The 62,633-nt window shown below is 40.7% G+C and overlaps 2 protein-coding genes across 9 annotated transcripts in view; one reads left to right on the top strand and one right to left on the bottom strand.

Annotated features, from left to right (window-relative positions):
• Nucleotides 1-2,952, top strand: part of dusp14 (dual specificity phosphatase 14) — a 9,050-nt gene extending 6,098 nt beyond the window's left edge. Inside the window, exon 2 of the mRNA XM_055045739.1 lies at nucleotides 1,529-2,952. Within this exon, the coding sequence (XP_054901714.1) occupies nucleotides 1,568-2,191 (624 nt within the window). The 5' untranslated portion in view covers nucleotides 1,529-1,567 and the 3' untranslated portion in view covers nucleotides 2,192-2,952. The remainder of the gene's footprint in view (nucleotides 1-1,528) is intronic.
• An 8,364-nt stretch (nucleotides 2,953-11,316) lies between these two features.
• On the bottom strand, nucleotides 11,317-54,369 carry synrg (synergin, gamma). 8 transcript variants are annotated; one of them, XM_055045330.1, is made up of 23 exons: nucleotides 54,287-54,369; nucleotides 49,721-49,761; nucleotides 48,641-48,777; nucleotides 48,346-48,473; nucleotides 47,541-47,646; nucleotides 47,344-47,455; nucleotides 46,321-46,725; nucleotides 44,515-44,784; nucleotides 42,991-43,068; nucleotides 41,750-41,946; nucleotides 40,375-40,647; nucleotides 38,711-38,868; nucleotides 37,547-37,671; nucleotides 36,508-36,570; nucleotides 34,063-34,962; nucleotides 25,695-26,240; nucleotides 23,346-23,509; nucleotides 23,208-23,261; nucleotides 22,345-22,441; nucleotides 21,333-21,481; nucleotides 20,227-20,337; nucleotides 20,077-20,115; nucleotides 11,317-12,264 (listed from the first exon to the last, which is right to left on the bottom strand). In XM_055045330.1, the coding sequence occupies exons 1-23, from the start codon at nucleotides 54,319-54,321 to the stop codon at nucleotides 12,133-12,135; spliced, it is 4,320 nt and encodes a 1,439-aa protein (XP_054901305.1). In that variant the 5' UTR covers nucleotides 54,322-54,369; the 3' UTR covers nucleotides 11,317-12,132. The 8 variants fall into 8 exon arrangements, with proteins under 8 accessions (XP_054901305.1, XP_054901304.1, XP_054901308.1 ...); XM_055045329.1 differs by having other exon boundaries at nucleotides 42,991-43,071; XM_055045333.1 differs by lacking the exon at nucleotides 44,515-44,784 and having other exon boundaries at nucleotides 54,287-54,368.
• Between the last annotated feature and the right edge of the window lie 8,264 nt (nucleotides 54,370-62,633).

Here is a 62,633-nt window from a genome sequence, read left to right on the forward strand (position 1 = left end):
GGTGCATCCCTAGTAGTTGAAACTGTTGCAGGGCCATGTCAATAGCTGCCACTTTTAGTGGAAATAAATTGCAAATAGCGGCAACTTTTACCCTAAAGAAAAAAGAAACATGCATTGACATCAGCAGCCGCCATGACGATGTTATCTGTAATTTGAGCCACGGATGGATGAACAGGAGACGAGGTGAGGCTCCTCTAGTCGCGTGGCAGGAGCCGCCGCTCGGCCTGCGGCTCCGCGGCCGTTCCACCTGAACGCCGAGAGAGCAGAGACGGGCCGGTCCTCCGGTCCCAGACATGAACACCAAGCGTCCATGAAAACCTTTTGAAAATATATTTGTCTGGTTTTGTTGGTCGGCCTCACAGCAGGCTCTGTTTGATTTGGTCTGTGCAAGAACGCTCAGGTTTTAGAGGCAATGTTTCCAGGAGGATCCGTTTGCAGCAGAGTGCTCTGAACCATGCAGGTCTTTTTCTCTGTTTTGTGACGTTTGCAAACTGTTGCAGTTTTTCACATCCTTGTTTTTTTATTTATATATGTATATATGTTTCCACAAATTAAATATTCTACTTCACAGGAAAATATATAGTATATAAAACAAAGATGTATTGAAAATATTATTTGAAAAATAACATATTTTCAGTTGCCTCTGCTGTTTTCCACATGAACCTGTACAGACACTTATGATAATGTAAACTGGTGAAAATAGTTACATTTTCACCAGGTTAGTGAAACTAAACTATTTTTATGAAAGTAGTTTAGTGAAATCAGTCTAGTTTCACTAGAAAGGAAATGATTTGTTTCTAATAAAACAACTTAGTTTTGATAAGCCAAACAGTCTTTTGATACTATTTGACAAATAAAGTTATTACAGGAACCACACCCACCCGTAAATAGCGTTCATGAATACGTGAGATCCCCTCTAAAAATACTTCCAGCTGCCTGTTTTAATACTTCAGACATCAAAGATACTTTAACGTGTTAATTCGCGCAGAGGAAAATATTTTGGCATTACCGCAGAAGCTCACATCTACAGTCTTCTGTGCTTCTGCCAATCAGAAAATAAATGTCATTATTGGTCGGGCGTCTCTGCGACTGCTACTCCATGGCGTCCAGCAGCATTGTGCCTCGGTATTTCAGCTTCAACTGCACACTGATTTAGTGAGAAACATTATTTTTTGACAGTTCTTGGATATTCTCTTTCTTGTGTGCTTGATTTGTGTTGAACTTTCTAATGTTTAAGAGAGGAATGGGAAATTCTGTCTCATAATTCTGATACTAAGCAAAAATGAATAATTTTGGTTATCTTACTGAACTCAAAAAACAGGCCAAGTTTATTTTGATTAAAGGTCAGACTGTGAAAAAAGGTTGTCTTTTTATGAGGGCTGTAAATATCCAGTTTCGGGTGTAGTATGGACAGATTTGGTGACATAAACATTTGTAAAATTGAGTTTTCATGTCTTGTAGGAGCTGTCTGTCTGGTGGGTCCCTCACTGCTATGATCCTGAGAACCTCACGTTTTTTTCTTCTTCAGAGCTTTTCCATCCTGTCCTGAATCGCGCCCAGTTCCTCGATGGGTTCCCGTAGCCAGAGTTTCTTCCACCACCACCACCGCAGCTCCATGATGCCCGCCACCGTGCCAAGGCTGCTGCCGGAGAGCGGGAGTCTGCTGGGGGGCATCGCCCAAATCACCCCAAACCTCTTCCTCAGTAGAGGCAACGTGGCATCCAACCGCAGCCTGCTGCTGTCTAAGGGCATCACCTGCGTGGTCAACGCCACCATCGAGTTGCCAAACTTCAACTGGCCGCATATGGAGTACGTGAAGGTCCCCCTGGCAGACATGCCCCACTCCCCCATCTCCTTGTATTTCGACAGCGTGGCCGACAAAATCCACAGCGTGGGGCGCAAGCGAGGGGCGGTGCTTGTGCACTGTGCAGCAGGGGTGAGCCGCTCGGCCTCGCTGTGCCTGGCGTACCTCATGAAGTACCACCGCGTGTCTCTGGCCGAGGCCCACGCTTGGGTCAAGGCCCGCCGTCCCGTCATCAGACCCAACGGCGGCTTCTGGCGCCAGCTGATCGAATATGAGAGGAAGCTGTTCGGCAGGAACTCTGTTAAGATGGTGCAGACGCCCTACGGGATCATACCTGATGTTTACGAGAGGGACCGCAGGACCCTCGCTCCTTACTGGGGCCTGTGAGCATCTGTGCTGTCCGCAGTGAGGGATAAAGGTGGAAAGCGAACCCCTTTTTTTTGTCCCGCCTGAGCTGCAGGTTTAGGCCTGTTCTCATCAGGTGAAGTGAGATGTGTGAGTGTTTTTGTTTCTGAAGCATATTTACTGATAATGAACAAAGGAAATTTGATGGCGCTGCTCTCTAGTCTTTGAGTTGGGAGCAAAGCGACTGAAAACCCGGAATCTGTCGAACCAGATGATCATTGGGTAACATGGATGTTCTGGACTGAACGCCCAGAGCTCAGAGTGGTCGGATGGTACTGTGGTGTGTTTCCCGGTGTGTTTTCCCACTTCTAGAGGAGACGAGCACTCTGAGGGCGGCGGGTCCACGTGCTCGAACCTCTGCAGTGCCGACAGTGATGTCCCTTTCCTGACGTGGTGTCATGTGGTGATATTGTGTCAGTTTCCCAGTAATATTTAATGTGAAGGGCAGCACCATGCTCTGAATTCATGGTAGCATTAAAGAAAAGTGTGCAGAAAAATAACGCAGTATATCACAATGTACTGGTAGTGGAACGGAGGCTTACGGCGCACTTTATCCAAACATTCAAATCTGTTCCATCTAGCTTTTTACAAAGGAGAAATTTGAAAATGTGTAAGCTAGAAATGAAGGTTTAGTGAAAGCTCCTGTGTAACACAGGGTTGACTGTTCCGTCCTGTGACCACACTATGTTATTGTAGTGCTACTTGATGCTCCAATAAAAAAAATATCTGCTGCTTTACTTGGACCGCTGGCTTTGTGGTGAATGTTTCTATCCAAAACCATCACATACATCCTGTTTTTCGACTTCCTGCAACATACAACTGCGATAAAACAAGCACAGCTGTGCGTGTCCTCGCTCCTCGGGTCGTATGTTTTTGACATCAGTCACTGGAATTTCCGGATGCACATTTTTTTCAAAATGGCTGTCGTTTTTTTTGTCGTCTTTTACGCCTATCAAGCATGTTGCTCATGTCTTTAGTAATTGGATGAAGTTTGAGCCATGTCATTTCAACTCTGGTCAGCCTATTCATACGACGACATGGAGCAAAATCAGAAACTGAGTCTCACACCAGACAAAAGAGGAGAAGATGTCTCCCTTAGTATGACGTTCAAAATGAGCAAAAGTGACATTTTACTTATTTTATCATTTGATATTTATTTTTTTACTCATTTCATTTTTACGATTTGGATGCGTGAATTCTGATTTGTACAAAATTTTATTGAAAAGTAAGTGTTGCCAAGAATATTATCTACGTCAGGAGGAAACTTTAACCTGCACTGATTTGGAAATATTTTCAAAAGATGCACTGAATTACAAGGTTTTGCAGAACATTACAATTACATTATTTTAATAATAATAATGGGTCGTCATGTAAAGTGGACCAGTCTGAGACATGAAACTCGAGGGCTGAAAATGAGTCTCATTCTGCTCACAAGAGGGTAGAATTCAGTGGTTGGTTTCCACTCCGTTTTCTTGCTAAAGCAAGATATTTTCCTCCTTTCTAGAGCAAAACGCGTGATAATTATTGGCGTACCAAACAGAACCCGTCTCATTGCCTTTGACAATTTGTTCTGTACCTGGTTGAAATCGATGACACTGATTGGTGTGAAGGTATTTCTTCTGAATCGCATTTCATTCATGGGCAAAACCTCACAATGTAATTCCAAAGCATGTAATGTCTCATCATCATTCTATTAAAACGGCAAAGCAGAGGTCATGTCCTGCCAAGAAAACGCGACGAGCGGCGAAATATGAGCTGGTTCTCTCTGCTGGGGAACGCATTCACAAGTTCATATGTAAAAGTGTAAATACTGCGACCTTGTGAAGCAACATCAGCTGGACGGCGGACACTGCTCAGGGTGGGTGGGATGATGGATGTGAAGGGGGGCGGGGCTTCAGCTTCCTGCACCACAACAATGTGTCCAGAGCAACAAAGATCAAAACAGAGACATGAGTTGGAATGGCCCAGTCAAAGTCCAAACTGTAATCCAATAAATAATATGTTTTAATAAACAAGAAATATGACCTTAATTTCAACAGTACAGACCAACAGACAGACGGCTACTTTATGAAACCCATGTAGGGAAATAGATAAAGATGATTTTTAAATTGTATAAATGTATAGAAGAAATAAAATAGAGAAGAAGATACTTGAAAACTGATCTGCACTATTCATTAAAATATGGGAACATGTTTCACTGTTTGGATGTACAAGGCTGGTGGAAACCGTCTACATCACTGCTCCTGTAATTCCAGCAAAAACATATTTCTACAACGTGTAATTTTTCTTTTACTTCACAATTCTACTCTCCTTTAAGTCTGCATAAAACTTCTTGAAATTTGTGGCTGTATTGTGGCAAAATATGTGAAGGTTAAAGGGGTCTGAATAAATAGCGCTGCAAAACTGAGGAATGCTGCAAATATTTTCTTGGTGAGTTAAACCCTTGAGGTGATTAAACCACTGAACCAGTAAGAGTAGATATTAGAGGCAGAATTGATTGTGCATTTTTATAGGATAATCGAGTAACAAATCAGTTGCATAAAAAAATAATGTATATGTCAAACATGACTTAAATAAAGTTGACATGATAATTTAACGCCTTGAAATTGGGCTTCTGTCTCTTTAAGAAGCTCCTATACTTTCTAGCAGTCTACAGCACATCATCGCAACAATGCTCCTTCATGATGCTGTTGTTCTTACCACTGTCGGACTGAGAAGCAGCTTGCATGGTGAGCTCAGTGGACGTGCAGCTCCACCAGGGGTTTGCCAGTTGCTGCTGCTAGTCTCGAGGAGCCGAGTGGGGGAGGAGCTCTCTGTGAGGAAGCCAGGAGACCGCAGCTCGGAGGAGGAGCTTTGTGGAAAAAGGCAGAGCTTTGTGACAACAAGCGTTTCAGCATGCCCAAATGGTTGCCACGGGAGATTCAAGAACTTCTCAAACATGCATGAAAGAATCAATGCGACTCTCCTGGTATTTTTTTTAAAAAGAGAAAAACATTACCACATGATATGACGTCAAAAAGGTCAGTTTTACATGGTGAGCTGTTTGGGGATATGTTTGAACATAAAACTGTACTTCAAATTCATATTTGAAGCCGTTTCCTGGAGTCATGAATGATCATTTGTCTGAAAGCAGACGATGCTTTTGCTGTCTTACTCCTTCTTTTCAAACTCTGCTTGGAGGCGTCGCTGAGAGGTTTCCACATGAACAGATTGCAGTTATTTCCCTCTCCAAGTGCCTCTTGATGCTCGAGCCGCGCAGACGTTTCCCTCCCCATGAGAGGTCTTCATATGTCAAAGAAGCGTTCTGCCATTCATTTTCATTTGCTGCGGTTAGAGAGCAGCTGGCGCAAACTGATGAACGCCATTCGTCTTGTGCCCACACTTCTGAGAGACTCCCTGAAGTGGTCTCCACAATGAATTCCATCGTCCACCGAGACGACGAGCGTCTGATGGCGACCGTCTGATGGCGTCCGCAGACGGTGGTCCGAGTGATGGGTCCAAATTATACACCGCAGACGTGTTCTTTGATTGCTTTTCGAACACAAAAATGCATCCCTCCCCCGACTCTTAGCCCTTCCACTTCTTCTGGCAAGTAAACACATCTTTTAACCGGAAGATGAAATGTTATCTTCTATCCGTCAAAGAACCATTTGTGGGATCCTGAGCGCCGGAGCGGGCCTGGACATAGATCTGCAGGTGGAACAAATGGAGGTTCTGGAGGCAAACACGAAGCATCGGGTTCAGGCTATCTGTACAAGATTCACTTAAAGGATTCTTTCAGAAAATGTCCAGAGATACAAGACTTTGTAGCAATTCCTTGAACATCATGATGTCGAGAGCTGTTCTCCTGGAAGTTGAACCTGCACCGGACGCAAGTCTCGAATCTTTTATAGCCGCTAACAACGTGCTGTCACTGTGTTTTATGGGTTTTCAGAGTCATGTTGCAGTGTTTGCTTTCTAGTGTTTTCCATATAGACCAAAAAGTTATTCTTTTATTATTAAACTCTGTTTTAAGCAGCTCCACAGCTTCCTTTCTGTCAGCTTCCTCCCTGGACTTCATGATGTTTTCTCACCAATGTTAATGAACCTCTGAGGCTTTCAAACTGAGTGTAGCAATACATATTCTTGGCTGAATCACATTTCATTTGAGGGCATCGCTCTTAACGAGGTCCTGAAAGGGTAAGACTCTCAGCTGAAAAGGTCGTCAACCTCGGGTCACAGCTGTTCTGCCTCCTGGGGTCGGTCACCCTGAGGCCTGTGAGCTGCCGGATGTTTCAGACATACCGACGTTTGCAACGGCAACTGTGAACTAAAAAAAATAAAAACTTCTTGGTGTGAACTGTGGTTGAAATTTAACCAAGTTAGTCCAAGTGGACTCAACGTTTCGGGCCTGTGTATCGACCGGTCTCTCTGTCTCTTCCTCTCTAAGTTGCCTTGCAAGTTAAGTAGTCCTTTTACACATTGCTATGTCAGATTGCAGCTGAAATTTGATTTTTCTGGTTTTCAAAACTCTTTGTCCATCTTTCAAAGAATGAGAGCCAACGGACAATTCAGCTTGATATTGAAAACTCTGCATATAGAAAAGAGCGCAGCCAAAAAAGACTGTTTATCTTAACTTTTCGATGTCAGCGTGTGCTTATGAGCGCATTCACACCAGCTCTGTTTAATTCACTTTAACTAAACTCTAGTTTTGTTGTCTCAAAAGTCCAGTTCGCTTGGGGATGTGTGAATGATGAACCGAACAATGATGCTGACTTCAGGCCGCCACCGAACCCAAGTCTTGGTTCGGTTAAAGTGAACTCTGGTGCAGGTCCGATGTGAATGCCAAGCAGTCCAGAAACCGTTCCAAAAGCAGGAAGCAGACTGCAGAGAGGGGCATTGTGGGTAAATACATCCAGAACAACACGAGTCACTAGGCACGAAAATAGTGTTTTTTTTTCTTTTTTTTTACCAAACACAAAGAAATCTGCTACAATCTGACGCCACTCGGTTTTTGTTTACATTTCACGAGAAAGGTTTCGCTCAGTGTCTTCTGTCTCGTCGTTTCCTTCAACGGTTCTAGGTGCAGCGCCACCGCAGGCGAGGAGGGGAACAGCTTTTTCAAAGGTTAGCAGCTGAAAATCTAACAAATGTTGCAAATGTGGTTCCAAAGTGAACTGAGCGACCCAGACTGTCCGGTCTGAAAACAATCTTCAGTCTCTGATCGTCTCCTGCCTAAATTCAATGACAGGCCCTGTTATGAAACAGCTGTAGTGATCATACGTTTTTTTTTTTGCATTGGAAATTATAACCTTATTCAATAGGAAAAGAAAAGGAAGTGTAGAAAACAAGGCAGTATTTCATTGTCAAGACAATCGTTGGAATAACAGGCTTTATCTGCGGTGAATTATTAAGCCACAGCTATCTGGCCTTTAACAATTCACTGTAATCAGCTACAGAGCAACTCCCACCTCGCTCCACCATAAATCCTGCAGTCCAACTTTAACTAGACCACACTGTTTAAATTTCAGCTCGCTGCCCATGTTACAGTTAGATCCTGACAGCCTGATTTTGTCACACTGCAACATATGCTTTAACTGTAGGATGTGATTGACAGTGAGCATTTTTATCATTATTATTATTATTATTTTAAAATCTTTTATCCTCCAGACATTCGCAAACATTCGGGGGGTTCTGCTGCTGATGTGGCTGCCAGCAGCAGCCTCGATGACATCCCCCCCGGGGCAGATTTAAATCCTGTTAGCGCTTCATGTGATGGTAATGAAAATGCAGGAGGGAAGCGGTTATGTAAAGGCTCCACAGCTGAGCATATTTAGATGGTATGAAAGAAGTGCAGGGAGACAGAGGGGGTCGGGATCGGGGGGGTGCAGAGGCGGCCGAGGCTCATCCTGAATGCGGCAGCAGCTTTGGGCTCGTAATGAAACGAGTCGTTGTTTCTCGGCTGAATGAGTGTTTGTCTCTGACTCATCGCTCCGGCGTCTCTCCTCCGCCTCGGTTGACTCGGCCGACTGATTGAACGGCGTCGGACTGCGAGACATGAACCGTATTCAATTTTCACTCGGCGTCACAGGAGGGAAGAAGAAGAGTGATATTTGTGTCAGAAACTGAGGCTTTAGAAACAGGCTTTGTGGTTGTTTTAGGTTGAGGTTAAAAGTTCTCACAGGTTTCAGATTTACTGCTCAAATAATGGGACATAATCCACCCCTCCACCCACACCATCGCTCAGGTTCAAATGTCAATTATTCTGTATTATTTATTCATAAAAGTCTTAATCAAATCAAGTTTATCTGCGTTCCCCGTTTCAGCAACAAGGCCGTTCAAAATGCTCCAAAAGCACAACGTCGTAAACAAGCAGTACACATTACATTTTGTGAAGTCATCAAGATAATCAAGTAAATATACATTAAGTTTGTTGGTCCACGTTGTGAGCAGGAGGGTTTTTAGCTGTGGCTTAAAGGAGGTCAGTGTTTCAGCAACGTTGCAGTTTTTCTGGAAGTTAGTCCCACTTTAGAGAAGAAGAGAAGCTGCATATGGTTTCTTTTTCTTTTCCAAGTAGCAGTGATCGCTTCTCCTCCAGTGCGCCTCTCTGACCAGCTGTTGGCACAACCCTTTGACTAGGCCTTTATTTCTGTCTTTCTTTCTACCGCATATAAGATACTGACCTCTGATTACTCCGCAGAACCACATGAATAATAATGATTTCCTAAAATGGACATGTGCCTTACAAACTTACTTAGCAAATATATTGAGTCAAATTTACAGCAACCTGTTAATGTTGGACTCGATTTGTCCAGGCCAACATTTGCATACATCATAAATTGATGTTTTGTTGAAAGAAAAATATGTATAAATAGCAATAACATCACAGCTCAGCTCAATGCTCCTTTAATAAGACATTTGAATAAACTTAAACAAATTCACTGCCTTATATTTCTTGTTTTCTATAAATTAATGCTTTATGATCAATCGAGATCCCACAGTTCAATGTTTCACAGATTAAAAGAACTGCTAAAAGCTGTTGATAAAAGATGAAACTGACTCCTTTGGTGATTTTTTTATTATTATTTTATTGAGAAGGAAGACTTTTGAATAGAAGTCTTCTTCTCTGGGGATTTTCTGAAAGCAGCTCTTCCTCGTTCAGGCTGATGTTTTCGCTGCTCGGTCGGCTCAGCAGACGCTACATGAAAAGTGCCTGAAAGAAAATGGCTGCACTCTAAAAGTCTGAATGTCAGAATTCATTTACGCAAGTGCGACGAGGGAAGAGAACACGAGCGATTAGAAATGGAGAATAAAGTGGTGAAATAAAGATGAAGTGGTGAAAACTCAGCAGTTCATCTGCGTCCCTGGTTGGTTTTCTAGCAAAAACACCAACGTATAAAGTCACCAAGTGGCTTTTTTTCTTTTTTTACAGCTTGTGTCTGACTTAATTCAATAGCTTTAGTTCAAATGTATGTATGTATGAACTACAGTTTGTTTGCAGTTTGATATAATTATCTGAGATCAAGTTAAAATGTCTGATTTTAGAAAGTCAAAGATTTCTCACCAACCCTCGCCTCAAAATCCAACATGGCCGACTTCACCTGTGAAACTAAAACTTTTCTCTTTTGCACCTTTTGACCGTTTGGAGTTCAGTGAATCCATCACACAAATAAATACAGGAAAAAAAATCTTTGGAAGAGGGAAAACCTGACAAACATGGAGTTTTAAACACTTGTTTTCCCTTCTGCAGCTGAAATGAATAACGACGGGATCTTCTCGAGTCATCATGGTGGAAATAAACTTCTAGAAACTTAACCTTCTTCATGTCTTCATATAATGGCTGCTGTTAATTCATCAATAAGAACAAGGAGGGATAATACAGTAGCATCCAACAGCTGCGGTTGTTGCCCAGTCAATGTTTCAGAGGGACGTCGGGACGCGTCCTGAATCACTCAGCCTTGTTCGGTAATTGATTTCTGCTTCCATCTTGTTCTGTGATCCTCCATCAGCCGTGACAGGAGAATTCATCTTCGCTGGAAATGAACGAGACGGCGGCGCGAGGGCGCAGCGGATGTTTGAGGACACACCTGAGGAGCGCGAGGGCCGTAATGAGACAGGTCTCGCGGCGCCCTGAGACGTCCCATCTGATTGGCTGAGCCCGCGGGGCCTGTTGGGAGCGAATTTATTTATTTATTCCGTTTTGCGGGAACGTGATGAAATGACGCAGGCTCTCTGTCCTCAAGATGAAGGAGAAGGTGTGTGCTCTGTGGTTTCTGTTCAGGTTTCTTTGAGAGTTTAAGGAAAACATGCTAACCGTGTCCCAGAGCAAGTTTAGTATCAGACAAAATACAAATATTTTTCCTAAAAAAATTCAATATTTTATTTATACATCTACCGCTTTTACGACGCTCGGGTATTTTTTTTTCTTTTGTTTATGAGACTCAGCCAAGACTAGCTGTTAGCTTCAGGGTGAGCTAACATTAGCTCTGGCTAAAAGGTTCTCAGCTCACCGGAAGTGAGAAAAACATCTTTTATGCTTCTTTATGTTGGAAGAGGACGGCTGTGCAGTTTTCACTGATTAATCCGTAAGCTAATTTTCTATGAAAAACATTTATGTTAACCATGTGGCTGAGAGTGATGTAGGAACCAAACCACATCAGATTTGGGTTTGTAAAATCAAGTTATTGAGAAAAATTCCCAAGATTCTCAATACTGACATGAAGACATTAGTGCCACACAAGGACACGTTGCCTTTTAATAACAATTTAATTCAAAAACTGCATTCTGTGTTAACCTGGGTTGGGTTTTAACAAGTGTTTGAATTAGTTTGATGTGCTGAAAATGGAAAAAACAATAAACAGCAAACAGAAAGAGCAGAGATAATAAATGGAGTTAGCTAGCTAGCAAGAAATAAAGCCACATAGAAGATTAAAGTCCTGCTATAAACCTCTGATTAATGTACTTAGGACCAACTTACACTATTTTATTGAATTTGAGGTCGATGAACGGTAGAGGTTTTAAGGATGTGCAAACATCGACCACATGAGTTTATATCGACACCCAAAGCTGAAAAATGCTTTAGCTACTCTTTAAAATTCTTAACAGAATGATCAACATTGATGCAAATCTTTAAGCACTCTTATTTATTCACATTATACTCAGAGATAAATACAATGCTACAACATGATGTCGTAATATACAGAAAAAAAGGGCAAAAAGAACAAAAAAAAAAAACAGCTGCAGTCCAAGTTCACACAATCAGTTCCTTCATAACTTTCAAATATCCACACCAAACAGAAGAACAGAAACAAAACACAATTTCCTTCAAGACCCCGTCTCTCCCATGCCATTAAATATTTATAAAATACTATTTAAATACCCAGAAGGTGCTGAAGGTTTCATTCAACAAAGACATTCGACGTGACGCATAAAAAGAGACGAATGCTTTGCAGTACAGCGGCGAGACTGGAGGATTTTTTTTTCTTCCAAAAGTGGCATCAAACGAGCCAAATTCAAGTAAGTCGACTTATGATGAAGAGCCAGGCTTAAAACCAAACACAAGGAAGGAAAAAAAAAGGGACTTTAAAAGCTCTAGATGTTTACACACATCCATTTTGCCAGTGTTTTTTAATCATATTGCACTGCTAATCAATAAAATATGACTCTGGTTTTTTTCATATTACCTTAATGCGCAGAGATAATCAGGTGAAATAAAGCAGCATCAGTTACAGATTTCAATCCAACCTCCCTCCCCGACTGACCCAAGTGATTTGTATGGATGAGATAAAGGTAGAAAAAAAAAAAAAAAAAGATAAACATCTGAAATAAACAGAACTAAAAAAGAATGCAGCAGAATCCAGTGACTGAACGTCCTCCTCTTGCTGTCGGCGTGACGCCACCGGCCGCTTCAACTTAATTATTTCCTGCTCTGTTTCCATGGCAGCTCAGAGCAGGTCAGGCAGGATGAGCCCCGGAGGTTTCGGCTCCACGCAGTTGATCCAGAAATTGGCGCAGCTGGCGTGGTACTGGTGGCCCCCGTACAGCAGCTTGAAGTTGTCCGTCTCAGAGTTGAAAGCCTGTTAGACAGAAAGGGTCAGGCGCTTAGAGACCCAGATCCACGGGCATGATGGGAGGAGAGGGAGGGGGTGAGAGGGTGATTCTCTTTTATTGCTACACCCTCGAACAACTCTGTAAGGTAAGAGGATTTCATTTCACACATAAAGCAACCCAGCAACAGGAAGGAAACCCGGCAACATGAAGGTGGGTCTTCATGTTGGTTTGTCAGCAGAAAGGTGTGAAATCCAACCAAAAACCAAAGAGACCAACATCCTTTTGGGTTAATTCTGTTCAAAATGGAAGAAAGAGCCTTGGCGTAGAACAGAACCCAACCGTAAACCGTCTGATGAAGTGGATCGCAGCGACTTTTCATGTTTTTGCACTGTTGCGCAGGGCATTCTGGGTAAACATGACCAAAGCAAACAAATTAGTCTACACGAGCTGGTAGAAATGGCTGGTCGACAATTAGAAGCACTAAAATCTGACGCCATGTTTGTTTACGTGTCATGAGGCAGGAAGTCGCTCGAATATCTTCTTCAGATGTTTTTGTGTCGTTTCCTTCGGTGGTTCTTGGTGCGGTCCAGTGTGAACGTGAACCGCACCAGATGAAAATGTCCTTTTGGTTCCCCAGTCGAACCGAGTCTACCAGTTCACAAACATTTCAAAAGAGTTTGAAATTTTCAGGTGAGGGAGTGAGTTGTGGCGAGCACAACGCACAAGTGCAACACACCTGTTGGTGTGCCGCTTAACGCAACAACTTGGAAATGCTTCGAGCCTTCAGAACTTTAAAAGAAAAGCGCACCGTCTGCAAGGAGCACTGTGAAGGAAGCTGTCGACCTTTAAAATTCATCAGACTGGAATAAAGCAGGACTCTGGAGCCGCATGCTGTGATTAATTAGCCTCTATACTTAAGCAAAGCACCAGAGGTTTAAATAGAACTTGATTTGTGTCATTTTCAGTCCAGTGCTGCGCTGTAAATCAAACACACGCAAAGGGGACAGAGAAAACCCTCCGAACTCTCAGATCTGAAGGTCGGAGAGCTTTGTCCCAAGGTCAAGCTGGATGGGATCGAGCGTTAGCTCAGATCAGAACAAGAACAAAAACCCGGGGAATTAAACTCTTTAAGATGTTTGGTTTTGAAAAGATACCGATAACGTCTTGCCAGGTTGTGTCTTTTGGGATTAACTTTAAACTTTTTGAAGATTGTTTTTCTTCAAGCGTGTCCTTTGTAATTTGAACCAAATCAAAACAACCTGAACAATTTAAAACATCCTTTAAAGAGACTAATATGACTTCTGTTTTACAAAGCTTTCAGTTCTTTATTTTTTCCCCCCCATTTTAGTAGGAGAATGTCATTTTAACGTACAGTGAATATAATTTTAATATGTGGTATGAAAAATAACCAACCTTTTGACCAATTTACACAAGAAATGTTTCTGACAATTATTTTTTGTTTTTTACACACCCAGGCTCAAATATCCCTAATAATCCCAGTTTTTATATGTATATGAAATTGAAATAATAACAATAGTCTGTTAAAAAATTGACTAAACAAAGAAATACATTTTTGACCCTCACACAACCCCCTAAAACAAAATTTGAATTGTCATTAGCATTAAATATTTATTGTATTTCTTTTCTAAAGGAGACTAATTTCTAATTAAGGGTTCAACGGTTCAGAAAATGTACATTTGCTTAGAGGTTTGGACTGAAGCAATGATGGCAATAATTGGAAAATTAAAAACTTTACGTTAGTGGATATTTCTCATGGAAGAGTTTTCTTTTTGTGACACCAAGTGAACGGTTTGAGTGTCATTTTAAAAGAATGAAAATGATTCGTCGCGCCGTCACACATCCATACGTGTGTTTACATGAACAACATTCTGAAATATGTCTTCTTGAGCGAACAAATGCAAATTCAGAGAAACAAAGCGGTTCATGATACAGTAAACATGAATTCAGCTCTCAGCTGTGCGCTGCTGCAAACAGAAAATACTTTGCGTTCTGAAGCTGCATATGAGGGAACAAAGGAGAAAACATCTTGAGTGATGTCTCTTTAGAAGCTGAAAAAACTCATCCGTGGTGATTTATCTCCGTCGAGGCAGGAAAAAAAAAGAAAAAAGGGACGGATACAAGATTCGCTCTGAGGCTGCACGTCTAAGACGATTAAGAGATTTTTGGCAGCGATTTTTGTAAACGCGTTTTTCAGCAACATCATTTTCCTCAAAGAATTCCCTGTCTGCGTGGAACAGGCTTCACTTCAGAGAAGTCCAAGAGGAAAATAATACCATCCGCTCACTTTCTGATCTTGTGTCGTCTTTATTATTTAGTATACAATCGAACCGTCCACTTCTGTCATACAGGCTACGAAAAAAATGTTTCTCATAAAATCTGAATCATGCAAGACTGTAGAAACTGTTTTTAATGAAGAGGTGTTAGGGCCGTAGCTTGTTTGGTATGTTTTCAGCTGGTGTGGTTCGCTTTCACACTGCACTATTGTCACACAAACCAAACCCTTTGAAAAACCTGAGCGCAACTTCCTTCTTCAAGAAATGTAAACAAAGATGGAGTAGAGTCAAATTTAATGGTTACTGGATTTCGCTTTTGTCTTTGGCAAACGACTACAAGCCATTACTCCCAGTAGCACGAGACCTGCGCGTTTATTTTGTCCGTATTTACCCAGAATGCCCTGCGCTGCGCTAAGGTTCACTTCCTGCTTTTGGAGGGTCTCCAGTCCGCTTGCACCCACTTCCCCCTGAAACACACTGACCAAACAGACCGAGCGCCGTTCAATTTTGGGTTTTTCTTATGAAACAAAACTCTTCAAATAATCTCTTTAAATACATAACTCTGTCTCATGAAACAACATAATGCATACATTTCCCTTTTATACCTAAATAGTGAGGAAAACATATTTTTTCAGTGATATTCCAGTTAATTTAGATGAAACAGGAAGCAACGTGAGGCGGCCAAAAACGACCAGACTCCATTTACTTATTGTGATATGAAACAGTGGAAGCCCTCTGCCGCGCAGTGAGATCTGATTTGGTCTAAAGGTGGCGCTATGACCCCCGCGCTTCCACTGGCCGCAGCTGGAGCCGCGTGCGTGCAACCGGGGGGACGCTAATGTGTGTGATGTGCAGCTTGGGAGTCGTTCTCCCCCGGTGGAGTAATTGAGGCGAAGCCTGAGAGAGGGATGACTCATGTGCAGTGAATCACAGGAGATGCAAACAGCAGAGAAAAATAAGAATAAATTCATCTCAGCGCTATAAACACACCATTAAGCGAAACGCGTCTCCACCTGTCTGAATGCGGAGCGCGGCTCAGACGCTCCGCTGCCTCCCTGACGCAGACTGAGTGACACATTTTCCACTCCGCTCACATTTCCAGTCCAGAGCGGCCCTTTGTGGCCCCGGCCTACTTGTTCCCGCCAAGCTGTGCTCCGGACCCCCGGGGCCGGGAGTGAAGGAAGGAGGACGGCGTGTAGGAATGGAAAAAAAATACAACCCGAGTGGTCGTCTATAACGAATCCGCCTCATCCTGCTCTAACCTGCGGAGGCTCTGACGTCAACGGAAGCTGATCAGAAACATCCGGAGCATTTAGAACCGCCGCTCTGAACCAACAACAGCTACTTTCGTAATCGGTCGGATCAAATGAAGCATGATTATTTGCCTGACCTTTTCATCAGATGATTAAAGCCTCCTATTTAGACCAGTAGATTTCCCATTTTGGCTAATCTAGCTTAATCGCAGAGATTATTTTTAACTTTTACTAAAAATGACTTTTTAAAAATTATTTTAAAGTCAATAATTTTATGCGGCTCCAAGCGCAGCTGCCTTTTGTCATAGCTTCACTGTGTTGAGGATGGTACATACAGCTGAACCCAGAAGTTTACATACACTGAATAGAAAGATGCATAAGCAGAAATCAGATCCAAACATCTGCTTTATTCTGCTCTTCAGCTTTTATGTTTTGCCACAATAATGAAAGAAGGAATAACTAAAGAGATTTATTTATTAACATTTGATAACGATCACTCTCTCTTTAGCAGAACTATGTTTAGGAGTATTAAAAAAGCTAGCAAGGCCTTATTAACAGCTAGTTAGCGGCAGCTGAAACTGTCTTGAGTCAGAACGCCATGTCTGCGCTTGACTGAAGTTTTGGACTGGCAGAAAAATCTTGTGTGGAAAAAAAACCTGTACAACATATAAGAGATTAAATAATCCTGTCAAGACCATATTAATGCTACTTACATTAGCATTAACATGCTAATGCTAAAGGCATTCTCTGATGAATTTAAGTCCTTAATTTCAGGCACATGAATGTGAAACTTTTTAAAGATGCACGGACTCCCTGTAAAGCATGGCGGTGGCAGTATCATATTGCGGAGCTGTTTTTGCTGCAGCAGGAACTGGCGCACTTCATAAAACAGATGCCAACACGAAAAAAGAACATCATGTGGAAATCCTAAAGCAACATCTAAACCAGGAAGTCAAAGCTTGGATTGTTTGGTTTGCTCTTCCAAATGGACAAAAACCCTCAGCCAAAGTGTTGAAGGACAACCATGTTGTTTTGTTGGGGCCGTCACAAGATTCTGAGAAAAGTTGCTTGTAGAAGTCTGACTTAACTTTGGAAAGTGAGAAAAAAGGTACACTGAATGCATAATTTCATTCAGTGAATCTGAATTTTTGCTCCCAGCCTGTTGAACGGTAAACAAACAAGGGATTAGATCAGCTAACAGTCTGAAAAACTAAAACTTCAGGAGAACGAGGCTCAAACTAAGCAGCCTGGGTTCATTTGCTCCTTAACAGCATCTCTACACCTCTCCTTTTCCTTCTTTGTTCTCTTTCTGGAACAAACAAATCAACACTCCTGCACCACAGGACAAACCACCAATCAGTGCCTTCTGCTGGTCTTTCACTGCTTCATACACAAAGGGAAAGTCTGGCCCCTAATGCCTTCTCGCCACTGTGGCTCTGCCAAAATCGTAATTAAAAGTCGCATTATTAATCTCAAGCTAGTGGCACACAGGCAAAACAAATTGGTATAAATGTCAGCTTAAGATTGGTAACAGAGGAGTGAGTGTGTGTGTGTGTGTGTGTAGGTCTATTATCTGCCTCTCTCCTGACTAATGCTTAAGCCACATCTGCCGAGATGCCTCGCAGTCATCCGCGTCTTGCTCGCATCATCCGTCTGGTTGCGACGGAGGGACGAGCAGATATGATGAGCGGTGGTGGCGGCGCGCTGCCCTTTAAACCGCAGGCTCTGAGAACACCATTAGCTGCCCCGCTCCGATAAAAATCACCAAGGTGGACACACAGCCATGCGGCAGCCCTCTCCACCCCCCATTCGGAGAACGGTTATTAGAAACAGCAACGGTTGTTAGCTGAAAGGGAGGGAGGTGAGCAGCTACCTCGAGGTGGAGATGAGAGAGGGGAAAAAATTGAAACGAACCCCGTTACCTTGAAGGAACCAATCTCAAAGTGCAAAAACAAAACAAAAAAAAAAAACCCAGCCCGAGGTGCCAAAGTGACAGAGCTCCACTTATTCCAGAGTGTGTTGTTGTCATGTGATAGTTATTTTGACATGCTGTGGAACTGAAGCTTTGGAGACAACCGTGTGTCAGCGCCAATAGATGGAAGCAACAGCAGCAGCAGCGGCCGGGCGGGGCCAGGCCAGGCCGGGGCGGGGCGGGGCAGGGCAGGGCCAGGCGGGGCGGGGCCAGGGCCTGTCAGGCTTTCTATTAGAGCACACACTGGGCAGTAATGTGACACACACCTGGCATTTAAAGGGCCTGGAGAGAGAAACAGAGAACTAAAGGTTTTACATGTTCACGAGCAACTACACTGACCGGTTTACAGCTCAGTAAAAATAATATTAACTCGACGATGATGTCAGTCTTGATGCTGCAAGCCTCTGCTGCTTTCTCTACCTGACGAATGTGAGTTTACAATTTCAGCTCATTCTTTCAAACGACAACAATTAATTGATCATTCTTTTTCTTTAAAAAAGGGGTACATGCAACATGTTGGACTACCCCTGATCTGTGTGTTGGTGTTTAACACCATATCACTAAGCGGTCCTGATCAACAGTTTTCCAGTTTCTTTGAACGTCTGGCTTCTTTTAGGGCTGCAACTAATGATTATTCTGCAGATTAACCCATTATTCTGACAAATCAATCAAAGATCCTGTCGATTGATTGGGTAAAAATCTTTTTCGTTTTACATTAATCCCTTTTTATACATTAGAAATACATTAAAGAAGTAAATAAACAAATAACTGAAATTCTTTCTTTAAATAAGAAAAATAGACATTTTATCATCTAAAATGCAATAGCACAGCATTCCTGTAGCGTATGCTTGATCATTCTGGGTTTAACATCCTGACACAAAATGTTTTTTTAATCTTACACGCAAAAGTGTATATATGTATAATTTTGACTTAATGCTCTAAGTGTGTTGAACTTTGAGTAAATGGCCTTTTTTCAATCTGTACACTTTAGTGAACAATTAATGAAATACAAAATTTGTTAACTATTGCAATAAACTATTGATCACGGTTAATCTGATTAACACTATTTCCTTTTGTGTTTTTGGAGTTTTTGTGTTTTTGGAGTTTTTGTGTTTTTGGAGGTGTTTCAACAAGAATTAAACTTGATCCGTTGGTGGATGACTCCCAGAGTCCACAGTGTTACAAAAGACCTTGAAATAAACACCCATGCCACCCCTTTCAGAGTTTTACAGATTTTCTTTCCCTAAACATTCTCATTAAACAATATTCTGTCGATTAATTGAAAAGCTAGCAGCTCTCTGTGCAGCTGAGTTGCTCAATTACATAACAATCGAGGATGCAAGTTATCAATTTATGAGTTGATCTGAAGTTAATTGATCTTATGAATCAACTGTTGATGGCGTTTTCTCTTGTATCAAAAGTATTGACTGCTTTGCTGAACTTGAAGGGATTTAGTTTTCACAATAAGCTAAATTGAAAAATGAAGGACTTTATTATATTTTAACAAATTATTTGTGTCACTTCTGTTAAATACTGTCTGAATGAACAGAAACTTGAGAATTTCTTACATTATTAAACTTAGGATGTTTTTTTAAAAAATATACCAAAACAGAAACATATTGGGTTTTATGAATAGAAAAACAAAAGATGAAAAGACTGAAATATTGTAAACACTTAATCCCAATGAATCGCTGACGATATTTACAGGGACTTAAAGACCTTGTATGAAACAGTATTTTTAATTGACCAACAATCCTTTTTCTCTCCATATGCAAAAATCCCCACCAGATTATTTTTTCTCTAATTTAACTGAATCTAAAGTTAACGTGACACTCCCACATTAAAAAACTAAAACAAACTAAAAATAACTGAAGAAATGAGTTCACATGCACTCTGACAAGCATGCAGTCAGGCTCCAGCAGTGCAGGCGGCGTCGATGCCGAGAAAAAGCAAGCCCATCTGTTTACATTAGCAAAGGGTAATAAATGTGTTTACAACTTCCATGCAAAATGGATGGAAGAGAAAATCGCTGCTGAACACAAGATGCAATAATCAAGCCCAGGAAGAAAAGCTGCTGCTGCATTAAATGTGATAAAAAAAAACTTTTGTACTTCTTAAAGTTCTGCACAGTGAAATAGCTTCTATGCAAATGTGTCAGGGAAGCCGCTGGACTGTAATAGAGGAGAGATGGATCCTGTCACTTTGGCCCCCTGCAGGGCCAGAATGTTAGAGGAAAATAGGCCCCCAGAGTTCCCAAGAAGAAGGAAAAAAAAAAAAAAAGAAGGATGAGATTCAGATGACAGTTTGACTGGTTCATACTCGTTTTAACAGACGTCCAATAGCGCTTCCCTCTTTGTTCTGCAAAAATGTTTCAAAGTCAAACATCAGTGGATACGCGCGGGTGGTGGAGAAACAGCAGCATTCATGGAAACACGTTTAGACCGCCGGCGTGCGTCTGCGGGCACAAACCTTGCTGCGAGCGTCGACGTTCAGTAGACACACTCCACACGCCAGCTCCTTGGCGTTCTTGATGCCGGGCCGCAGGATGCAGGAGGAGAAATCCAGGGAGCTTTCATCTGGCTGCACACACACACACACGCACGCACACACACGCACGCACGCACGCACGCACGCACACACACACAAAACGTGGTTTATCTCCTGCCGCAGGGGGACATTCAATCATGTCTGTTTCATGTACGTTGGGTCTGGTTACATAAAACATCTTCATGCGTCATGGGTTTTATTTTGTCTCAACCTTTTTGGCTCCTGAACAGTTTTTATGTTAACATTACAAACTTTTTCAGCACACTGAGTCCCTTTAAGCTCAATTAAAGTATGAAATAGAAAACTCTAGGTCTAGATACAACTTGACAGTTGTGTCTATAGTGGTCTAGATTTAAATATGGAGTCTAATTAGACTACATGCTGGATGGATAGAAAGAGATAATCAAGGATGCACTGTATATCAGAAATAACATCGGTACCAGTCGATTTTAGTCATTTATTAATGTGTCTGTCTGATAAATAAAACTGGGCTGATATGAACAACTGATATTTATTTCCATTTTATCTGTGTTTCAAGAGGAGGAAGAAATAGTAGATAGAAGAATTAATAAAAGAAGTTACTAACTGTATAGAGGAAACAATGAAATAATGAACAGATGGATGGAGAAAAAATAGAACGGATGGAAAGAGCATTCGGACAACCGGATAAGTTATGAAAAAAAATCTTTTCTTTTGTTTAGGATTAGTAAAGTTTATTTTTTTCTTTTTTTTAAATTTGAAAACCTTTGCTGATTCTTAGAATTCACTGTTTTGGCCAAAGAAAAATGTCTGATAAAATAAAAAAAGAAAATCAAAAAGTCTGGTCTCTGAAAAGCTTGAGAAATAAATCCAAGTTATCTCTGTTGATCTGAATGTAAATCTAGCAGGGATCATTGGGTCAAAAAAAACAACTAACAAACTAAAAAACCCTCCCAATAAATGGTTGATTTTACTTCATTGGAGCGACATCACCCAACACTTTATCGGCGATGTGTTTGTGGGAGCATGAATGTTTCGCAGCGACTCACTGCGAGTTTGGCCAGCGACATGAAGCCGATGAGGTTGTTCCAAACCCGGCTGATGTCCTTCAGCAGCTGCTGCAGCTTCTCTGAACAAACCGCGGTCGCCTTGATGCCCAGCTCCACTCGCCTGCTGACCCGGTACACCTCCACCACGCCTGATTACAAAACACACAGGCGTATAAAAAAAAAAAAAAAAAAAAAGTTACTCTCATGCTTCATTGAAAAAAAAAAAGAAGCGTTGTGGGTAAAACTTATTTTCAGACGAAGGTTTTTTTTTTTTCCATCTTAATTGTAAAATTGTTATTTTTTTGTACAGTTTTGGCTTAATTACTGCTCCCAGTTTTTGTTCTTTCAGTAAATTGCCCTTTGTAGAGCCTGTATATGTCTAGTTAATTTAGGCCTGTCACAAAAATCAGTAAATCAGTTATTCACAAGATAAATGAAAACAAAATCAATCATTTTTATGTGATTTATTGTTTTTCTTTCTTTCTTCCAAAAACTGGATGATAAAAGTCTTCAGTCTGGTGCTTTGCTCTCAACTAGCCCCTTTTTCTGAATGGCAATTTTGTTTATAGAGACTTTAAAATTGACTTCATTTATTATTTCTGTTGTTCCAGTGTTAAATGTTTGTTAGAATTTAAAGTTTGTTGATCTTTATAATGTGTTCTTACATTATTAGGCTATTTCTTTATATCACTTGAAAATGGTCCCCAAACAACAATATTATCGTTTATTGTAATAACTTGTGGGGCAACTTATTGTCTAGCTGAACTTGTTACAGGCTTAAGTTAATTATTAATCAATCACGTCATTAGTTGATGATTATTTCATAAATCAATTCATCGTGATTAATCCGATTCATCGTTTCTTCTTCGCCTTTGAAAACTCAGTCCAACAAAGTGATCTTATGACATGATTTAAATTTGAGGCACCTGATATTTGTAGAGTGTGTGTGTGTGTGTGTGTGTGTGTGTGTGTGTGTGTGTGTGTGTGTGTGCGTGTGCATGTGGTTCCTCACCCAGCAGGTACTCCATGCCCTGAGCAGACTGGATGACCTCGGTGCAGACTGACGAGCTGCTGATGCCGTTCAGGGTGTTGTTGGCCTTGGTGATGACCTTAACGAGGAGCGACAGAAGCCAGCGTTGTGTCACACATGCTATTTCTGTTCATCATCATCATCTTCATTAGTGAGCATAAGCTCTGCTGCTGAGTGAACACTGTGTTTTAATGCGTACAGGTAAAAAATAGAAATGTTTAGTTCCATGATTAAACTACAAGGTGTAGTTTGCTTTAGTTAGTGACTCAAATAGTAAATCAGATTTTTTTTGGGGGGTGGCGGTGAGTATTTTTAGGAATCTGATTTCCTCAGAAATGTTGAAACACGTCAACGAAGCGTTTCGTTCCCTTAAAATAAAAATCCAAAATGTCTTTCAATTATTTTTGGATTGGAGAGAAATAGTTTGCCTTCATAAATACATAAGTACCACGGAGGATTAGGGCCAGGCACGAAAATAAAAAAATAATTAAAATGACAAGAATAAAGTAATGAAATTGTGATTATAAAGGAATAGAATCACAAAACTAATGACAATTTTTGTAAATAATAATCATAATACAATGACTATTATCAAAATATGACTATTTTTATATTTGCACCTAATTCTTGAAATACTACACTTTATTCTCCTAATACTACTTTTTTATTCAGTTCTTATGACTTTATTCTTGTTATATTATATATGTATTCTCATAGTTTGACTTTATTGTTGTAATGCATATGTTTTTTCTTACTATGCTCCCAATATTCTGTTGTACAAGAGAAAACATCTGGGACAAATAACACTAACGAAATGCTGAATGGTGACAAAGTGGGACACAAACCTCCAGAGCGCTTTCCAGACACCTCTGCCACTCGTACGCGTACCGCTCGCTTTCCTGCAGCAACCAGGAGCAGCAGTTAGCTCACACAAAGACGAAGCCAAAACAAAACAGCCGCGGCACACGGAGGGACTTGCTCACCTCCACCTCCCCGGTCAGGTCTTTGTACTTGTCCCTGATGACGGGCAGGGTGGGCTTCTCGTTCAGCGTGTTGGAGCGGTCTCTGAAAGGCTGCTCTGGAGCGGGAGACGGAGGCGAACGCCCGATCTCCTTCTCGCCCAAACTATGACTGCGTTTGTGAGAGCCTGAGGCCAGGATGGGAGAGAAGGAACGTCAAACAACTGGTCAAAACGGTTGAACCACGTCCAACATATCAGACCTGAATCTGTGTAATTAACTCATTTCACTCAGAATTTCCTCTACATGTTATTAGATTGCATCGCAACGCCATACCTTCAGAATGAGGTTTTTTGTTATATTAAACATGATTAGAGATTGAATCAAACTTGAATTACTAACACCGCTGCATGCTGCCTGCTTGGCGGTGAAGTTGCTTTCAGGAGTGTAAATGACAAACAGTTTGAAGTAGAAGGAGAGAAAAGGTGAAAGAAAGGTGCTGGAGGAAGGTTAAGTTGAATGTATTTTTAGTTCTAGCTTGTGACAATGTTGCATTTGAATGACAGTTAATTCATATAGTTTGGCCTTCAAGTGCAATGTTTCAGATACAATCCGAAGGCTCAGATTATGGTATTTAATAAGCAGAAATGTACATTTCATAATTATGATTTACTTTGGGCAAAACCTCTATTGTATACACAAAAGCTTGTGGTTGTAACTTCACAAGATGAGAAAAGTTTCATTAGGTGTGAATTCTTATTTTTAGCAGCTTTCAGTGATGGTACACTCTCCCTCTCCCTCTTTTTCTGCTTCTCTCTGTGTGTGTGGCCAAATTCCCTAAACACTTTTATGGGGTGAGTAAATGCTTAATTTTTGACACATAATAATTAGGTACAAAACAAAGCCAAGGATATGCAAACAGGAATAATTTGCAGACAAACAAATCCTGGCAATGTACCACAGAAAACACGGGCACAAACTGAGGAGGAGTCTCTTGGGGGCTTTTATCTCAGTGTAATTAATTATTTGTGGAACGTAACGGCAGTTAAAGGAACGAACGGCCTTAAAGGGGTTCTGGTTAATTTTGGCTCATGGATTTTTCGGGCCTCCGATAATCCATCTTGGCGGTCAGTGCCATTAGAGCGGGACTGTCATGGCGACACTACCATCTAATGTCTGACGGCTCCATTACAGATCAGGTGGAGGTAGAGCGGCGAGGAGCCAAAAGATTGGCGATTACATTCAGCTGCTCCTCTTGGAAATCTGAAAAATTTGCAGCTGTTTGCTGTCTTTTCACTTCACCATCACTCAGATTGGACATTACTGATGGACAGAACTCACCAGTTTTAGCCAGTTTGGTTTGGGGAAATGTGATAAATTTTAAATTATTTCAGCAAGCTGAAATAATTTAAAGTCCACAAAACTGTTCATTGTTCATTTCATATGTTTTTTCTGTCACTCCCATACAGACAAACACATGTTCACTAAGAGATTGGTTGGGAGAGCAGAGGACGTAGATTTGATGGTATTTTGTGTTTTACTGTCGGAAATGCCAGCTCTATTTGTCTGAACATGGACATGAACAGCTCCTGCACAACATCCACAATTTTCACAACATCTCTGTGAAAAATTATAGCTTAAAGAATGACTATTCTTCTGGCTACGTTTAACTGAACTTTACATTATAGAGTTGCAATTTTAGAAGGTCTTTTAGTAAGGCCCGTTGTACTAAACCTCCTATGGACATTGTGGGAACTTTTTTGCTTTCCATGTATTTCTAATCTGTTCATGTGGCACATTGAACACTGAAAATCTTTCTGCTACTATAAATGTTTTATAAGGCGTCTCCATGTATGTTGGTATCTTATGTGTGAGATGTCGGAAGTTTTACATCTTTTTCTTTAGGATGCACATAGAGCACAAACTTATGTGCAAAATACAAGAGGCAAAACAGGTCAATCTTGGGTTTTCTAGGCCTCCAAAAGCGGGGTGTATCTGCAAATTTATTGTGAGAGAATTCAATAGTTTTGTAAAGTAATGCGAAGGGGGAAAAAAAATCTCTCATTCCCTCCAGGAGGCACTGTAGAGTTTCATCATGATTTGAGACAGATTTAAAAAAGAACACATGGTCTATTGTTTACATTCAATATATAATAACAAAATTATGTAACAAATCTCTGGACGTATTCTCATTGTTGTGGCATTTAGCAAATAGAAATGACTTGGTAAATCTAACCTAAAACAAGAGAGGTTTTAGTCACATTTAACGTTAGACAGTGAGAAGAAACATGGTTTTATTTGGTGTACGTAAACCGTACCAACATGTTTTCATTACATATGTAGAGATGTGGTTGGATGGTCATGAAGACTCACCTTGAACAGACAGGTCAAAGGTTGCGAGCTCACTCTTGATCATCTCCTCGCTGGATTTGACTTTGGTTTGAGCGCTGGCTTTCAGGAAGTCAAACTTGTCAAATTTGGGCTTGTCCCCTTGGAATGTGCCAAATTCGTCCGGAAACTCGCCAAGGTTTCCATCCGAACCCGCCTCCGTAGTGACAGCGGGCGAGTCCGACTTTTCAGAAACAGTACTGGCAAAATCTCCAAAATCATCGTCGTCGCCGGGCTGGTCCGAGGAACCGAAGTCGGCGAAGGCCTCGAACTTGTCGCCTCCCAAAGATCCATTCTCTGAGGCTACAGAGGTCATGACCTTTGCCGGGGAGTCGTTGGACATGTTTTCAGAGCTGCCAAAGCTGAGTTCGGTCCTCTGTGACGGTACTAAAGATGATAGAGAAGCACCTTCCATGCCCTGGGGCTTTCTCAGATCGCTGGGCAGACTTTCATCTCGATCTGACCAGTCGTAGTTGGACAGTGTGCTGAGGGCCGACGTCCCAAACGGGTCAAACTTCATGTCGTCTCTTTCTATAACGACAACACAGACATACTGGGTGGTTCGTGGGGATAGCACAAAGATACAAGGGTGAAAAACAAGCTGTTGCATTATTCATACAGTCAGAATTTAGGAAGTATACATACACTGATCATGGATACGATTGTCATTAATTATTAAAATGAATGTATAACTGTCTCCATTGCGAGCCAGCTGTCATTCTGTTCACCATCCCTTTTATGTCTTGGAGATCAGAGAGACCATACTGCTGAACAGTTTGCAAAACATTTTCTGTTGAGGTGAGCAGATGCTAAAATTAGTGGTCTTAATCTCTTTTTGTATTCTACGTTTTGCTAAATTACCAATGTGGTGCATACAGTCATGGTAAAAAGAAAGTAGACGCCTTTTCAAATATGTTTCTTTAGTTTTACTACATCATAGAATTTTTTTTTTTTCAATAAAATCTCAAGTGTTCGGAATCTGTTGACAGATTTCACTCTGTCAACAATATTTTTTTATTAAATAAAGATCCAATAGTTTGCTCTGGCTAAACAGATCAGAGATTGATTGTACGTTCACACCTACCCAAATATAAAAACCACACCTTAGAGGTGAATGAAGTGACGTTGGATTCATGTCTTTCCCTCCTGTCATAGTGTTGACACATACCTCAATGCTCCATCGTAGCAAACTGTCAAAGCTGTCACACAATTGATGAGGTGATCAATTGCATTTGATCAGCAGCAGCTGTATGCTACTTACCATCTTTAATCTCAAACGCAGAATCTTTCCATTTTGATTCAGTTTTACCCTGGGAATTGGTCAGACCACATTGCTTGTCAACAAACCTCCCCTACTCTTTGGGTGTTGAAAACCGAGCAAAAGTGAGGGAAAAATTAGATCCAACAGTTTCCCTTTAAATGTGAAGATCCGCATGAGAAGACAAACTGTGAAAATCAAAATCAAACTGTCGACATTTCGCTTTAACATCTTTTCAGCTGAGAGTGCAACAATAAAATCCTAAAACATTTGGCACTCTCAATACGGCAATGGCATAATTTAGATTTCAGCACATAACACTTCATTTGGAAAAGACATCCTCCCTCCCACACAGTGGATTATTCTTAACACAATATGTTATTTTGATCATTTAAATGCCTGAATTGAACAGCAACAACCACATTTATTGCCACTCCTGGTAAGGCTGAATAAAAATATAAAATTTTGCTTTACCACGTACTTATGCTCAAAAATAAAAAAGGAAAACTTCTCATTCCAGGTAAAGCCCTAGTTAACGCTGTGTTTCTTTGTCACGGTCGCAGAAAAGGGCATTACTCGTTACCATGTAGATAACATCTAATGGCCGTCAAGGAGACTTGTTGACCCTAAGACTCGACTCCTTCCTGCACTTTCTAACTGCGAGGTTTTCTGTTCTACCTTGCTTACTGCAGCACTTACTATGTGTGATGGCAAAATATGCGCAGGCCCTCATGAAGCCCACAAACCAGTGGCAAACAGAAACGAGCCTCTGTTTGGCTTTTTATCCATCATTTCCAGGATGACAGTATATGTAGCTTGCACCATATTCATCCAATGTTGTTGTTTTTTTTCCCCATTTAATTTTCTCTTGGTAGTAATACAACACGGCCTCTGTTCTAGAAATCTCACCTCAGCATTTCTCTGTTTACATTGTGTTTTTAACATGTAGGAGCATTTCGACCTCGAAAGTGGTGTGGCTTCTGAATAGTTCTATTTTGGTCTCATCTTACCAGGAAATTCTCATATGGTATTAGTGGTAAAGATTAAATGAGCTTTAGCATGATTTTTCTTCAGCAGAGGAGTTCTATGCAGTACGCCATGGCCACTTCAGTTGAGTGAACATTTGCGATATATATATATGTATATATTAAAACATTTATTCCAAGACTTTCTGAAGCTCTTTGCTAGTAGTCCTTGGTTCTTGGTAAACTTTGTGCTAATTGTTTTTGATTACTAGCAAAGGAAGCGAAGAGCTCACGGTCATGGCTAATGAAAATTCTGTTGGATATTATCACTTAAATGGTTTTCACTGGAAGACCAAGATGTTTGAAACCAATGCAATTAGCATTTCTAACACAGGCTGTGTTTCTGTTACAAATGTGAGCAAATCTTTGATGTGAAAAAAATATATATATATTTTGCCATAGCAATGTTCCCATTATATAAGAAATGAAATTAAAATCACGCTAGCGTTCATCATCAATCAGCCTTCAAAAATAGTTACCGCTGTGTTTTTCAGGCGCCAACATTGCTATGTGTGCAATGTTTTGGGGAAATTGGAGTCGGTGATTTTACAGAGAAGCTATGGATTCAATACGTTTGAATGACAACTTTTTATGAACTGTGTGAGGCTGTGAGAGCTCTGCTGGAGCCAGCTTCACATTGTCCGGAAAACAACAAAAACAAGCCATCGTCCTCCTACTGCTTCCTGTTGTCTTCTTCTGCGTTTTTGGCAGTAGTAGCATCCAGCTGTTGATCATTTGACTCGTGAGATGCGGAAAAAAATTCTGATACGGCTGACAAACCATGGCATGCACAAAAAATTTTTTGAGCAAAAAAAGTTATTTTCATAAGAATTTATGCAATTTTATGATTAATGGAAATGCAGCTACTAAGGTTTAGATGGTTGTCAAAGAGTTTTTATCTTTTGCCCATCATGACACGCTTCTTCTGAAAAACCTTTAGATTAGGTCACCAGTGAAGTATAAAACAGTCAATATTAATTTACACAGAGGGCGAGACTGCTTTCTAAATACTGACAGATTTCAGCTGGTTTCTTGGCTTTCTTTACCTTGCTTCTTTTCTCCGTTATGATTTATAGACTTATCAGTTGCATTATTTTTGCATGTTAAAATCCCATTTATTGAGGAAGACATTGTGTTAATTGCTTATTTTTCCTGTTGTTAAACAAAATCTCCTTTTGTTGTCTATGTATATCAGCTATGCAGGGATACTACAATAAACTAACATTAGTTTTCTTCCACCAGAAGGATTTCTATTTAAAGGGCATAAATAAAAACATCGTCTGTTTCTCCTGCGTTCCTTTAAAACTAATATTATCTGACGCCCGCACAGCATGCTTTTTCCTTTCATTTGAACAAACACTTACTTCCACCTTGTTGAACCCTTGCTATTTTTGTATGACAGGGCCAGAAATGTGCCAAGCAATTTGTGAAATTGACAAGGAGGCTAATTATTTGTAACCAACCCCGGTTGCTCCTCTCAAAGAAGGAAAGAAGGCGGAAAAAATAAGACGGTACGCATTTGAGCAATACCAACAGCAAAGTTTATTACGACAACATCAGTAGAGAAAGAGAGAAAAGGTCACAAAGTACTGTGTGAAAGAAGCCTACTGTTACAAGAGGTTTTTGTGAAACTAACACTTGTAAAAATTAAAACTCAGTCATTTTTGATTACAAGAAGCATGCAGAGTCAGGAGTGGAGGCAGAAAAAGAACAAACAAGAAGGTGAAAACGGACAAACAAAAATCCGGAGGTAAAGAGACAGAAACCAGAAAGAGAAGGCACAGTCACAGACTAGAATCAGCAGTTTTTAGGGAGTTGACAAACTCTTGACTATTAGTTAAGCAACAAGTGGTTTTGGAAAAAAGGATTTGAGTACAGAACATTTGGAAAGCCTGGTTGAGAAGATAACCCAAAGAACAAGGCAAGGAGGAAGTAACCCTTTGAGGCCCTGAAGTGGGAAAAAAAAGAAACACGGGCAGAACAAGTGAAATTTAGAGAGCGAAAAGAAAAGCAGCAAGATTTTTACATTTGGTCAAATGTGAGCCGAGATAGTAAAAGCAAAAAGGAGAATAAGTTCACATCTGCCTTAATCTGACGGAAATGAGAGGAAGTTAAAGCACTCAAAGGGTTACAGAAAATAAAGCGGGCCATCTTACACCTGACCTCCCAGAAAGGGCCTTAAATACATCCAATCTGACAGATTTAAAGAGACAGTATCCTTTTTTCTCTTGCTACAGTGATTGTTTGTCAGAAATGACCCTCTTGGGTTTGAAAACACTGAAATTCATCATTAAATACTGGAGGATACATTGAACATTAACAGTTTGCATCACAGCAAGACCAAGGAGTCTCTCTCTAGCCTCAAAATAAGACAAGTTTGTATTCCTGTAATAAAAATACACTACTAAAATCTTTATGTATACATTTATTCTTGGATAAAAACAGCTTGCAATACGTTTTTTTTTGTTGTTGTTGTTGTTGTTGCCTTTTTTATGCATAAAATGCTCACCATCTTTTATGTTCTTGTCAATTTCACAAATTGAAAAAAGCAGGCACACTGCAGCAAAAAAGCAAGGCAGGAAGGTTAATGCTAACTTCACTACTTTCTCAGAGAGCCAGAACCGCAGAGCCACGGCTGAGAAATCCATGCGGCGTTCATCGTAGTAAAACAAAAAGGGACGGAAAAAGAAAAGAGAATAAAATAAGGATCTGAGTCTATTTCGTAACTCACAAAAGAAATACTGTCTCTTTAAGAATACAAACAGTTGCTAAAACACAGTGCAAAGCGTATAGAGAGGGGCTCAAACAGCTCGGCCTGCTACATTTAACAACAGCTTAGTTGCTCTCCAAGAACAGTAGAGAAAGAAGATTTTACAGAATTTTGTTTCTTAGGAATGTATCGATGTTTCCATGGACCAGTTTTTTTCTTTTTTGCAATATTTGAGCTTGTTTAAGTTAGCTGAGATGACCTTTAAGGGATATGTTAGAGCATGTTTACATTTCTCTTTATTTTTTGTTTTTTTTTCTCCAGTGAAACATCCTGGATGAAATGATTTGCTGTGCAAATGTATTTGCAACTCTTGAACTATTCCACATTTTGTCACAGTACAACCACAAACGTCATGGTGTTTATTGGGATTTTACGTGCCGGATCGGCACATAATTGTTTAGTGGAAGGAAATATTTAATTTTGATGGAAAAAGAAGTTGCTGTGGTCAGATGAGGGTTAAATCTGTGTGCCAAACACAAAGCGTGACGAAAAACTAAGCCTGAACAGCACATGAAGCATGGTGGTTGAGGGGTTATGCTGTGGGAATAGTTTCCTTTAGATCAGACATTGCTGCAGCAGGACACTCCAAACTCGCTTTTGAGTTTGGAGTTGACCAACTGTGGTTTAGATCAAAACATCTTTATGAGTTAATCCAGCCAGAATTCCTTTTGTTGTATATGAATCTGAATCCAACAGAGAACCTACAGCAGCGTTTCGAGATTCATATTCAAACATTTCCCAGCCAAAATGACAGAACTTCAACTATTTTACAAAGAAGAATCAGCAAAACCAAGAGGTGCTGAACCAACACTAAAAGACCTGAACCTGCACTGCAACAATGGGTAAAACAAGGGGTATGCCAATAAACTAAACTTGATTTCCTCAATTTTGGGAGATTGGTAATTGGCAGATGCTTGGTTAAGATTATTCATCTCCACAAAAATGTGTAAGTCTTTCTCTCTACAGTGATGAAGGTTAACAACAGTTACTCCAACTGTTTTTGGCGACTTTTCAAATGGAAAAAAAATAAAAATAAATAATAATAATCTGTATCGGCCAAAATCAGATCGACAGAAAACTGCAATTAGAGCACGTCTAATGTAAAACACTTTTCTGACTTTCAGAAGTAAAAAACGAAAAACAACATGCAATATTTTCCTTCCACCTCCCAATTATGTGGTGCTTTGTCTATGTCTACCAAATAATAAACGTTTAAATCCAGTGAAGCTTGGGGTTGTTTCAAACGTAAAGAAAATATATATATGTGCAATAAATTTGTGACTTAACTCCATGACTGTCGGATAAAACTGAGCAGAGTACTGTGGAGTATTAATCCAACCACAATTACTTAAAATCTCAGATTACCCAGCTGAATCGGGTGAGACGCGATGAAACATGAGCTATGACGTGAAAGTGAGACCCTGGATGAATAAATGATAAGCTTGGGCGGGAGGGATGAAGAACAGGAAGTGCTGACCTGTAGCCTGACCTGAATATTAAGGAAACTGGGCTGATTTCCATTTAATACATGAACCACAACAACAAGCACTGGGGTGGAATTGGACTTTGCCTTTGTCGACACGAGGTAGGGACTGAAAAACACCTCAAAGCCAGAGGATCATCAAAAAATAAATAAATAAATAAATAAAAAAATACTGCAGAGTAATACACTATTTGATCAGACATAAATAGAGAACCGCATGCACTCACATTCAAGCACTCAAATCTGAAGTTTATATTGCATCCAGCAATAATGTCGCTTTAACAAAATAGATTCTCTCCCAGTTGCTGCATGCAAAATCTCCTATTAACGGGGGGAGATTTTCTGTCTCCACTTAATCCAAACTAGATTTTCTCGGACGCCATCGGCACACGGCAGCTGAGAAAACGATACCCTTCAGGAAACGCCTTTGGGATTTTTTTTCCAGTCTATTGTGCAGAAAAGAAAAGAAAATAAAAGAAAAGCCTGTGAGCTGAATTATTCAGATGATCGCCCCCACCGTCTCCTGTACTCATCTGTATTCAACCGGACCGCCTGTCGCCGCCGCTCGACACGACAGCAACGCACGAATGGCACGCCGAGAGTGTGCTGCCGCCTCGGTGGGGACACAACAGGAAGCTTATCGGAGTCGGGCAGGCTGTGACCGGGGACCTCGACTACGAGCTGCGGCTGCGAACGCATCAGAACCCAGGAACTCGTCAGTTTAAATTAAATAAGGTATGAGGGGGAGGCGGGGGCTTTTATACCGGATTATACGGGGCAAAGGAGAAGGAAGAACGCAGACGTGAAAATAGGAGAGGTATAAATAAATGAAATAAATAAATAGAGAATAAATAAAGAAAGATGTATGATGAAATGTCAAATGGAGGAAATGATGCATCTAATCTGATATGTTCTAGGTACGGGGGCCAGTAAGTGCAAACTGCTTCAACAGATCACTAAACACGACTGCAAGTTTAAATACGTGACAACAAATTCAAAAGCACAACAGCACAACCACAAAAAAAAACCTAAACGAAAGAGGCAGGTCCCAGTGGGAGACATCGCTGATTGGAAAACGCCATTTTACATTAGGACCAGAATTGGTAGGTTGGTAGCATCGAGTGACTCACTCTTTGCTCACCTGGCCAGTTGAGTAACTTGTGCAACAAGTTTTTAAGTAGTTTCCTAACTGCTTAAAAATAAACAACAGCATTGACTAAAAACTGTCGATAAACCAGTAAAGGTTACGCCACCAGCTTGAAAGCATTTAAAAAAAAACACAACTAATAAATAATGATCAATATTAACAATTATGGATAGACTGATATAAAAAACTTTTATCATTATACATTTATCAGCCACTTCATCCAGCCATAATCACTGGTATCATTCATATTGCAGTGATACTAGAGTTATTATAGAATGACGCGGCACTGGCATAAACGTCAATGCCAGAATCACTTCTGGTTCTAAAGCGGCGCCGTCTAAGCAGTCTCCAGGTTCCCTCTCCTGTTTACTTAATTTGTAGTTGTGCTTTGTTAACCTCGTTGTGTTTTTGAATATGTTGTGTTTTCAAATACGTGTCTGTGTTTAGTGACTTGTCGATGTGTTTTGTGCTTCAGGGCTGCCGTATGCAGGAGCATCTGAGTTTATTCTCTTCGACACAGACCTCATTTAGTTGCTCTTTGAGCGCATGGTTGGTGATTGCGTTTTTTGTAAGTGGCTCCAGTGAGAGCGGAGATACCGGCTGGCCTCTGAAACAACACGGCGGTGCGGCTGGGCGGAGCCTCACCAGAGCAAACGCACTAGTTCCTCACCTGTGGCGGGGGGCTGGTGGGCCGAGAGGCCCGGCAGATCCAGGGAGCTGTCTGACATCACGTGCTTCAGGTCTCCGCCCATGTCCGACAGCTTCATGTCCAGCTGCACAGACAGCGCGTCCTCCGAGTCGTCCTTCCCTGCGCTGCTGCCGCCGATGGATGGCAGGTCCAACGACTTGACGGACGCCGAGTCCTCCTTGCCATGCTTGAAGGCGGCCACCTTGTCCACCAGAGTCTTCTCAGAGGCACCGAGCGCCGTGCAGAACTTCGACGACTGGAAGTCGGCGAAGTCGTCCGTGTCGCTCCTGAGGGAGGAGAAGGAGCCGCCGCCTACACCGCTCTCTTTGGCGTCGTTGTAGGAGACGGCCCCCTCCAGAGACAGCTGCTTCAACACGTCGTATTTGTCCAAGCCCTGCTGAGGCTTCTTTGCCGCACCGCCCTCGCCTCTTGGCTCGCCGCCAGAACTTCCGAACGCCATGAAGTCTGCAAAGTCATCCTGAGTGGCCGCCGCCACCCCTCCTGCTGCCACCGCCGCGTTCGGGGCGGATTCAGAGGAGGAGCCGAAGAGGGCAAAGTCGCCAAAATCATCCGAGGGAGGTTTGGCTCCACCGGGGAGAAGGCCTAATGATATAGGTGGAAAAGTGCCGGGGGGTTTTTCGGTGGGTGCAGGAATGGAGGAGAAAAGGTCCAGGTCAGCCATGTTGAGAGGATTTTTGGCCTGGGAGAGAGACACTGCTGGCTGCTGCTGTGAAGTCTGAGAGTTGGGAAAAGCAGAGGGGAAAGCGGGCTGAAAGATCTTGGCTTGATCTGAAGGGTCTAGTGGAGAGACGCTGTCGGCGGTTTTAAAGTCTGTGAAGCTGTCGTCGGCATTGACAGACTTGAAGTCTGCGAATCCTTCCCCTTGAAAAAGAGAACGGAGGGAAAGATCAGCAACAAAAAAGAAAAAACATAATCCTCACTGTAACAGCCAACAATTCAATTTAAAGTCCTGTAAGAGAGGAAGAGTGGATTAGCTGCAGCACGCCTACGGTCCACTGAGAATGGTAAACTTCCAGTTCTCGTGATGAACCATGGGCAACATGTCCAAAGAAACAGCACACATCACCGCACAAACAACGCTCAACCAGTCACAAGTTTACATCCACTCAAGATCAGCATAAATGTCATTCATTTTGGGGCTTTCAATAATACATCTGTACTATTTTTTGTCCAAGCTGGAATGCTGTTTACAACAAACCAGTTTGATAAACAAGAGTTGGTAGCACAATCCAAAGAAATGCATTTACTCTAATCTCTACAGAATAAAAATAATAGACTCAAATTTAGCTCCACTGAATATTGAAATATTGCCAAAATGGGGGTATGACTGTTCCTCTTTTATCCTCTTGAGCTGTTGTATTCATTTTCTTTGTTTTTATTTTTCTTAAGCAGTTAGGAGACACGGTGGCGAAACCTTAAAGCTGGCTGTAGGTTGACTCTTTGGTTACCTAGCAACAACCTGTTAAGTAAATTGTGTAGCAGCAGATTCAGATTTGCACACTGTGTCTCATAACCGCTGAAAAATAAAAGACAAAGACGTGGAGAGAAAACTGGATAAAACAGGGGCAGACACCAAGATATTTAACCAAAAAACTAATCAGTAATCATTGATATTGATTGATATAAAATGCTTATATCGTGATAGTTTTTCAGTCATATCGTCCAGCCCCATTGGAAACCTCACATTAATGCAACTCTGATGCCCAGTGATGAGTGTATGTAAAATTTAGACAAACATCCTACATCCACATGATCATGCCACCAGGAAATTCAAATTGCAAAACTTACAATCTTTACTTTTTTCCAAATGAACAGGAAATAATAGTCAAGATGAGCATTTTCTGCACTGATAAAAAAAAAAAAAACTAAACATAAAAATGTCTCATTTGTATTGCAAAAAAAATCATACAAGATGTTGATTGTAGCACAAACCAAAACTCAGATTGCATTAAGTTTCAACACGTCTCGACACTGTCGTAGTAATATATGCAGGGACTGAAAGAGAGAATCTGTTCACGTGGCAGCTGCATGGTGGAAGAGGGAAAACTAATGGGCTCATTAGAGAAGACGGAGCCCGGCAATGCCAAAGAAAGGTCACAGCAAAGCATGACTTACTGGAGTCGTAAGAGGAGCCCCCATCAGAAGCTGTTCTAATGAAGCACGGGTGGGAAACACACTGGGATCAACATGGGACAGCGTGAACACGGAACAATGCCGTCATGGCGGCTTTTTCCACTTTGCAACTACATGTTTAACTAGAAATGATCTGGCTCCGACCCCAAACCCCTCACCCATTTTTATGTCTGGATATGTTTTTTTTCTCATGGAAGATGTGAAACAAGTCCTCTTCAAACAGCAGGAAAAACAGAAATTAAACTTGAAACAAAGAGAAGATGAGTTTCTTACCGACTGTTTTCTTGTCAGTAGGTTGCTCTAGCTGTCTGAATACACTGTATTTGTCCCCAGCATCTAAACAATGAAACAGAAAAACAAGTCAAAACCAGATGAGCGATTCCTTCTGAGCTCTATGAGGGGGCACTGACCACACTCTTCAGTGTGGACGTTGTTACTGAAGGAAAAATACCCAACGTGAGCCATTTTCTGCATCACTGAGGTGTTTAAAAACAAGAAATATTTTATGACAAATGAATAACAGAAAGGGTGAATGGAACTCAACAAAGCTGCTCTGCTTTCGGCTTGAATTGTTTTGGAACGTGCTGGAGTTTGAAATAGGTCAGTAAGGTAAGCAGTGTCCATCGATGGACACTGCCGTCTAATAACACAAACCATTTAAACTGCATGAACATATGACTGTGTTTTTTTTTTCAAATTTACCACCAGTAACTAAAATTGATGACAAGAAATCAAATTTCTTTTAATGTGAGAATTTTTTCACAATAAATAATAATGCAATGAATGTAGTCCTGTCACAGTAACAAATTTTGCTGGTCAATAAATTGTTTCAGTATTTATTGCAATGAATGATAATATTGCTATTTTGAGACCATTTTCAGGTAATATGTTGATAATGGGAAAACCATGCAATTTTGACCTCTTAAAGACTAATATACTTTAACTGTGTTAAAAAACACTGAAACCGGAAGATACTATAAATATTCCAATAAAACATAAAAAACAAAAACATTAAATAAAATGGAGATAAAAAAAACACATGCATATATGCCTTTAAAAAAATAATCAGAAAATAATTATCTCACTCATTCATTCATTATGCGACTAACTGATTAATTGGTCATTGCAAAAGGCCTAGATTCATACTCACTCCTATTTAAAATATAAAAATACTTAAACAAAATGACTGCCATATTTAACTTCAGGACAATATTTTCTAAGCATGAATGGTCTTTGTTTTTCTACGTGGCTGTCGGTAATATGTCAGAGGACAGACGGTGCTGTAAACATCAGAGCCAACATGTTGCGCTACCTGAGACGGGGACAGCGGGCTCTGCGGGCTGATCCACAGACAGCTGCTTGAACACGGCGTACTTATCGGAGGACGTGCCGGAGGAAGAGGACGAGCCAGACACCGGAGTCAGCATGGCGGCCGTGCTGCAGGAATGCACAAGTTTCGTTCAGATACCATGAAGTGTGAACACCAACAACAAAACTGCATCTTTTTTTTTGGTTAGGGTAAAGAGATTTTTAAAAAAGGCTGCAAAAGAAATACTGTATCGGAAGTTAAAAAGATTTACAACCCTTCCAAGGCAATTTTACTGATGTGGTAGAAAATTGACTGATATAAGTTGATACTGATGTCAGTGCCGATATATCATGAGTCAATAAAAAAATAGCCGCCATGATTTGCTTCACTGTCATGTTCTTATCCAAGCCTTACCAGCTACAAATGTTCAAATTTCTTTTCAATTCAAAAATACTTTATTAATGCCTAAAGGAAATTTAATCATCATTAATTAATAATTAAATCCCAACTAACCCCCCCAAAAAATTAATTTAAAATAACTAACTAGACTATTGGTAAATTATTTCCCATATTAAGGATGTAAGTGTAGTTATGGCTACCGGTTCGAGTCTCACATATGATTTATCTGAACAGCTATCGCTAACTGCGAGGATTTCTTTCAAAGCCTAAAAATCTAGAACTATAAAGACTCCTTTGACTTAGATGTTTTCTCTTTCCTGCGACTCTCTTTATCTCTGTGTAGATAATTGCCTTGCAGATCCGTCTCACTGAAAGAGCAGTCTGTGGGAAAGGAGCCTAGAAAGTAATATAGAGAAATGAGGCTCTACTGTCCACTGAAATCAATTCATTAAGACATGACCCGAGCTCATTGCTATTCAGAGGAGGTTATTACAAGACATTAAGGCGGTGTAAGACAGACAATGAGCGGCGCAATTATTATGCTAAATAACTGGGCTATAAATAACCAACGGCAGCTGAATGTTTGACACTTGTCTCTGCATATAATCACAGCTCTTCTTCAGAGGTGGTCTGACTGCAGAAGGAACGCCAACTATGAAGCATATCGGTATTATAGAGAAGAAAACTCCGCATTATTCATGTGACTTTTTTAAAACTGGAACAGTTCAACTCATGGAAAATATTTTCTTGGTGGAGTCTCATCCTCACCTGTTTGGATGTTGGTGTGTGGCAGCAGGAGCAGCGGTGGGAAAACTTCCTCCAGATTCACCCTGGAAATCAGCGAAGCCCTGGTCTCCGGCTCCGGCCTTCGGAGCGCCCTGGAAGTCCTGGAAGTCCTGGAAGTCATCGTCGTCGGCTTTGCTACCCTACAAGAACACATGCGGAGGATTTTATAGCAAACCAGCATAAAAAAGTGCATATTTGTAAAGTGGAAGGTAATTGAGACATGGCTTAATAAATTTTTACCCATAAAAATAAATGCGGTGTGCATTTATATTCAACCCAAATGAGTGAAGAACCACCTGTTTCTGCAGTTACAGAATATGGATTGCACCGATTGCAGTTTTCTGGTCAATCACAATCTTTAAAAAGTCTGACTTTCCAAATCCGATTCTGCCTGATTTCCTTTTTTTTTGTCTGAAAAATCAGAAAATATAGCTGCAAAGTGAACAGTTGCTCATGGTTTCCCACAGTATCTTCTAAGCCTGGCGGGCCACCAGGCTCTACTTGCACCCCAATTTACTGATTTTACTATTTTTATTGTTTGACTTTTTAAAGACTTTATACCATATTTTCCGGACTATAGAGCGCACATTGTAGTCGCATCTACAAAGTATAAAAAAAAAAAAAACATATAAACCGCTGGTATCGCCGTCGCTCTCGGTTTTTCACAAGTCTTGCTCAACTTTTGAAAGCAAATCTGCTACTAAGGATGCATCCCTATGTCTCCAATGCCAAAACAGGGATCCGTTCATGCCAAGCTTACGTGCAGCAGCTCAATTTCCCTCCTGTACTACCAGATCGATAGCCTTTAACTTAAAAGCTGCATCATTGTTTCCATGACGAGGGTGTATGAGTTTGAAGAAATTTCTTCGTCATGCCTGCTGCTAACATCTGCTTGTTCTAAATGAAAATCAGCATTTCACTTGCTGCTAAAGAGCCGCATGGTTCAAAGCATGGGAAAAAAGTAGCGGCTTATAGTCCGAAAAATACAGTAGTTGGGATTTAGGTATTTTTAATGAAACAACACATAATTATCTAGTAATACTTAAACATTTTCTTTAACTCAAAAGCATAGGTGCCCTATAGTGCCCCTATGCTGGCTTAGCAGGTTATGTGATGGAAACCCTGGCTGCTGATTTCCAGACCTTTTAGGTGGAAGTTGATAAGATCGGTGGATAAGATCAGCTTCATATGTAAGTATCTGCAGATCGCTGACCTCTTAAAAGTAAGAAAATTGGAGAGGATTTATTGGTGCACCTTTAGAAAAGATATATTTTCACATTTTGGAATCAATTCTCAATTAGATTTTGGTCTGGACTTTGACTGGGCCACTTTTACCCATCAATGTGCTTTGATCCTAACCCGTTATTTTAACTGGTTGTGTGTTTGAACCTTTGCTCCAGTCTCATTTCTAGCAGGTTCTCTTCCAGGACACCCCAATGTATCTGATCAACTCTGACCTGCTCCCCACAGCATGATGCTGCCACCACCTTCTTAATGAAAGGTGATGTGCAGCACTAGCTTTTACATAAACACTAATTTTTCTGCCATTTCACATTGAAGCTCTACTTCGTTTGGCTCCAACATGATGTCATAAAATTACATAAAAATTTGTGTCTATAATGTGACACTTTAACCGGGGTCTGTACCTGTGCTGCTGGTGCGGGTGGGAAAGCGGCGATTAAACCTGCGTTCGTGGGCGGTGGAGCATGCACGGTGGGTGCCATAGCCATGACTGGTACTGGTACCGGTACCGGCGCTGCTGGTGTTGCCATGGACATGGAGACGGGCGGCTGGGTCATCATGGGCTGCTGGTGCGGAGGAATGACGGGGGCCAGGGCCATGGCCAGGGCCGGCAGGTTGGGCACGGGCGGGGACGGAAACTGACTCAGTATTTCCACGTTCAACACTGGGAGGCCAGTCTGGAGTGTAAAAAGACAGTTTTCACTAAATTCAAGTTAAAAATACTGTATTAGGTCCAAAAAATGGGATAAATGAATGACTACTTATTTAAAGGAGCAGTATACTGTGTTTTCCAGGCACACAGAGACATTAGATAGCATAATCAAGTAAATATGCTACATTTAGTAAAAAAAATATATCTATGTAAAAAAAAAAATATCTATGTACATCAAATATGACATAAAAGAAACTAGACTCAGTAATTTAACTCGATTCTACCAGGTGCTTGGTCATTTCTGCTGGCTGGTCTGAAGTTGTACGGTCGGCTGATGCCCAAATTTGCCCCAGCGCCTCCCAATTTGCCTCTTCCTCCCGACTGGATGAATCGGGAGGGAGGGGAAGCTTGAAAACTGCAGCTATGAGGAGGAGTTTCATCTGAAAGGCAGCGCCAGGTCCACCCAAACGTTTTTGCAAAGCTCAATGGTTGCCATGGAGATTAAAGGATGTCTCAAATATGGATGAAAGAATCAAAGCAACATTTCATGTATGTTTTTGATGAGGCAATAACATTAGAACATGATGTAAAGAGAGTCAATTTTACACAATTTTAATGTACATTTCCTGATTAAAGTGGTGAGAAAGCGTCTTTAACAGACTATGAGACTTGTGGGGCCCTCTAGCAGTAAACTGTTGCTTTCCTCTGTTTCAGAGCCGATGTGCTGTGGCAGAACGCACCTTGTTTGGGTTTGTATATTTTTTTTAAGGCAGGGGGAGATTTACATCACCGACGGTGTTTTATTATTCCAGGGATGGAAGCCCTGGCACGCCGCGTTTCGTGAGCTGCCTGTAGATTTGCAGCGCCGAGGGGGAAGCACATTACGCGACAGGCTGGGGCTGATAAGAAGTCTCCCGCTGAACTCATATGACGGCAGGAGACGTCGGGCTCGCCGTGCTTCATGAGCCTGGAGCTTATTAAGAATGCTGGTTTTTTTTAATTTATTTATTTATTATTATTTTTTCAACGTTTCACTAAAGTTTGATAGAGGAATGTGTTGAGAATTATTCCTGGAGATGTTGGAAGCTTTTTTTTTTTTATTTGTGTTTGTTTGCTGCCGTTGTTACCTGTGCCACACCGATTAGTGCCAGTACGGTGTAGAGCTCCTCCTTGGTCAGCATGCCGGGCGTTGTGCGGTTGGCTGATGCCCAGATTTGCCCCAGCGCCTCCCGGGGAAGCCCCGACGACATCAGTATGGGGTAGAGCTTCGCCGTGTCTATCCCTGCCGGAGTCATCGTCAGGTCCAAAACCTTCTTAAACATGTCTGCCAGGAAGAACAACGAGAGACTCATGTTTACTAGACTTTCTTTCACATTTTACATTTAATAATACAGAATTAGTTTTCATCATTAAAAGAAAATTTAAACCCGACTAATTCCACACCTTGGTAGGTTTGGCTTATGGCATTATTTTAAATCTTAATCGTACTGCAAACGTTTTTTTGAAGCAAAAATGAAGCCCTCAGTCGGCCGATAGAAGCAGCTTGCTGACTGGTTGGTTGCGGATGTCATTTGTGCGCAACAAAAATATGAGAAAACAGATTCTGACTTGGTACTTTAATATGGAGAAAAATGAAATGGGATAAATCTCATTGAATTTTTTAACATGTTAAAATCTGTGTAATTAATTTACCATTTTGATTAATTAAATTAACTGACGGTAAAGTTCTTATCAAACCTGTTTGGAGTTTTGTTTAGCCTTCATGATGCTTACAGGGGGAACCATTGGGTGATTTATTTATTTTTTTATTTCTGATTTTTTCATCAGGTGATTTCTGAAGTTCTGAGGTTGCCCTAAATTTTATTTACCAGTATTACAAGTAAATGAGGATCGAATTACGTATGTGTGTTAGGGCCACTGAAGAGAGAAACAAAAGGAGGAGTAACTACATTTCCAACAAAAAACTCACAAATTTTCTAAAAAAATACATAGAAATTCTGATTTTCAAAAGTCTCAAATCTTTGACTTGTGAAACTCAGAAATGTCCAAGTTTTTTTTTTCTAGAAAATTTCAGAGGTTAACCTCAAAATTATTTTAATATTTTTCTTGCAAAATTTGGACTTTTGGACGTCAGAAAGTTTCACATTATTTCTAGAAAACCTCTGAGATTAATCAAAAAATTTCAGAATTTTTTTTTTCTTTTTTTCAGCATAAATGTACTCTTTTGGGGGGCATTGAATTGAATATGAATACATTTCACACTTTCCAGATATTTGTAAAAAAAAAAAATCCAAAAAAAGAGACAAAATTAGAAAATAAATAATCCAACACTTAAACACTAATCCCGTCCTTGAGCGGAATCTCTTACCTGGGACGAGGCTGTCGTTGTAAATCCAGGCAGGCGGGACGGACTGAATGTGCTCTTGTTGTGGATACACAGCAACACCTGCTGTCACAAGCAGACCGGGAGACACTCAGTTAGTCTTTATGACGAGCGTTTCGTCTGGGCCTTCCGACACCTGAGCCCCACTGGCGTTAAACTCAACAAAGGAAAAAAAAAAAAGAAAGAGCTTGATGTCTGCCGGGCTCGCTGCAGATAAATCACAAGCGTTCCTCTGAATCAGGCCATAAATCCCATCTTCAATGAGAAAATAAAAGTTAAAGAAGACAAATTCAATACCAACTGTGATCAGAAAACGTCTTTTCAAAGAAAGACTAGAAAAGAAAAACTTACTTTTTTCTGGTAACGATGAAGTCTTTAGAGAAAGATTATCTGGCATTTTATTTGTCTCAACAACAGAAAAAATCCCAACCAGAAATAGCAAAGTAGCATGCACAATGAGAGTTGGTGGACTACCAAGAGGAATCTACTAATCCATGCGCAACCCTGTTAAAACCGAGGCAGTAGCCAAGAGCCAGAGGTTGTTGTCTGGGATTCAAATCCACGGTGAAAGAGAGATGGACGGCGGTTTATTAGTCAGCAGGAATCACCCAGAGACCCCAACAGACACGGTTCATTTCCAGGAGCAGAGAGAGAGCCTCTGACAAAGGCGGAAAGTCAGCAGAAACGTAGCGGAGGATCTACAGACAGCAGGACGGTACGACGGACATCGTAGATAGAAAATCAAAAAAAGAGTACATTTCCACCAAAAAACTCTGAAGTTTTGAGATTAATCTCAGAAATCTTTTAGAAAAAATTGTGGACATTTTCTGAACGGCAAAAGTTGACAATTTGCAGGAAAAAAATTTTTATTCAAATTTTGTATTTGACCTCTTGTAAACTTGGAAATTTCTGGACATCCAAAGTCAAAATTGTTCAACTTTTGAAAAGTTGCCTTCATAAGTATTCTGATCATTTGAGATCAATCTTGGAAATTTTCTAGCGCTCGTAAAGTCAAAAACGTTTGACTTTAGGAAACTTATAGGTGAAATATTTCCACCGTTGACATGTTTTCTAGAAAATTTCTGAGACCGACCTCGAAATATTTTTCTCTCAAATTTTCAACTTGTAGAGTTAAGAAATTTCCACCGTTTTTTTCAAGAAAATTTCTGAAATGTGTCTCAAAATTTTTGTTTTCTTGCAATTTTTTTTACTTCAAGCTTGGAAATGTCCACATTTTTTCTAGAAAATTTCTGAGATAAATTAAAAATATTTCTGAGATTTTTGGCAAAAATTTTATTTTATTTTTTTTTCCTATCAGCAACGACCAAGTGCACCGTCCTAGAGAATCAGTCAGCTTGATTTGCTTACTCCTTGAATTTCATACAAACTGATTGATCACCAAAAAAGACTGGAAACAATGACCAGTTAGAATTAAGGTATTTATTAACGCTGAAGCGAAGCAAGGTGCAGTAGAAGCAGTAAAGTCCAGTAAACGGGCGCGTCTCTCACCGCTCTCACTACCGCTCTGAGCAGCTGACGGCAGCTGGGGCTCGGGTGGAGAAGCCGTGGCTTCCTGCGTCTTCTCCGTGACGAAGACGGAGCTCAAGTCCTCGGCGGCGGTGGCCCAGTTCCTGGCCTTGGGGCTGGCCGAGAACTGGGACGAAACCCTGGCTCTCGGAGCCATCTGAGCCAAACTCTGCTTGGACTTAAAGCTAACTTGGGCGGATTTATCGGCGGTTAGATCGCAGGAGGAGAAGAGTTTCTCTTCCAACGAGGGGCCTGGAGGGGTGAATGAGGAAGAAGCTCCTTTAATAGTGTCCAGACTGTGCAGGTTTTTTGTAGGAGGTTAATGAAATTGTGCATATATTGCATATTAAAAATAATAATTTTCATAATCATCTGTGAAATAATTTAACATTTTCAGAAATTTAAGTTTCATTCTGGAAGCCTGGGAGTTAATGTCACACTTTTTTGGGTTTTTCTTCCAAAATCTGAAATATAATTTAAGTGAATTTCACACTTTTTAAGACGTTTTAAGACTCTAGGAGTCCCACTTATGTGCTTCATTTGACATTTTTTATTCTAGTTACAGTTTTCACTAAAAATCCCCCCAAAAAGCCCTGAAATCTGTAATCTTTCATCGCCTGCCTCGTCTGACAGTAGCTTCTCTTTCTGATCTCAAGTGTTGACTAACAACTGAAGTCAGAAGTGACTCAGGGGCCAGAGATTTGACAGGACAGAGGGTTGGCTGCTTCGGTCCCCTGAACAGGAGGACAGCTGTCTGTCCTGACATTCACAGCACAAAGCGTTGCCAAGTGTCCGCTGCCGCTCAGCAGAGGAACCACGACTGATAGTGACAGTTACAGTCTCCTCACCTGGTGTATGAACCAGGTGAGTTAACAGGCTGTCTGAAACTAATTTTAGAATTAGAATATGAGATAATGTCAGTATTTATTTATGGAAAAGTTGAAAAACTGACCATCTTTATCCTTTCTTTTCCCAATTCAGCTTTATTTTGTAGTTGTCTATTACATAAAGTCCCATTAAGGGGGCAGTATTGTGTATTTTTTCATAGCATAATCAAGTAACTATGTTAACTTCGGTTGTTATAAAAATGATACATCAAATATGACCTAAAAGAAATTGGACTTCCTCTGTCGTTGCCTCTGTCTCTTTAAAAACTCCTGCTCTTTCTGAAATTCGGCCCTCAGGAAGTCCTGACAGCATGGCTCCTCTAATAACCCTTTAACAATATTTTTATCAGTGTTTCACTGAGAAGTAGCTCGTATGATGAGCTCGGCAGATGTGCAGTTCCACCAGGTGTTTGCTAATTGCCGCTGGCTCGTCTGAAGGAGCCGAGTGAGGGAGTTGAGGTTCAGGGTTGCTCTGTGAGGCGGAAGCTCACAAACTTGTAAACTGCAGCTCGGAGGAGGAGCTTTGTCTCGAAGGAGGAGCTAGGTTCATCCAGGCGATTTGAACAGCTGAATGGTTGCCACGGGAGATTAAAGGATTTCTCAAATATGCAGAATCAAGCCAACACATGTTGATATGTTTTTGATGATTATAACATGAAAAAGTTGATTTTACATTACACTGCCCTTTTAAAATATATTCAAGCTTTTGTTTGTAGCATGACAAAATGCATATAACCTCAAAGGGTTTCGGTATTTTTACAAAACTAAAGCATCCAAAGACAAAAAAAACCCCAATAACAACAACAAAAAACAACAGAACTAGTAGGATTGTGAGGAAACAGACAAGAGTGAATTACAGGGTGGTGGAAACAGGGTGTGAACCAAGACAAAGAAGAGTTACCTTGAAATGAAGGTTGTGAAGTGGTGTTGACAGCAGAGTGCTGGGAGGCAGTGGGAATGGACACAGAGGCGGGGAGGGGTGGTGAGGAAGTGAATGATGGCTGAGCCGGGGCTCGAGAGGCGAAGTGCAAACTGGAGGAAGGGAAAGTGTTTACAGGGCCCTGAACAAAGTCACTAAACTCCTCGTCGTCCTCGACAACGTCCCGAGTGGCGACGGAGGACGGAGGCTGGGCGTGGATCTGAGAGGAGAGGCCAGAGGCGGCGGTGGAAGAGAAGGAAGAGGAGGACGGAGGGAAAGTGGCGGGGGTGTCTACGGGCCCCTGAAAGTCACTAAACTCGTCACCGTCCTCGGAGAAAGCTGGGGGGAAGGAATGAGTGGTGACAGACGGGTGTGATGGCGATGACTCTGCAGAATGGAGACATAATGAAGATGGCAAAAAAAAACAAAACACACACACACAACGATGGAGAATGAGTTAAAGGGGCTGTGAAAGAGGGGGAGTCAAAGTTATATGAGAAAAAATTAAGCAAAATGTAACCAAAGTATAGAACATTTTTTATTATACATTATTAGATTTTGCTTCACCAAATAAGGATATTACGTGTGCGTCTTAACAGCACCTTAAAGTTGCACTGTGCAACTTTTATAAAAAGCCAACTTCAGCTTCATACTGACTCTTGTATTCATTCACAGTCTTTTGATGATTTTTTTCAAATCTTGTAATTAAAACAACTTCAAAGGTTCTTCCACCAACAACTGTTAATAAAAAATGGATTTACGTAAGACAAATGGAAGTGAGATCTAAAAACAGAAGTCTGAATTAAAAACGTGACGGCAATAAGACTGACAGGAATTCTGAAAAAATAAGATGTACATTATGGGTCAAATACGGTGCAATCATGGATCAATTTTCAAACTGAAAGCCACATCCCTGACTCCAACAAACCACAGTTTCTTTGAGCTCTGAAGTAAAATGGGAGTAAAGTGTCAGGAACTCCATGAACAGATTGATGGTGAAGCTACCTGGCTTCTTGCTCTGTGACGAAGGAGTCGGGTGCATTTTAGCGTCCCTGCTGAACCCGTCCAAGTTGCCTTTGATGGCTTCCAAGGCGTCGTCCCGACTCTTCTCCCCTGTCTGAGTGCAAACCAAGCAAAGAGTTAGGAAAATCTGAGGCCTGGAAACTGTATGAAAACAAAAGGTGACATTGGGAGGGAAACACCTTGGGCTTGACGCTGCTAAGCAGCCTCAGCTTCTGCTTTTGCTCCTCAAACTGTCTTCTCTTTCTGTCCTCCTCCAGCATCTTCTGCTGCTGCTCCAGACGTTTTCTGAAAAAACCAGGAAGTTTATTGGAACGCTGCATCTTAACGGTACAGCACTACTGAAAAAGGGAATGTTGTAAGATGTTACTTTTAGAGATGTACCAATCTGATATTGATATCCGTATCGGCCCCAAAAATGTGTTATGGCGACAGATCTACACATAAACAACCTCTTACCCAGAACCAAACGGCAACAAGATGGAAATAAATATTGGTTGTTCATCTCAGCCAAATTTTAAGTAGTCAGACCGATACCGATTTGTTAATAAAAAAGAAAAAGACTAATAATCAGCTCATCCCTCGTTCAGACGTCCTTATTTCGACCTACAGTCTTGACAAAAGCTCACAATTCAGGTGTGATTAATAATTTTTTTTATGTACAACTGTTTATATTTTACTTTTTTGTCTGTCTGTATATGTAACATCCAGGGTGACAGTTTAGTTGTAAATGAGTCATTTGTTTTAATGTATAAATTCAGAGTTTCAATGTCTCCCTTTTCGCTAACATTTTTTGTCTCACTTTTAAAGCACAATTTTACAGCACATTTATTTCAGAGTGAGTGTTATAAGTTGCAGTTATATTTTCCTTTTCAGTTTCATTTTAAGTCATCATTGCTTCAGCCCCATGCCCGTAATAAGAACAGAACATATGACAGCTGATGCGGTAATGAGGAAGCAGAAACAACATGTTAGCATGTAGCTTACTGATGCTCCTCTGCCATCTGTTTCTGCATGTCAGCTGTGTACTGGGGTCCAGCTGGTCTCATGCCCATGAACTGAGCCTGACCTAGAAATGGCATCCCGGGGGTCTGCATCCCAATTGCCATCCCACCCTGAACAAAAACAAAAACACACACACACACATATGGAAAGCGGTTCAAAAATTACATCAGCTTTCCTTCTGTCACTGCCTTTTTACTTGACATTAAATGGATTCATAAAAGGGAAAGAAAAAAATTAAAAAATCAGAAACTTAAGTACGAAATAAAGACAGGCTGACCTGCATTGGAATGGCACCGGGGGGCATCTGCCCACCAAAGTTCATCCCCATCATTCCCTGCATGTTGGGCTGCATGACAGGAACCATGGGGAAGCCCTGCTGTGGCTGCGGCTGCTGCTGTGGCATCGGGACCATTCCTGTGGGAGACAGACAAACGACGTTCTAAGCTGCTGGATGTGTCAACGTAGACTACAAGGGTCCGGTTCAAAGAACACAATGCGACGGGTCATAGAAATAACAGTCTGCCATGTTCAAAGATAATTCGATCTCCGTAAAAAAACCCCAATAAAAAACATGTTTTCGAGAACAGCTGAGAACACACAAAGAGACACTAGAACAACCGAATCAGTGTTTCTGGTGACTACAGCGACAGCTTGGAGCAAAACAAGAAGACTTGGATGGAGGCGAAGAGGGGTTTTGGGAAAGTGTGTGTTCAAGTTCACCGATGCGGGGCAAGCTGACAAATATTACTGAGCAGGAGCTCTCCACCCACCCCACAGAGATGAGTCACCATGTTAAGGCTCAACTGGGCTGAATAAATGGATCTTGAAGAGGCCGCTCACATTCTAATTTGTCTGACTGAAATGACATGGGTGACGGGAGCAGGAAACACGCGTGTCCCGGTGGCGTGCTAACGGCTTATCCGGGGGTTTACGTCGAGATCGACATTCCAAATGACACGAGTGTGTGCTGCTAGGTGACAGCACGTCTGATTGTTCGCAGATAAGTGGCAAGATAAACGTTCTGTGGTGACGATAAACTCTCATCCGGAGGAAAGACGAGAACAAAAAGCAGCGACGCAGAAACACACCCACAACCGACCATCAATTCAGTCATCGATTATTCCAACGAACCGTCAAATATAACGTCGGAGCATTCTGCAGATTTTTTTATGCAATATTAGAAATAATTTTAAAAGATGCAAATAAAGAAATTACTCAATTCCTTTTTTAGATAAGAAAAGAAACATTTTATCGCCTCAAATGCAAAAATAGCATTGCTTTAGCGAATGTGCTAAAGCAATGCTTTAGCATTGTGGTGGTAGAAGTTATTCTACCACCACAAGGTAGAATAACTTACCTTGTGGTGGTCCCAGGCCCCCACCGACAGGATACATAAAGCTAGAGACACAAAGAAGGAAAACAGAGATTAGGAGATCTTAAGCATCTCTTAGATAAAAATAATGTTGAACAAAAAGAGACTGTACAGAAATGGGCTTCTTTCAAATTTGTGTTGACATTATTGTTATTGGAATCGGTGTCCATTTCTACATTTACTTCCATAACACATTCGTTGGCATCAAAGGTCATTTTTAAGGAAGATGGTAGCAAGTTTCTGACTTTATGTTTTGTCTATTTTAAAGAAGGAACCAGACAAGCTGAGATGAACATGTCACATCCTGACAAAAAAAGACTTTTCTCTAATGATTTTAAATGTTCTTCTGGTAAAATTTTGTTTTTAATTCTACTAATACTATGACTAATGTCTCGTAATTAAATAAAGCTTCTCACAGCCTGAACCTTACATTCTGACATGCAACTCGGAGAAGGGATGAATGAAATAAAATCCACTTTTAAAAAAACACAGACATTTGTGATTTTGTGATTAGAAAGAGAGAATTTTTTTTATTAAAATTGGAAATCAGATCCAATCTGAAAAAGAAAATATATATATATATATTTTTTAAATGTATTTCTCACAAATCACCACGATTGCCACAGTAAAAGAAAGACAGTACTGGCTGCTGCTCTTTCTCAACATCACAAGTTGCGTCTTCATTACAAATGTGAGAAAAACTTTGTCGATACGCTGTTGATGCCAAAAAAATACAATTTCGTAATTGCTGTTTCCGTTCAATTGAAAACGCAATTAAAATCACACGTGGATAAGTCTGTTCTCGCAATAAGTCTTTACAAAAAACACATTACCGCTATCCCCCTTCTACCACTTCCTGTCGTCTTGTTTGTCATTTCTGCCAGGAGAAACATCCAATTGATTATCAAGTGCCAATAAAACTGCTTTCATTGCAGTTTGGCAAAATAGACTTGTTTGAGTACGGCTGAAAAAAACCATCATGTCGCCAATACTTTATTATTTATATTTAAAAACTCATCTTTTTAAATGAATTTTAAAAACATGGATTTATTAAAATTCAGTTTTTAATTATTATTTTTTTTATTATTCCAATTTTCACAATATGGTGTGACGGTGTGACGAGAGCAGCTGAGAGACGGGTCAATAAATCAGATGTTGTTCAAAGTGAAACGCTGAGTTTATGAAGCTGGAGAAGAATCTCTGTCATCAAATGTCCAGACAGGATCAACTGGAACCACCATGTGCTGCAAGACCAACTGTTAGCTTGCTACACAAACCAAAAACAGCCAAAAAGTGATCCATTTAACCCTAGACCTCAGGTTTAAGTTTTCCATTATGAAGCCTTTTAAACCACAAGTAGCTACACCAGAACACACAGCAGAGTAACAAGAGCGATGAGGGAACTCAGCAGCCTGGCGTTAGCTTCACGTCCCCGGGTGTTTTGGAGTCCGTCACTGGGCTTTTGGACCGACAAACAAGCCTTTAAAAAAATAATAGGAGGAAATCTCTCCAAGTCGGCTAAGCCTCCCACTTAACGAGAGCCAAACTAAACAAGCCTTCAGCTATTTGTCAAAGAACTTCTTGCCGCTCTTTTCTTCTTCTGGCTGAAAGCAACCAGGCAGGAACACATAAAAACAGCCAGGAGGCACTCAACCTGAGCCAATCAACATTCACTTTAGATCAGCAGAGCTAAACAATATGAAGTAGAATTAAATCCCATTAAATGAGTATTGAAAGGGTTCTTTTGTATATATGTGCATCTGATAGATGAAGCAATAAGAAACAATTTTCTTCAGAAACTAATATTCGCTGCAATTATGTTGATAACTTTATCATCAAAAGGACCAAAGAAATTATTTTACATTCAGTGAGGCTGGGAGGATTCCTGGCTAAGAAACCCCACTTCCATAAACTAGAGTTGACAAAGAATGAGAAATGATGCAGGACATCAAATGTCACTTTAGTCATTTGATTCAATCAGTTATTCTGATGATTAATCAATTGATTAATCGGATTACAAAAATGGCACATTCTGCCCATTTTCCATTTTACCATGCAAGCCTTTTTATATGCAATATTGGAAATATTTTAAAAGATGCAAATAAATAATTCAATTATATTTTAAATAAGAAAGAAAACATTCTATTGCAACATAATATGCATTTAATATAGCGTTGTTTTAGTGCAGGATTTATCATTTGTACCAAATTACACAACTGCAGCTAAACGACACCAACAACGTGACTTGAAATCAGTACACTGTTGACTATTTTTTAGATTAATTGATTAGTAATTGGATTGTAAAGAAATGCTAATTTGATATATGTTTTGGCTTAATTGCTCTTCTGACTATGTTGTCCTTCCAGAAATGTGACCCTTTTTTTTCTTACGATTTTGTATGCTGCAGTTAATAATCGATTGCTAAATCAGTAGTCAATTAACCGCTTCGTCCCTGAAACGATTTAGAGGTAAACTAAGAGCGGGAGGTGATAATGTCAGCGAGGATGCCTCACTCTGATGGGTTTTCAGGGTCAACCTGCTCCCTGGAAGAGCTGCAGCTTGACGAGGCTTTTTCTAAGAGCACAACAGCAAAGAACAGGCCACGGCTGAGCAGATTAACACAGGAGAGGATAAGCATCTACAGCAGCTGTGACACTGGGCAGACTCATGGATCACAGGAAAAAATAAAAATAAAAAGTGTGGTGAAAGAAAGGCTCTAATAAAACGCATTTGGCATGCAAACGCTTTCTATTGTTTTCAAGATGTAAATTTGATCTATAAAGGGAAAACAGAGGCTGCATTTAGAAGAGTAGGTGCTGTGTGACAGTTAACAGCAAGGCGCTATGCATGAATCTGTCACCACTTATTACATGACAGGATGCAACGCACTGAGTTTTTACTACATTCTAAATAAAAAAAACATGTTTTATAAAAAATGACAGCCAATTATGATCAATAAATAGATTATTTTTCATTGATTAACATCTACAAAAAAAGAGGTGTGCAACTAATAGGGGTTCCTTGATTACAAATTCTTTTTTTTATTTCATCGGGAGGAGCGGTGCGTTACAAGTTCATCATGGAGTTTGTTGGATTGTGTGTAAATGAATACACTGAGATTTTGTTCCAGTGTTAAACAGTGTTATCGTTTATTGCGATAAACGATAACACAAAAGCCGGTTTCAGGTTGCTTCTTATGATAAAAGTGTTGTCGTTTATCTGTTGATTTTAGCCCGTTTTCAGGGCATAATGATGCTAATTCGCCCCCCCCCAAAGACAGAAACTTTGATTTTGTGAAGAACAGGTGAAGAAATTTTAAATATCCAAAATAAAACACCAAAAACAGCAAAATGGAAGTAAAAACCACACACATCAGAAACCCTAAATGAAATAAAACAGTGATATGTCTGTACACAAAAACACAATTAAAATGCTCTGGTAAATTTCACCACAATATTTCACATCATCCTTTATCAAAGACCAAGAAGTTTAGTGCAATGCGCGATGTATTGCGCATTTCCAACTGAGATACCAGGAGAAAACATGCAGCCAGTGGGAATCGATCCATGGCCTCTACCTATGGAGCGCCTGCTCTACCAACTGAGCCCCCCAAGCGCCTCACTGAGGGGCTTTTCAGCTCATTTCCAGTGTTTGTTTTTGTTGTAAGGGAAGATACAATGTCTCTATTCACTCAGATAAACAAATAAGCGCTTGTTCAATTATCACTCATAGATTTAAAGGCCTTAACCACAGCACAGTCGTGTTTCACGTCATTCGTGACCCGCATCAGTCCCAGTGTTAAAGTCTTCGGGTTTCACAGGTTGGATCAGTGTCACCTGGCCAGTTGAGATGCTTGCAGCTAGAGAGTATTTATTATTCAGGCTGCTTCTTATGAATAAATCATAAGAGTTCCCTTCTTTCCATCTCCTCCGCAGAACAGCATAATTACCACCAGTTCCAATACATTTCCAGCTGCTTGGAGGAACATGCTAGCTGTCCTGTACAGGACTGACTGTGTAGATATGTCTGACGCTTAAATGCATCGAACTGACATGTAATGACGTGAGGAGAAACAGTCGGAATTCAAATGCTAAATGCTACATCATCTGTTTCAATGGAAGGCTTTGTGAAACGTGACAGTGAATGCAAACAGGCCTGTCAACATACCTGCAGCTGTAGCTAGAGGCTACAGGGGATTAATGCGCGTAGCTCTAAGAAATATGGCGTCTAAACGTCTGGACACCGTCACAACGAGGCTAACGGCCGACACGGGCAACGTCAAAACGTGTGAGAACGGAAGCTTCGTGATGTTATTCGGTTCATATTTGACCACGGCCAGACAGAGGCGGAGGGCTAACGCTAGCTGTGACAGTTGACAGCCAGCCAGCCATCTCGTCTCGTCACTCTGTCTGTGTCGACAATAAAAGCTCCGCCTTCGTCGCGAGCGTTTTAAAGGCCCGCTGGATGTAAAGCCGGGCGACGTACAGGAGCGCGTGTTTCACGAAGTTGCTGCTCCGCGCGACAAGTTCTGCTTCAAAAAGGCTAAAATACCTGCTGCCTCCCCCCGATCCTGGCCGCAGCGCCATCTTGATAACAGCAGTCACTAGTAGGAAGATGACGTCTGCGCTGACGACAGAAAGGCACACGAATTTTGCCCTGAGTTTAGTCTGACAGGTACAGCTGACGACAGAGAAAGAGGACCAATTGTGGGCCCCAGACTGAGGCTGACAGGTCAGCTTGGATGAAGGTTGATGCCTGAAAGTCTCAAAGCTGCAGCACCAAATAAAAATATATCAAGAAATAAGAGAGCTTCTTTATAATACACAGAGGACCGAAAATGACGAACGTAAATAAAGTTAAAAAAGTGAAATAAAATGAAAGAGACACAAATCCATCTAAAAGTAAAAGTAACAACAAAGAAGTATATCTTTGTGTAAAATTTTAATTATGTGCCTAACATATAATTTGTTGGAACTAAGTTTAAAAAAAACAACAAAAAAAACAATGTTAATCAAATTATAAAACATGATGCATAGTTCTCCCGTTTTAAATTTATTGATGCATTTTAAGTGCATCGTTTTTTTTATTGGGTCATTTATTAATTTCTGCTTCTATTTTTAATTATGTCAGTTTCGGTTCTCCATACACCTTGTTGAGATCGCTGAACGACAAGTCAAAGGGTCAGTCCGACCCAAAGAATATGTTTTGCAGTACCTAATTTTGACCAACAGATGTCAATGTTTTGCTTCTTTTGCTGGTTGGGTGGTACGTCATGAACACAAAACTATTTTGTGCTCATGACCTATTTGGTAATAATCACGTACTTTACATCTGCGATTATTTTTACAAATATATATATATATTTTATATATTTATATATTTTACAAATATATATATATATATATATATATATATATATATATATATATATATATATATATATATATATATACATATATATATACATCTATATATATACATATATATACACATATATATGTTTTTTTTTTTGAATGAGTATTTTTGCAATAAATACAAGGCTGTTGAAAAGTGGTTTTTTTTCTGCATTTGTGGGCTGAACACCAGAAATGTTAAAAGGCAACACATAGAGATATCATCATGAGGTCATGACTCCAGTTTGAGGGACCAAACTCTGTCAGTAAATATGGTCTCTAAGAAACAAAACAAAAACCAGAATTTGATGGAATAGTCTTCCTAAAGTCTTCAGGACCTCTTTTGTTTATTCATAGAGGCAGTATTAAGGAAAATTTACTGTTTGGGCTTTATATCATGTTATAATGTTATTCTCTCATTAAAAAAATACCCGGAGTGTTGCTTTGGTTCTTTCCAGCATGTTTGAGAAATCCTTTAAGCACTCACATCTTGGTGGGCCTATCTCTCTGCCTTCGTGGACGAACCTCCTCCTCTGAGCAGCAGTCTCTGAGGTTCCTCATTACAGAGCCACGCCTCCCTCGTTCAGCTCCTTCAGATTAGCCAGCAGCAATTAGCAAGCATCTGGTGGAATTGCTTGTTCCACCCATAGCTCATCATACGAGCTGCTTCTCAGTGCAATGCCGGTAAAAATGTCGTTAAAGGGTTAATAGAGGAGCCATGTTTTGATGGCGGAGTTTCAGAAAGAGCAGGAGTTTTTAAAGGGACAGAGGCCCAATTTCAAGGAATTCAATTATGAAATGGTAAATGGACTGAACATATAGAACACTTTTCCAGTCATTTTGACCACTCAAAGCACTTTACACTAGAGTCACATTCACATTCATACACCGATACGCTGACCGGTAGGCAATTTGGGGTTAACTGCCTTGCCCAGAGGTACATCGACATGTTGGAGGAGGAAGCTGGAATCGAACCTACAACCTTCCGATTGCAAGACGACAACTCTGCCACACGGCCACAGTGAAGTCAAATTTCATCTAGGTATTTTTTGATAAGTATTTTTTTATAACAACTGACGATGACAGCCACTTGATTGTGTTATAAAATAGCACTATATGCCAGGAAAGTACATGACAGTTTAAATAGCGCGCAAGATTGTCATAAATACAACAGATTTAGCAAAACGCTAATTTCCATCCATGTCCAAAACTACTCTTTATGACTTGTATATCAACGCATTAAGTCTCTTTAATTCTACAAAAGTTTCTTTATTGAAGGTTGGCTTTTGCATTTGTCTTCCACAGCCCTGCAGCTCAGGGTGTTTGGGTCTTTGTGAGTCATGATGAAGTGATTCGGTTTCTTTGTCGCGTTGCTGACGAGGCGGAGCAACAAGGAAAAAGCCTCTCCGGCTTTGTCTTGGTGGGAGGAAGATTTACAGCTTAATCCATCACATCATCGGCCCTCGGACGTTCAGAGTACATATGCATCACATAGGAAGACATAAAGACCTTAATGCGACAATTACGCCAAATTAGCATGCAACCAATGCTTGAGAATTTTCCTTTTAGCTTAAGCTTACATAGTAAGTGGCGTCAGATATGGTCGCGTGATCCATCTTACTTTGAGCGACTTCAGAATGTGAAAGGACAAAAAAGGGAATTTTGGTTTTTGCATCAATTTCCTTTTGAAAACATGGAGTGGAGGTCCTCCTGGATATTATGACCAGTTAATAACCCAATTATATCTGTTGAATATTTCGCTCCTAGAATCTAAAATTTGCTCCACATCGTCATTTTTAATTTGCAACTTGAAAAGATGCGACTCATACACATTTGATAAAAATGTGTCATATGTAGTGGTTTGCAGAAGTTTCCATTATTGGAACTCTTTCGTCTTTTAATGCCACATTACAGCCTCAAGCTTCATCGTATTTCTTCAAGACAGAGAAAGAGCAAAGAAGTGAAAGGAAAGTTTGCATGTTTTCAAGCTCGTTTACAGTTGCAAACCTGACAAGTGAAGCATGTGTACGCAGCAGCTGCAAGCCGAAACAACATGTGATGCAGTTAAACCTGCAGGTATTTTGGATTTCACCTCAAACTCGCCATCTCCAGATTTGCAAGTCTTGAAAATGAAATTTCTGCCAAGTTTTCTTTACAAAATACAAGAAACTTAGTCTGATCTGATAAAGATTGTCGAAAAAAAGTGACATTATTTTAGGAACACTTCAGAATGTCTTTGAGCATTCTGAATTCAGAATTAAACTTAATAATAATAATAGCAATAATAATACATTTTATAGGAAGTCACCTTTCAAGTCACTCCAAGTTATAGAACGAGAAATATAAAACAGAAACTACAAAACAATAAGAAGGCAGATAACAATAACGACAGGAGATAATGACATGAAACGTCACTAAGTTTGAAAAAGTGTGAATGCTGCTGGCTGGTGAACCTTGACCCCGCTCTACTGACTTATTTAGTGTCTAGCTTTATCAGCATTCAGCTTCTATGCACCTCAAATCTGGAACAAACTTCCAAAAAACAGTAAAACGGCCGAAAACCCAACTTATCAAAACTGCTTTTGAACCATAATAAATGGAACATTGACTGACACGTCTGACGTGTATTTGTGATTTTTTTTTTAACAAACACGTTTGATTAAATGGAGTGTCTGTCACTGGTTTTTCATGACCGTGTGATGTTCACGACGCTTTTATGTTTTTGTATCACAAAGCACTTTGAACTGCTTGCTTGCTGATATAATTCACATAAACTCTACGTCCTTTGAAGCTTTTGATTGGGATTATTCTGCATCCAGCCTCAATCTGTCAGATTGAAATACATTGAAGTTGGAAGCGTCTGACCGCTTTCGTAAGGACTCTCTAACACCTCTAGTTGTTTCTTATCGACTCGCTGCTGGAGACGCAGAAACTACAGAAGGCGGGTGACTCAGCCGACACGCTCCAACAAAGGAGACTATTGTCGAGCTGCAGTGAGCACACACCCATCTGATCATCTGAGGTGTTCTCAGCTGCAGCAATAACTTTGTGAGCATGAAAGTGACTAAAGATCTTTCCTGGAAATGTTACGTTTCGGCAGTTCCTCAGGAAAGTGTTCACATTTTGTCATGTTGCGGCCGTTTTCTGGGTTGTATTAAATGAGTCCCATTGGTCAGTTTTATACACGCGTATGTGCCCCATCATGACTATGTGGTCGAAAAGCTTCACCGCTTGTGCTGTGACGTCGCAAGTGGACCCGTTTCCACCTGTGTAGAAATGAAGCTGAATGGACTCGGAAGGACGCACAGCCGTTTATGGGAGGTCCCACAGCTGACATCAGGTCAGAGGTCAAACACCAAGCATGAAATCAAAGGAATTCGTCGGCGGACCTCCGAGACGGGATTGTCTGGGTGAGGATCCGGAAACATTTCTGCTGGTTGGAAGGTTGAAGTGAGCTCAACGGACTCAGATGTCGGTCGACGGAGGAAGTTCTGAAAGGAAGGGTCTCCAAGAACCGGATGGCCACTCTGCTCTCTGCTCTCCAGCTGTGGAGAGCAGAGAAGCTTCCAGGGGAATCCAAAACACGCAGCCGATGTCTGAAAGGCTTCAGAATGACTGCGTGACGGTCCTGGAGTGGACAGGCCAGAGTCCAGACTTTAAGCTGACTGAACATCCATGGAGAGATCAGAAAACGGCAGACAAAACGTCTCCACGCAGTCAGGTGGAGAAGAACTGGAGAGAAGAACGGGTCAGACTGGATGAAGACAGACGAGCCGAGACGAGCCGCACTGTAAAAAAAGTCGCTGTAGAATTTACAGTAACTCACCGGCAGCAGGATTGCCAGCCAGTTGTTATAATTTTTATGGGAAAAGAAATGTAATTGTATTAGTTTAACTGCAATTTCTTTAAAATAGCACAGTAATTAAATGACATGGTCACTGTGATTTCATCACATTTTTATCATAATAAAATGATTGTCATTTTACAGTAGTTCAGGAAGCTGAATACTTTGCTAGTTTTTAAAAGTTTAAATGTGAACTTCCAACTTAATTCACCAAGCTCTCAAAAAATGTCTTATTTTTCTCATTAAAAAAATACACATATACATTTTTAAATTGCTTTATTTTAATGTCAATTAAAATTTGACCAACTAAAGCAAAACAAAACATAGTATCTTGCAACAGCAATATTTGCTTGTTACATAGCAGTCAAAGTATTGTAACCAAAGTGAAAAATACTCTGATCTCAAAACCTAACTAATATCTATACAATCACGGCAATATGACGTTGAATTCAAAGAATTAAATAATCTTTACTAAAACCAAAGTGCCCAAACGTCAATGTTTCCAAGCAAACTGCATGTCAAAAGACATAAAAACAAAGTTTCACCAGCTTCTCATGTGAAACTTGCAGTCAAAATTCTAAATGTCTCGTCTCATTTGTTTTTCTAAGGCAGTCTCTGCAGAGGACGGTCAGGGTCGTCCATCGTCTTCTTGGTTTTTACTCTCTCCAGGGGTTCCAGAACAGAACCAGCCTCCTTCACCAGATTGTTGAGCCTTTAAAGGTTATGAGATCGCAAAATGTTATAACCTTTAGTTTTGGTGTTTGTCTAAAAAAAAATACACATTTTTATAAATACGGACACTGAAGGTTGTGAATTAACCCCCCAAAAACGTCTTCATTTCTTTACATGCATCCAAAACAAGAGCTGAACATCCACATCAGGAGGCATCACTCAGGACGGGGAGCTGACTCCAGCTGCATGGAGTCATTTATTTATTTACTTATTTATATATCTATTTGCTTCTCTGAGGTTTCCTTCCCTCCCCGCTGTGAGTTCTGTGTTTAGCCAGAGGCCGGTCAGTTCAGTCCATCAGCACCGGCTCGACCATTAGCCTGGACCGAATGTGGGCAGCCGCCGCCCCACCACCACCACCCACAAGAGGGGGTTCGTCCAGAAGGTGAACATTAACCCGTCTTTTTTCTTTCTTTCTGCTTTTTTTTTCCCCGGGTATCCCACGATTCCCCATAAATCATTAACCTGTCCAGTATCAGGCCTGCAGAGGGGCCAGCATGATGTCATCCATCCATCAGAACTCCTGCGAACCCGCGACTTTTACCTCAGATGCAAATGGGCTCATCTGAGGCTCATCTGAGGCTCATCTGAGGCGAGGGCGACAACAGACTCGGTTCTGCAAGGTGATGAACGGGAGCTGAGACAAAAATGAAACATTTTCAATCCTGCTTTGACGTCTGCATTTCTTTCAAAGTCAGTAAAATGTCGTCGCCGTGGCAAAATTGAAGTCATATCGGTCAAAAATCAACTTTAACGATTTTTCATTTTCCTTCCCAAAAGAGTGACGCTCGACAAAAACTCAAAGAAGAAACAGAAGGTTTGGGGGATTTGGAATTATTTATTGTCATAAATGCAGCTGATCAGCTGAGACTCATAGTCCATGTATTTAAAATTTTCATTTATTGTTAATGAATTACAGTAAAGTCATTAAAAATGCACTAAGTTAAAAAAAAAAAACAGTCTTCTTGTCACAGTGAGTTGAACAGCTAGCAGCGTGTTCACAAGAATGATTGAAGGCGTTAAGACCCTCCCCCTTGCTCTGATTGGCAATGTTGCTCCAGGAGGAGGTGGAGGAAAGTGATCTTTTCACAGATTATGTTTCGTATTACACTGTCAAGACATAGTAATAGTTTTAACAAATATGTAAAAAAAACAAAAAACATTTTCTTTAGAAAATTACCTGTTATCATAAATACTTGATGACAGTGATTAGAGTCGTAGGCTAATTCCAGTTGCACGTTTCTGAAAATCGATTTTTCCGTTTATTCAGGGAATCTTTGTCCTGGTTAAAAATTAGCTAGATAGTTAATAAGAAACGTCGAGGAAAAAAAAAAAGGGCAAAATCAAGGAAATCTGTAAGGAGGCAAATACTTTTACACAACCCCATGAGTATCATCCTCACTACCATTCATCTTTTCAAGCTGATGAATAGTAGAGCTAAGAAGCCACCCAGCTGTCTCTGTAGGTGGTTCTGCGGTGGATGTACGGCGGACTGATTCCCCGACTGCTGCAGGAACACAACAGAGTCCTTCTTGATGGAGGACTGCGGCTCCATACATGTGTATGCGTTTCTCCGCAGAGAGAGGCTGGCGTAAACCCCGGTCACAGTGACCAATTAGAGCGGCCTCTCGACCCCTGACCCCCGCTGGGCAGCCCTATCCATTGACCCTTTGGGGCTCAGCTGGAGTTGATGTAGCATCCTTTCTTCTGGCGCTGCTAAACACACGGCTACATTCAGCCTGCCGATTCCACCCTCTGTCCCTTTGTCCTTGTCCCTCTGTTTCCCCGGTGACTCCTTGGTTCTCGCGTTGACCTCCGGAGTCTGGGACGAACCGAATCAGCTGGCTGGCAGTCCAATGCTTGATGCTCTCATAGAGGAGTCTGCAACAATTAGTATCTGAATTGAGTTTGTTTGACTTATGAATTACAGTAAGCTGCAGCATTTTCAGTTCCCTTTGGTAAAACTTTGTCCCTTATGAAATACTAAGAAATATAGAAATTTTCACTAACCTAGAAAAACTGTCTTTAATTTGAGGGTTGTGTAGGTTTTGCGAAAATAGCTGGATTTTAAATGTTGGAAGGGTTGATTGTGGGAACCAACGATGCGTGTTCAATGCTAAGAAAACTGCAAGGAGTAAAATGGGACGGGACAACAGGAAGCATAAAGCAGCGTTCAACAATGACAAGGAAAACGACCGAAAGTGGTATCGCTGTGATTTGACTCCACCCTGAACGGCCGAGGCAAAGAGGCAAAGGTCATCTAGCCGCTCCGGAAGATGAAATTATCGGAGAGAGACACCCTAACCCTGGCACAGACCAGGAAGATGACAGGAAGTAGTGGGAGGATCACAGCCTATTTTTCCAATGATTTCTCGTGTGAACAAATGTATTCATGTGTCTTTTATTTAATGGAAACGCCGCAATTTTGAAAATGTTTTTTTCATTATTAGCAGAATATTGACAAAGTTTTACACACATTTATGATGGAAACGCAGCAAGTTAATTTTCACTCATTAAGATGCTTTAATAAATGAATAATCTCTTTCAAAATGATGATTTACCAGCTTTCATGGTGCGTGTGACGCATACACTCTTGATGAATTTATTTCTATTGAAACTTTGACAGGATTTAAATTCATCTGAAGTTAGTTACTATGCTCCGTCACCGTTCCATTTAAAACAACACAACTGACCAATGTCACATCCATGAGCAATTTTTGGGTTTATCTAAATGTAAACATTTGTTCTTGCTGTTAAAAATGTATCATTCTCTTTGTTGTGATTATTATAGATTTATGGTTTGATGGGGAAATGAAAGCCTCATAACACATGACTCAGTAAAAGAAGCAATGTCTCCAGAGAGCAAACCAAAATAAGTGCAAAAAACATATTATTATTGCTATTATTATTGCTAATTTTTAAACACATA

Source organism: Poeciliopsis prolifica, unplaced genomic scaffold, assembly GCF_027474105.1.
Source record: "Poeciliopsis prolifica strain line A6 unplaced genomic scaffold, Auburn_PproV2 SCAFFOLD022, whole genome shotgun sequence".
Lineage (NCBI taxonomy): Eukaryota > Metazoa > Chordata > Actinopteri > Cyprinodontiformes > Poeciliidae > Poeciliopsis > Poeciliopsis prolifica.

What these genes read in the sequence shown, in the direction of transcription:
- synrg (XM_055045329.1), bottom strand. Translation starts at nt 54,321, where the DNA reads ATGGCGCTGCGGCCAGGATCGGGGGGAGGCAGCAG. An exon ending in CTTTGACCTGTCTGTTCAAG is followed by an intron (nt 23,510 to 25,694) that starts GTGAGTCTTCAT and finishes TCCTGGCCTCAG; the next exon opens with GCTCTCACAAACGCAGTCAT. An exon ending in TGTCGCTGGCCAAACTCGCA is followed by an intron (nt 20,338 to 21,332) that starts GTGAGTCGCTGC and finishes GTGTGTGTGCAG; the next exon opens with CCAGATGAAAGCTCCCTGGA.